This window comes from Aythya marila (genome assembly GCF_965140915.1).
Source record: "Aythya marila genome assembly, chromosome: 2".
NCBI lineage: Eukaryota > Metazoa > Chordata > Aves > Anseriformes > Anatidae > Aythya > Aythya marila.
This window is the reverse complement of record NC_139043.1, coordinates 249,011-317,855: the sequence shown is the minus strand read 5'-3', so window position 1 is coordinate 317,855 and position 68,845 is coordinate 249,011. Positions and strand designations below refer to the sequence as shown.

Here is a 68,845-nt window from a genome sequence, read left to right as displayed (position 1 = left end):
TCACGGACCCTCCTTGCTGTGATTTTTCTCAAAAGGCCACTTCTTTGATGTGTGACAGACTTTCTGGATAGTCCTCTCCCAGTTTTCACCCTCATCCACAGCTGTCCTCCAGCATACCCAACCTTTCTACTTTTTCATTCTCCAGTCCAACAGCCCAGCTCTCGGCACCTGTGCAGGGATGGGTGGTCAAGTGTGTTTGCACAGCCGCCTGCCTCGTCAGCCCTAGGTTACTACTCACCCATTTCTACTCACACGGGCCCTGCAGCAAGGCCAGTCTTCTCAGTCACCGAGTGGTGTATTGCAGCTCCAGTCGGGCCCATCGCTCACCACAGATGATCTTTAGGCCCTGGCCCTGGTGTGACTCACATGCAGTCGGCAGCCTTGTCCCTAGGAGCAGGCAGGGCAGGCGTGCTCAGACCGCAGAGCATCGCTGGGTGGGCTCCATCCATCACCCGTGCTCAGAGGAGGTGCAGCACCTTGATCTGGGTGCTCCGCCGTCCACCCAGGAAGGACCCGCGATCGCAGCCCCGTGCTGCGGAGGTGGCCGCTGCTGCTGAGAGCATCCAGCCCCATGACACCACCACAACCCGGCTCTGCAGCCCATCGGGGGGCCAGGGGGGCTGTTTGCCCCTGGTCCCAGTGAGACCGTGCCCAGCTGCCTCCCCCGGGGGCACGAGCGAGGCCGGGCAGGGAGCAGCTGGGGGAAGGGGAGCACGGGGGGAGCTGCCAGTGCCTGCTCCCCCCACCTCGGCTCTGCCCTCCCTGACGGGAAACCAGAGATTGATTTTCTCCAGCCCAACAGTATAATCACTAACCCTAATTAGAGATAATTACTGGGACTTGATACACTTATTACTTGCTAGAACACTAAAGGAGCTGAGCAGGGAAGAAGGCCTCGGAGAAAGTGAGGAGGAGAGGAACAGGGAAGAGAAAAGAAGAGGGCAAACAAAACACTGATGATCAGAGCCCTGCCCAGGGACGGTGGAAGTGCCGAGGGAAGCCAGATGGGCTCACGGCTTCGTGGCGCAGGGGAAGCGAGCCAGACCCGTCGGCTGCGGTTGCAGCAATGAGCATTCTGCATTTCTGAACATCTGGCTGGGGGTGTCTTGCACAGGGCACCTGGAAAAATGAAGAGAGTATAATTAGTAGCCACCTGTGAAAATCTCAGTATAAATAACTTGCCCAGTGTTGCCAAGGAAGGCTGGGGTAACAGGGTAGCTGGTATTCTTCCATAGAGGACCGAGGACCTTTTCCTCTTCCAGACTTCTTTTCCTTCCACACAGGCCCCACTTGTGCTGCAAAGAAGAGGATTCTTCCTGAGGGGCACACAGCCTGGTGCCTGGGGCTCTGTTCTGGTGCTGGGCAGGGAGGTGCCCTGGGGGGCAGTGCAAAAACCCATTGCTCGCAGGAGAGGGGCTGCCATCCTGGGCTCGCTGGAAGTAGAGTTTTTCATATGAATGAATCCTGTTGTTGAGGCTCTGCCTGGAGCCACAGGGTGGATCCGTGCTCTTTGCTCTACGCAGTCTGGTGGGGAGAAGCCTTCAGCCACAGGTCCTAGGGACCTGCACAGCACTTCAGGCTCTGATGATGCTGTCCATGCCGGGTCATGATGTTACTGTGTGTTAGCCTCAGTGGGCAAAACAAGCGGGAGTGTATGAAACATGTTATGAGCAAACAGCTTTAGACATGGAAGTTATGTAAGAAAATAAAATGCAATTCTAGCTTAAGCTGAAATGGTCTTTTCAGCTGCTAGCATTCGTGAGCTGTGTGCAAATGCTTTGGGATGGTTTTTCATCGTTCGCAGCAACGTTTGTGCAGGTCCACGCTTCTGCAGCAAACCCAGAGAGTTTGGGGTTTGCTTCCCTCCTTACTTGAGGTTTATTCCAGACTCAGCTTGCTGCTGCAGACTGTAAATGCAAATGGTGATTTGTAGCATTGCAACTCGTCATTAATGTCAGCCTCCCACCCCAGCCATGGTGATCTCTTTTGGACTTTTCAGCTGCACAGCATTTCTTCTGTTTTGTATTTTAAGCAGTGTAACTTGTACATACATTCTCTGTAGCTTATGATTTCAGGTTTACACAGAGAATGAGTGACACCTCTGGTCATATTAACAGACCAGAAGAGAGAACCAAAACAAGCAAGATTTTTTCATCCACTTCCCGTTTCTCATTCCCAGCACTTTGGTTTGTTTGTCTCAGAAACAGTTTCTGAAGTATTTCACTAAAACATGTTGGAGAGTAATTTACGTTATCATGGTGATATCACTGGAGGACTTGGGCAAGAGACACAAGAGGCTCCTCAGCTTTTCTGAATCCTGCAGATTCAAAGAACCAGTGCAGCCCCTGTGGAAAATGCTGTAGTTACCCTTACCTAAGCAGGCACGGAGGACAAATCACAAAACTAAAAATCAGTAGTGACTTAGGTACATGTAACCCTTGACTCCGTTGTACTGTGTTCAGGCAAAGTAGAATTCAAATCAGACATAGAGTATTGAACACGCAGACACACACACAGATACAGGCATGCACGCAAAAATATATATCTGAGCCAATTTCACAACCCTGAAAGCAATTATGAGCCAGATCATTTGGGAGAAAGAACTTAAACAGAAAAAATGTGGAGCATAATTAGGAGTTTTAAAAGAACATTTTACATTTACCAAAAAGTTAAAAGAAAGGCTGCACTGCTTAAGAACATATTAATCTAGGTTAAGAGGAGATGTGAACTGTTCACTCTCCCTCTGTCCAGATAGTGACAGAATGCACAGGAACAAAAGCAAGTGGAAGGGAATAAGCAGTATCGTGCTAAAATATTTCATACATCTGTGTATTTGTATATGCATGTATATAAAAAGCAATAAAAGTAACAGCATAATAAAGTAATCAGTAGGCATTGAGTAGAAGTTGGAAGCTGCAGTAGGTAGATAATTGATAACACAAGTGTGGTCCTGCATGGCCAGCTGGAACCACGGGTAGAGGCTTTCCTGCCATTTAGCCCTTTGCCAGAGCTCTGCAGACTAACATCCGCCACAAGTGATTAATTATGAGCAGTCCTCGAAGTGACCCTTTTGGCTTTGTGGGAAGCATTCCAGCTCCTGACGTTCCCAGACTTGCTCCGGTTACAGACACACAAAAGGTTTGTTTCACCATTTTATTTGGGTTCATTGCTTGCAGAGCAGTTGTGCACCTTGTGCCAGCCAGATCCCCGACTACGTTCAGTAGCAGCTGGATTTAGGGAAGAGGTTAGATACATTTGGCAAATCAGGCTCTTCATTAAGAACACAGAAACAAAGTCAACACCGAGATAGGAATACCAGCAAACCCACAGTTGTGTGCTGCTCTCCACCGTTTCTCCACAGGGGTATCAGTGCCTCGGCTGATGGGGAAGCTGACACTGCATACCACATCTAAGAGCTTCTTGGCGTGGGGGCTTTTGCCTGGGTTTGTCATCTTTGCTGCCTTTCTCCTCGAGGGAAAGCTTGCTTTCCTTCTCTCCCATAGCCATGTTAGTTGCAAAAAGATAAACCTTGCATTTTGGCTCCACCTCCAGCACAGATCCAAATGCTGAGCTCAAAGCAGCTCCTGTGTCCTCCTTGTGCTTTGTCCTCTTCTGGTCTCAGAGGTGCAGCATGGAAATGCAGCAGCACCTCCTTCTCCCCTACCAGATGCGTTTGGACTTGAGGCTTCCCTGTACTTGGTGGGCCTCTGCCGAAGTGGCTGCCCTGTCCTCAATATTGCGATGGCTGCTGTGGTATTTTTTAGCTCATGCATCATGAGAATAGTCGCTGTTCATGCCTTACCAGCTTCTTAATCTTCATCTTTTGCATGTTCCATGGAGACCTTAAATAACGTCTGAATTTAAGTGATGGATTTAGTGTTTGAAACTCTTCTCTCAGCTCACCTTCCCCCTTCTTTGCTGATTACAGGAGCGTATACCATGGTGGTTGCACAAGGGTTACAAGAAAAGTAACCAGCAGAGTTAAAAACAGTGAAAAGTTTTTTTCAAGTTTATTAGGAACTAATGAATCCTAAAAACAGTGTTGGTTCATTACTATATGGAGATAATAGAACGTGTAATAAAGAAAAAAAAAAAAAACACGTTCAGTAAACACTTCTGTTTGGTATGTGGGAAGAGGCAAGATGATGTATCTTATCACAGAATGATGAATTCTTCATATTCCAACTGTAATTAGGAAGCAAATTAAACAGCAGGTAGGAGATTTAGACATGTTTGAATCAGCAAGTGTGAATTATTTAATTCAGGAATTTTAGAAAATCTGGTCAAGGTCTTTCTCAAATGTTTATTGTGACTGTATATTTGGGGATTGGGAGGGCTTCTAGAGGGCTAAAGTTCATGGATTTTGGGTGTTCACAGTAAGAGGTTGAAACCAATAGGTTGGAAAAGGCTTAGAATATCTGTAAAAACAATGAAATGCTTGCAAAATGCACCTTGTAATGAAAAAAACAAGGAGCTCTATTTGCTTAGTTTATCAGCGAAAAGGTTAAGAGATTATTTCAACACTGTTTGTAAGTACCTATATAGAAACAAAAATTTGATAATAGAGAGCTCTTTATTAGATAAAAATATACCAAGATCCAATGACTGATAGCTGAAGCAAGACGATTCAGACTAGAAATAAGGTGCAAATTTTAACAGTGTGAGTAATTAACCATCGGAACAACTTATCAAGAGTTACTGTGATTTCTCTGTCGCTGACAATATCATAATCAAGATGAGAAGATTTTCTAAAAGATATGTTGTAGGAGTAAATTAATGGAAGACTCGTGATGCAATTTTACGCTATGCAGAAAAGATCAGGCAGCCGAGGTCTGCTCCTGGCTGTTCCTGACCACGCTGCCCAGTGCTGTGCAGCTGCTGCCCAGGCTGGGTTCACGGGGTGCCCACATGTACCTGGGTTCACGGGGTGCCCACATGTACCTGGGTTCACGAGGTGCCCACGGGTACCTGGTTGTGCTCCCACAGGCTCTGCGTGCTGTGGCTGGGCACTTGGTGTGGGCAGGCGTGGGCTGGAGCAGGACCGAGCTGCTGCAGCTGCCCACCGTTCCCCTGCTGATGGAGTGCTCCTGGGGTCTGAGGGGTTTGGGGAGCAGCCACAGCTAATTCCTGCTTGCAGGCTTCTGCAGTTTGCTGGGTTCCTGCTGACAGCACACGGAGCAGCCACCATCTGAACCAAAGATGAGTTTAGTGTGTCAGCGTGAGGTGCCGTGGCTGATCTCACATGCCTGTGAGGTCCTCACAGAGGCGTCTGGACTGTGCAGAGCTGTTTCTCCTGGCAGCTGCTCCCAGCACAGGGCAGTGCTGGTCGGAGCTGGCTGTTACATAACCCCTTACCACATGCATATGTCCAAAAATGTGCTCTCCAAAGACTTTGCTAAGAAAGGAGGGAGATTCCGCTTGTGTCAGAGCATCTGTGAGGCCCAGTGAAAGGCAGTGGCTCCCACTGTGTGCAAGCTGGCAGATCCTGATGGCCTTGCTAAGAAGCAGGGCTGGGAAACCTCAGTTGCCTGCAGTTTGGATCAGTGATTTCACACAGACATTCGCTGTTGGCAGAACTGGGAAGGACATCTGTCATCCCAGATCATGTCCCACCAGGCTTGTGGGGCTGTCTAGGTGCTTGCTTGGCATTGTGGCCACCTCCCAAGAAGACCTTGCTGTTGTGTCTTTCAAATGACGTGTCTGTATCTTGGTGTGTTTCAGTCTTGTTACCAGTAGGAATAGTTCAAGAGGAAGGAACTGAAAGCAGCAGGTACTGTGTGGTTCACAAAACCAACCTGATGTGGATGCTTCTGGCTCTGGACGTGCACTGGAGGGGTGGGGGCAGCTTTGAGAAAGGCAGCCGTGGGGTGCTCCCAGGATAGCTGCATTCCTGCGCGCGTGGCAGCTGACCGCCCATTGATGGGAAGCGGTGAATTATGTCCTTACCAGCAGGGATTTCACAGGCAGGCAGCCTAACTAGGCTCATTGGCTTTTGCTTCCCCTCAAGAACCAGTTGGCCTCTAGGAACTGAGGAGTTTCCCACCAGCTGGAGGTGGGTTTCCATCCAGCCCCCTGCTTGGAGTGCAGGGCTTCTGCGGCTGTACCACGCACGTGGCTTCTGAGGAGGCTCTGGGACGTGCTCTGGCTGCAGACACCAACAGAATCCCTGAGAGTCATTACACGTGTGTGACTTTCAGTAATTCTAGCTTTTAGGGAGGATAAATGATGATCACTTGGCAGCAAGTACCTTAAAGTTTTGTTTAATGGGAGGTGGTAACGGTTGGTCTTTCGGACAGGGTTTGTCAGATAGCTCCTAGTGGTGTGCCGAGAGTGCTATTAGCCTGTTGCAGTGCAAAACAAAGTGAGGTCTGCTCAGCGCCAGGGTGCCCTCCCTGGGACATCTCCATCACCATCTCATACCTTATGGCCTGCAGCCTCTGCTGCAAAGCTGCCTCTTTGTGGTGCATGGAGGAGGCATCCCTCTCCCTGCGCCAGAGCAGGGCCAAGGCCTGTGCTGTACTTGGCCATAGAGCAAGGGGACTTCCCAGGCTGCTGCCCTGCTCGTGCCGCTTTCACTTTGTACCACACCCGGGCCCCCCGAACAAGCCCTTCCTGCACGCCGCAGCCGCCACTCATCACGTCAGCCCAGGAGAGCCTGGGGGTCCTCCCAAAACATAACCACAGGCAACCGGCCAGCCGTGCCCTAGTCCCTGGGTGGGGGTGTCAGGGGATCAGCGGGTTTGTGTTTCTGGGGGCAGCAGAGCATGCCAGCAGGCTGAGCTAAGATGGGGTGTCCTGCCAGCCTCCCGACTTTGCTGCAGAAATGGCCAAAACCAGCTGCCACCATGGCATCAGCCAGTGCTGGTGGTGACTTCACACGCAGATAAATAGCGCTTTGGGATAATCCAGCTGAGACATGATGAACGCGCACAGAACTGAGGCCAAGCTATATCCACAGGATGAGGCCCAGTCTCCTGCTTAGGCAAAGATGATGACCCCATCCATGACTAATTGTGCAGGGCCAGAACACAGCTCCGGCACAGGAACAGAGTGAAGCTCTCTCCAGACAGCAGTGACCGGGTCAGAGGTCTGCGCCTTCAGATTTCACGGTACATGCTGACATGAGCCAGCAACCAGCACTGGGCAAGGAAGGCTGAGGGAGCCCCGGGCTGCCTGGGGCCCGGCACTGCCCCAGGCAGAGGGAGGGGACCCTGCCCCAGAGGGGACCCTGCTCCTCAGCTCCATGCTGGTGAGACACCCCTGGGGTGCAAGGTCTGGTGCTGGGCCCCCAGTGCAGGAGGGACCTGGACACGCTGAGGAGAGCCCGGTGTGGGGCTGGGAAGATGCCACAGGGCCCGGAGCCCCTCTGCTGCGAGGAGAAGCTGGGAGAGCTGGGGCTGCTCAGCCTGGAGCAGAGGAGGCTCCGGGGATCCCAGCCATGGCCGGCAGCACCTGCAGGGAGGTGCTGAGAGGCCCCAGGCCCAGTCTGGAGCCCGGGAGGCTCCCCCTGCCCCCCAGCAGCACGGCCATGCTGGGTGGGGGCCGGAGCCCTGGCCCAGGCTGCCCCCAGAGGGGCTGGGGGCTGCTCCCTGCACAGCTCCCGCAGCGCCTGCTTATGGGGCTGGGCACCAGCTCCGGGGGCTGCTGGAGCACGGCTGGGACCAGAGGGACCCTGAGGGCCCTGACAGCATCAACAGTTCTGTGAGTCTGTGATGTGGCTCACTGTGAGCTTACTCAGGAGTGGGTGTTGGACAGTGGTGGAGGTGGAGCTGGGGGGTCACGGCTTGGTTTCTTCAGTGCTGCTCACATTGTTGTATTTCAAGGAAGATAAGTACGTCGTCCTTCCCTGAGTGGGGCTATCAAGATTGTAGGTATTGCAGTGTTACTCCTATTAAAAAATAAGTGACTGAGCGTGTCTGTCCGTTTTGTGCTGTTTCTGCTGGCAGTCTGTAGCAGAGCAGGACAGAAGGATGTGGGATGTGGGCAGGTAGGCTACAAGAGTCAGAAGGAATGGAAAGTCACTTTTGCTGTTTGTACCTGTTGCAGCTTGAATTATTTTTTTCCCGAGGTGGTAGGATGTGCCTGAGGATGTCGGTGAGGTGTAGGTGGTGCTCGCAGAATTCCTCCTGCTCCGGTGGTGTCAGTCAGGAAGCCCAGACCAGTGCAGAGTTCTTGCCACCAAGGTGTAATACAAATCCCATGGAAACCAGTACATATTTCCCAGGCTTTTCTGAATCAGGACTGTTAGTTCTGGGGTGCATATCTCTGCTCTTTGTACTAAATAAATTCTGTTGTGTTTTTGTTAGCTCACTTTTCAAAATCCTGCATTATATCCTCATCTTCTTGGTCCTGGGAGTGCTTCCAACATAATGTCACCAGCAAATTTCACCAGAACTTGTGCATTATTTTGCCAAATCACTGTTGAAAAAATGAAATGAGATTTGTCCAAAGGTCCTCGAGTGACTCTGCAAGTATCTCCTTCGCAACTGACAGCACCCATTTGTGCTAACTCACCTTCCCACAGTTCTCTGTGTCTGCACCTTAATGAAGAATTTCCAGTTTGCAGTGAACTAATGTTTTACTGAGGCTGCCCATCTGCCATGCTCCACACTGTGAAAAATGATGTTCAGTTTTTAGGTCATTTTCCATTTACTGCTATGTCATCAATTAGGCTTTTTTTTTTTTTTTTTTTTTTTTTTTTGAATTTTGAGGAAACAGCGATTGGAAGAGCTTTGCTTCTTTGCTTGAGGGACTGTAGGCAGGGTCACGGAGAGTTCAGTTCCCGGGACTTTGGCTCAGAGACGCAGTTAGTATTTTACATGTAGCCCTTTTATTTACCTTTCACTTCACTTGACTGATTTAAAAGGAGCTTGTCATGCAACTGCTGGTGGTGTCACTTTCAAAGAGTGTGATTTTGGAGAGCTCTAGGCTTGCTGGGACCGACTTGCAGATCCTTGAGACAAGCTGGAGTTTGGCGGCCGAGAGGTCAGCAAACCGAGGGAGCAGCCGAGCTGCGAGGACAGCCCTCTGCAGCTGGGTGAGTCCAGGCACCTGGTGGAAAGCTCAGGCATCTCCTGCAGAGACTGCAGAGCTTGATGGATGCTGTACCTGGAAGTCATAGCAGCACCGTGTCATCGCAAAATTAAATTTTCAAATTAGCTTTGTGCCTTCTTGACACACGCTGCTGGCAAGGCAGGCAGCGGATCTGGGCGTCTGATGCTGGGTGCAGGCTCCGGGCGCATCGTTGGGTTTCCCACACATCTTCATCTGCACGCGCTTCGTGTCCTGCGGGCCTGGCACGGGTCACACCGCAGCTGTGGCTGCTTGCCCCAGCAACGTGGTTTGCTCAGGGGTGGTCACTGGCAAGCAGGGCACTCCCCGCTGTCAGCGCTCTTCTGTGCCTGTCCTCACCCACCATGGGATGTGTTTGGAGGGTGGCTTGGCCGTGGCGATGGGTGATATGTCCCCGGCTGTGGTCAGGACAGGGGCACCGTGAGCCCAGTGCCTCATGGAAGGGCACGTGCCTGCAGTGGGGAGCGCTCCCGGTGCTCAGGGAGCAAATTGGGGCACTCCGGGGCTCTGCAGGGTTCTTCCCTCTGCGGCACCCCGATGTTTGCCTCCCTCCCCCCCCTGGCTGTGCAATGCACACCTTGCACTGCATGCAGCCTGGCACAGGGGTGGCCAGCACTGTCTGAAATGTGGGGCAGCCTGTCCCCTCCCCTCCCTTCCCCTCCCCTATTCCCCTCCCCTATTTCTCTCCCTGTCCCGTCCCATCCCATCCCAGCAGCCTGGTTCCCAGGACCCAGCCCCTCCTGGTCCCAGGAGAGCAGCCTTGTCCCTGCTCCAGTGGCAGCAGGCTCCCTCCCACGAGGAGGCAAGAGGAGATGGATGCGGCAGTCAGGAGCAGAGCGCCAGCTAATTACCCTTCCGAGTGTGTCTTGTAAATTAAGGGCTAATTAGAGGCAAAGTCAGTGTCATGGTTTTACACGTGTTTCTGTGGCGCTGAACAAGGGAGGGAGGGGGAGCGTGCAGCAGCGGGGCTGGAGGCGGGCAAGGCGGCGGCACCGCGCTTGGGTGGCTCGGGGCCACGGGCACCCAGCCCCACGGCCTCGCGCCAGCACTGCGGGGTGCTGGGACCCCCGGCGGGGTGCTGGGACCCCCGGCAGGGCAGGCAGCCCCTGTGCTGTGCAGCGAGGAGCGCCAGAGAAGAGGGCAGGGGCACCCGCCCTGCCTTCAGCCTGTGCCCTGGCCACCCGGTGCAGCCAGTGCCCGCTGTGAGGAGAGGTCTGGGCCTCCCGAGATGAAGTTCTGGTGCTCCACAGCCTCAGGCAGCACTCTAGCACTGGTGACAGTCGAGTCACATTTTTTAGGTTTTTGTGGAATTGGCAGAAAACATAACTTCTTGTACAATGACATAACACAACAGAAACATAACGTCTTGTACAGTAACAGAAACATAACTTCTTGCACAAAACCTGGGGCAGCACATGGGGAGTTTACAGTGCCCTGCTCTTTTTGGAAGGTCCTGCCCTGAGGTGCTGGAGGACAAAATGAAGCTGACTTTACATGACACAGGCTCGGTTGAATGAGCTACCCTGGCTGTAGCAGATCCAGCTAGGGATCTGCTCACACGAGGATTCATCTGCTGCTCTCCAGCCTGCTCCTGTGACCGGCCCCCATTTAAATGCCAGCCCGGTGGCAGCAGCAGGCTGCGGGCTCTCCTCACCTGCTGGGCTCTGCAGCCGAAGCTGCTCAGCACGTCCTGCCCTCATCCTGCCCTCAGTCCTGCCCTCGCCCGTAGCCACAAGGGCTGGGCTGGGAGCCCCAGCTCAGCACCTGCGCCTGCAGGCATGGGAGGAGGACAGAGGACAGATAGTGTCAGCACAGGGAAAGGGATGAAAGGGACGGTTCACTCACCCCAAGATCCCAGAGTGCTTGTTCTGGCAGTGGCTGGAGCTGAATGCAGGAGAGGGTAAGGTGTAGGAAAGTGCTTGCAGTTGGCAGGTTTGGATCAGTACCCCTGGGGCAGAGTCTTCCTCCCAGATTGCCTGGAGCCCCAACAGCAGGGGTATCTCTGTGCAATACCTTAGAAATTGTGGATATTGTAATCCAGAAACATTTGACCCATTCTGAATCTGTGAGTGACCTTGTCTTCTATGGCTGCCTGTGGTCCCCAAAACATTCCTTTCCTGGGGGTTCAAGCTCCTGAGCTGCAGCTCAAGGGGGTTCTAGCCAGTGGGAAGAGGTGCTCCCATGTGCGATCCCTACAGATGTCTGCTCCCCTGCTTGTCCCTTTGATGTCCTCCATGGGATTTTCCTATTCACTCCTGATGCCTCCAGGCAGGGTTTTTTCTAGGGACATGCAGGCAGTGAAGTTGAGAGAGGACGGGCACATGGGCTGTGGGGTGGGCTGGTGTTTGGCCAGGTGCCTGAGGCTATGGTGGAGATTTTAAGCGCACGGTGAACTCCAACTGCAAAAGCTGGCTGGAGGGGGAGGCTACGTGCCAGGACGCCTGGCTGCGCGTCCCAGCAATGTAGGGAACCCTACGTAGGGAACCAGCAACGTTGGGTAACCCTAACCCCGAGGTGGGATCCACTGGCTTGGGTGTCCCTCTGAGAAGTGCTGTGTGCTGGGCAGTGCCTGTCACCTCTGGGGGTGATGCACTGGCACCACTTGGTAGAGATGAGCCAGACAGAGCCTGTCACGCAGGGCCACCTGGGGACGTGTCACATCGGGTGCAGGACAGCTCTGCCTTCTTCCATTGTGTCCTTCTTCCCGAACAGCAGCTGGTCTGTGCTAACCTCGTGGCTCTCTTGCAGGTGCTCCCCACTCCACCAGCAGCACCTCCCTGCACTCGGAGCGCTCCATCAGCGGCATCAACCTGGTGGGCTTCAGCTCGAAGCCTGACGGCATGCACCAGCGCTCCTACTCCGTCTCCAGCGCGGACCAGTGGAACGAGGCCGTGGCCATCCCCGGCAGCTGCCCCAACCCCTGTAAGTAGCACTCCTGCCCCGTTCCCTCAGCTGCAGCAGGCGGGGAGGGTTGTTCAGGTGACGGGGCAGTCCTGAGCCCAGGAGTTGTGCAGGGGTGTCAGATGCAGCCTTTGGGAGCGTGCTGGGACTGTCCCACCACCATGAGGGTCAGCAGGCAGCGTCCAGGCTGCAAGGAGAAGCTCTCCCACAGGGCATGGTGAAGCAAGGACCTCTCCTTCGCGGCAGGACTGCTCTGACCGCTTTCCTTTGCCTGCCCCCCTCTTGCCTCACTGCGCAAGGAGAAACCATCGCTTTCCCCCATCTCCGCTCCTCGTCAGCATCCCCCTCTGCCAGGTTTTGGGGCAGTTGAACGAATAGGAGTAATTCCTGTCTCTTGTGCACACACTGAGCGCGTCCCGCCCCCTCCCCCCACGCTCACTCGCTCTCTGTGATGTTTCAGGACAGTTGAGTGAATTAAAATAATTCATACATTTCCCAACGTAGCCACTTTGCCGAATTGGAAAATAAATGCTTTTGTGCTGCATTCATCACTCCTTCGTTCCTGGCTCTGCCGCCGCACTAAAAAAGCAGTTAAATGCACATCAAGAGTGGAGGAGCCATTTCCATGCCTGCTCGCCCCTTGTAGTTCTCATTAGCGCGGCAGCCGCCCCCCCGCTCGGTCCCAGGGGCTTTCGCAGTTTAAAGAGAGCCTCTTTATGATCATTACCGGAGTCCGACTGTGCGGGCGCCATTTGCAGCTGAGGAGGCTCCTCATTTGTAACTGTGAAAAACTATCAATTTCAGCGCGCCTGATGCAGCGGCTCCATCATTGGCCCCATCAGCTCCCTGCTGGAAGCGAATTAATCAGACTGTTACTGCTGATGGGGCAGCGCAGGCGACGGGAGCGGAAGGGCGCAGCTCTGAGCATTAATGTGCCGCCAGCCCCCCCGCCCCTCGCCTCGGACACGGGGCGCAGCCGGGCCGCCGCCGCTCCTCCAGCGCCCGAGGAGTGGGGCGCGGGGGGGCTGCTCCCTGCGCTGCTCTGGGAACGGGCGCAGCCCCACAGGCAGTCCCCCTCCCCGGGCAGGGGCACAGGGCACCCCACGGCCTGAGCCCCGCTGCGGGAGCCGTGCCCGCAGTGGCAGCCACCTCTTGTGGGGCTGCCGGGAGGGCCCCGAGCCGCCGCAGGTCAGCCGTGGTGCACAGGGGCGGCCGGGCAGTGCTGCTGTCGGCACACACGCTGCCTTTGCACAGGTGAATTCTGGACAGCCGAGCCTCCGCCCGGACAGCCCCCGTGCAGGGCCTGCAGGGCTGCTCCTCCTGGCAGCCCTCATGCTCCCCCCGAGCCCCACGGCAGGGCCCCACAGGGCTGCGCTCTGCGTTCTGCTCACCCTGGCTCTCTCTGGGGTGTCAGAGAACCGCGAGCCAGCCTCTGCTCCCCAACCCCAGAGCAAGCTGCCTGTTTCATGCAAAGCAGCCACTGACGGGCACGCACGGAGCTGAGATGCTGCCACCTCTTCCCGTGACGCAGAGGGGTGAAATGCCAACTCGTGCTAATTGTGCCTCGAGCTCTGGTGGCCTCTTGACCGCTCTGTATGGGTACCACTGTGCCCTGCTGTGCCCCAGGGCCAGGCTCGCCCTGCCCTGCTCTGTGTTAGCCACCCAGGGGTGTCACTGGGTGAGCTGTGCTGAAGGGGCCGCAGGTACGAGGAGCGACGTGCCCAGCTGTCCTGGGAACCTCCTGGGGCAGCATCAGCATCTGCTCACAGCTCCTGACTCTGTCCCTGGCACACCGGCAGGGAAAGCCAACACCTCAGCACCAGCCTCCTGTCTGCAGAGCTCGGGGGGCATCAAGGAGGGGCTGGGGCCCAGCAGAGCCCTGCAGCGAGCCCTGGCCTTGGGGCACAGTGAGCAGAGAGTGGTCCCTGGGCTCTTGCCCTGCCCTGGGCTGCATGCCCGGCAGGCTGCTGGCTGTGCTGGCTGCGAGGGATGGAGCATTTTGGGGGGCAGGTGGGACCCTCGGCGGGGTGCATCCTGTGTGTGGAGCTGGGCCGAGCTGAGCAGCGTGCCTGGCACACGCCGCTGAGCCACCTCGTGCCCCTTGCACCCACGTGTCGCAGGGTCTGCACAGCCCCAGCCCAACCTCTGCACTGGATTTCCAGCTCCCCGCAGCAGGGCAGGATGTGCAACGCTTCTCTGCTCAGAGTCAAAGAGGTTCCTGGGTGCATGCAGAGGGTGTGGGCTGCCTGCTCCTCGAGATGTGCTGCCTCCCCCTCTCGCACCCTGGCAAGCTGATGGCAGATGTACAGCTCAGCGCAGACGTGCCCTGGTGCACGTTTGTTTGTCCTTTATCGGGCAGCCTCTGCAGCCCACCTGGGGGGACCCGGGGCTGCCATAAGGCCAGCTGGTTTGGAGAGGGGAACCAGGAGGGTGCTGCTTGTGCACACGGAGGGGTTCCTGTGGTGAGATGGGTGCCTGGAAACCCTAGGGTGGGTTGGCGGAGCTCGCTGCTGTCATGCTGGGGAGAGATCCATTTCTGATCTGGAGGGTGCACATTTCCTTCTGCCCCTTCCCCTGCCGCAGGCCCTGGCAGCCCCCAGCCCCCAGCTTTTTGGCTTCAGCTGCTGGGCTGTAAGAAGAGCAGGGACGTGGGAGGTGTCGGGCTCGTTGCAGCCTGCAGGCGCATTAGTGGAAGCTGCAGAAGAACCTTCATGTGAAGCCTGGAGGGGAGCAGGGTGCCAGTGGTGTACGGTTTGGCCCAGGGGTGTCATGAGCAGGTGGGCAGCAGAGTCAGGCTGGATGCACCACGGGTAGCCTCAGACAAGAAAGTTCAGGTCCCCTTTGACATCCAGGCTGGGAGATGAAGGTGCCTCACACCTGCTCCACACATAGTCCTGCTGAACAGCATCAGTAATACATATTTATAAAATGAACTCTGATTTTATTAGATTTCTCTCTCTTAATTGTCAAGGGTGAGCTATTTCCCTGTGGATAAATAACAGAAACACCCTGATAGCGTGTATCAAATCCAGCAGAAACCAGAGATGGAAAAGCTCTGACACCACATCCTCTACCAGCCGTGTGAGGGGGGCAGCGGCTGCACCCAGACCTCTGCATGGGGCAGCTGCTGGCTGTCTGTAGCCCTCTCTGCCCCACTGCTGGGCTTTCATCCCACTGCAGCGAGATGGACCAAGTCCCTGGGAGCCAGCCTGGCTGAACTGGGCTGAAAACGGAGAGCAGAGGCAAGGCTGGAGTGGCACAAGGGCTTGCCAAGTCACAGGCAGTCCCCGCTGCTGGAGGGTGCTGCCCTTGTTAGCCACCGTGATTGCTTTCTTCCTTTCAGGTGCCATCAAAAGTGGGAATGGGAGGTTGGGACGTGATGGGAGATGCCAGGTTATCGTAGAGAGCTGCCCAGGACAGAGGCGGGATGGGAGCAGGGTGTCCAGACGTGCCCTGGGGGTAGGTGGATGCTGGAGAGACAGGAGTGCATTTCGGAGAGGGTTAACAGTGCAGCAAGGGCTCCTGCGCCTCGTTGCCTTCCCCGGAGTCTGCATTTTTATGCTGATTGGAAGCCTGCGCTGTGTGTGCTGCTGAAATTGAATGTCAGGCTTTTGATTTTGTTGCTGGTCTCTAATGAAATTTGACATTTAATGGTGAGTGCAGCGGCAGCGTGTGTGTGTGTGATCGGAGCTTGATTAGCGCGCTCTAATTGACAGTAATTAGGCAGCTCCCTGATTGTTTCTAATTCTGCTATTAATTGTAAGGAACAGTATGATTGAGGATAAATTTGGTGCGTTGCTGCTGGGGATGCAGCTTCTTCAGCTCCGTATCGGAAGCCTATTGAGACCATCATGCTTAGGTTCCTGAGTGTGGCAACCCCAGTCACCCCGTCTGGCGGAGCGGTGCTGGGGGGAGCAGTGCTCCCACAGCGCTGCTGTGAGTCCCGGGGCTGCGGTCTGCACCTGGAGGGCCCCGAGCACCTCCCGGGCTGCCCCTTCTCAGGGTGCAGGCATCGCCCAGCGGGTGCTGCCACTGCACCGTGCGTGCTGGTAATGTGCTGGCTGGCGTGCCCTGTCAGGCTGCCCCTGGGGGGCCTGCCCCAAACACATTGGTGCCAGCACTGTCCCTGTCTTGCCCATCCCAGCTGAGTCCCTGTGCAGAGTGGCTCCGGGCTGACCCTGCAGAGGGACCCTGCTGGCCCCGAGCTGGGCCGGCTGCTGGAGCTGCTCCTGCCGCAGGGCTGTGTGTGGCTCCTGCCCTGCCTCGTGGGGCCGGGTGGTTTTGAGCCCGGCAGAGCACTGCCGCTGTGTCCAGGACACTTGCTTGTCTCTGGGAGGAGCGGGCTGCCCCTGTCTCACTGTACGTGACTTTCTTTGTCTTTGTCCCCAGCTAACGGCACCGCCGATTCTCTCAGCTCCAGCCCGAACATTTCCAACGCTGCCAGCCCCAAGCTGGAGCCGCCTCCATCACCTCATGCGAACAGGAAGAAGCATCGCAGGAAAAAGAGCACAGGGACCACTCGGCCCGATGGCCCCAGCACAGCAGCAGAAGGTAGGCGAGGCGGTCTGCTCCCCGGGGGCAGCTCAGTGCGTTGGGCACCAACACCTCCTGGCGGGGGGCTCGGGGCACTCCGAGTCCGAGCTGGCTGGTGCTTTGGCAGGGAGAAGCAAGCAGCCCCGCTTGATCTGCCCAGGGCTGCTCACCTGCAGTGCCTGCAGGACTGCCATCGTGCCTGTGACTGCACAGACTATTAGTGGCAGCAGTAATTACTAACTGTGTTAGGAGAGCTGGGAGCACACCATATAGTTCAAGTGTGCTTAACTGCTGAAGGTGTACAGACAGTTTCTGCCATAAAGCCTGTTAACGGTTTGCCTGTAAATTTGCCACACTTGCATCATTTAAAGGGCCTGTGCTGTCCACCTGCCTCAAGCTGAGGGTTTTTTGGAAAAGTTCATCTGCTTCAGGAAACCAGCTGAAGAAGTATAGTTCTTCAGCTGTATAAGTGTTGCTTTGCCTATGTGAGAATTACTGATGGTATTTCTGTTAAGAAATGTTGGTATCTCTGTGATTTCTGAAGAGGGACTTGAAGCTTGGCAGGGAGCTTTGTGAAAAGTAATCTGTATTTGTCCAGGTAGAGAAAAACTTGGCAACCATGTTCTCCAAAGCCTACACCTATGGTTAGCTGCTGTGGAAAATGCAGTCCTCAGGCTTTAAGATTTGATTTTGCCCTCAGTCACTGTGTCCCACAGCAGCCGATATGCTTTTGTAGTAAACCAAAATAAGGATTTAAATGGGATGGCTAAAGATGGGGAAAAGGATTAAGTACAAGCTTTTGAAACGAATGACCACTGTAAAACAAAACAGAAAGCGGAGCCTAGCCTATGTCTAACAACGCACACTGCAGCCGTCCTGGCATCTTGCTCCAAATCACAGCTCAGCCTGTAAACAGTGCCCAGGTTTCCTGTGCTAGAACAACTCTTCATCAGTTCTCCCTCCTAGAAATATTGTGGTGCTGATCTGCAGGGGAGTTCAGCAGTTCTGTTGTTCAGTATTTTCTGTTGTAGTTGAGCTTCACCTGAAAAGCGCAGACCTTAGAGAAGACTTTCCCTTCATGGTGGTTGATTCAGACATCCTGAGCATCTCACAGAGAGCAAGAAGTAGGATTTGTACTTACATGTTGTTAAGCTGGTACTTTTTAAAGTATGGATAGATGTTGACTCTTCAGAGGTTTCACTGCCTTTCCCCAGGTCTGTCCTCAGTTTGCAGTTCTCAGTCCAGTACCTTGACCAACAGAGAGATGTGTTCTGTACATACCTGAAATGTGGGATATCAGTGTGCAGTGATCTTACACCTGCACATGAGACTACGAAAGTGTGTGCCAAAGTGCTGTGATTCACCCTGTAATTTGTACTACAAAAGAGCTTGGAAATACTGGAAAGAGTTGTAAAGAAGGTCCCAAAATGCAGTTGGGGGTGGTTGATGTATTTATGATGTGGACATTAAAGTAGTCAGCTTGCTGGGAAGAAGATTGAGAAGTGAAGGACTGGTGTTACCAGAGAGAAGTCTGGTACTGAGGGTCCGTTCAGCGCAGCTGGTGGTGGCATAAGGAGGTGCAGAGACTGAGATCTGAAGTTACACAAAATTAAATACAATTTCTTAGTGGAGAAAGTAATTACAAACAGGTACACTTTTATAAGGCGGTGACGCAGACCCTGTAATCAGGACAGCTGATTGTTGCCCCCTGCCTTGGCTGCCCAGTCCAGCCTTCCCCGTTTTTCTGTCGTTCCACGGGAAGTTTTATTTCAGACACGTGCCCACTTGTGCTTTCCTTCCCCATTTGTCAGTGTCCTTGGGTCGTGGAGTGACTGAGACTGCATGTAGTGATGGTGCCGTGCCATATAACGTGTCCGAGGGCATCGGGATGTCTTCTGCTACTCCCTGTCCCGGTCCTTGACCATGGCATTGTTCTGGGCAGTGATACCCAGGCCCTGTCTGGGGTTGATCATTTAGAACCCTGCCATGTGTTGGAGTAATGTATTTTTTCCCTACAATGTGCACTACCTCGCATTTATCAACACGGAACGTCATTTCCCAGTGAAGTGTCAGTTACCTAACCTCATTTGTCACTGCGCAGACCTCGCGCACAACCGCTGCTCCTGCCAGAAGCCTCTGGCACCAGAATGGGGAGCAGGAGAGAGACCTGCCCAGGGACCTGCCCAGGGACCTGCCCAGGGACCTGCCCAGGGACCTGCAGCACTGCCGCTGGGACACGTGGCAGGGGCTGCTGAGCCTGCTCCAGCACGGCGATGGGGAGGGAGCGGTGAGGATGTGGCTGCGAGGAATCACCAGGGCACGGCAGAGGCATGCCCACATCACGGGCATGATCAATGACTTATGTCATGGGCTGGTGTCCACAAGTACGTCTGATTCTTCACTGAATCTTTTTTTAGCTGCTTTTGAACATTTACCAGCAGTTTTTTTCACAGCGGGATCAGCTGAGCTTTTTGCTTTCACACAGTCAACACGGTGAAAGTGCGAGAACTGCTGTGCACAGAGCAGGGCTGCTGCGCTCTGTGGCCAGGCTGGCACACGTGGGCATCCCTCCGGTGCTCATGGTGCTGCGGCAGGGACGGTGCTGGTAGGAATGCCACCCTGGGAGGGACACGGGGAACAGCCTGGGGGACAGCAGGACTCCCCAGGAGCCTGCCCCAGCACCGTGCCAGTGCAGGGATCAGTCACTGCCTCCAGGGGCTGACCAAACTCCTGCCAGGAGACCTCGTGGCCACGCCAGGGGCCAGGCTCAGCTTGCCATCACAGCCTGGCTGGCGGTGCTGTCCAGGCACAAGAACTGAGGGGCAGGCGGCTCGGGCTGCAGCCAGGCTGCCTTGGGGTGGGCCCAGCCCAAACCTGCGTGTGCAGGGCACAAGCGACTCAGGTTAGCATCCTGGGAAAGTTGGTGAGGTCTGGGGATAAATTGCCATCAGTTTATCTCATTTAGGAGGTAATCAGAGCCAGGGACGTGCGGAGCAATTGAATCTTAGTTGTTCTGAAGTATCATAAATCAAACGAGCTGTTGCTTTTTTACATGGTCGCATGTTAAAGAGAGCGCAGTGTCAGGCTGCTAGGGAGCATCAGCAAACTATGGCAAGCGTGGTATTGGGCTGCCGGGGATGTCACCAAACCCGAGAGTGCGGCGCAGGCTGTCAGGAAGCACCCACAGGCTGGCAAACGTGGTGTCAGGCTGTCAGGAGCGCTGCAGCCCCGGGGAAGAGCTCGTCACCGTCACTGTCACCGGGGTTGTGGCGTCGGGCTGCAGGGACCACTGGGGAGGTCCGCTCGCAGTCGCAGCCCAGCGCTGCCCCAGCACTGCCCCGGCCCGGCTCAGCCAAGCCCAGGGCCCCTGCTGCAGCCGAGCCGCCTCCATGCCCCTCACCTCGGCCCCTTTTTGTGGGGCGGGGGGCCCGGGAGCCACCAAGCATGTCTGACGGCGGGAGCACCTTCGCGACGCTCCCTACGCCAGCATCCCCATGGCTGCCAGAGCTCCGGGGATAATGAACTTCTCATGTGCTTAAAGAGTGATGCAGGGTGCATGGCGAGAAGCTGACAGCCCCTTAATGTGCTTCTCAGTGGCGGCCAAACGACGCGGTTTTGTCTTTGTTTTTTAGTTTTAAAACCCACGGGAAATTGATGGCCAGTAAAGAGTTGTGTTGGGGCGATGTGCGTGATTAATACCAACTGTCAGGGGCTGTCGGAGGCCGATCTCGGCGAGCTGGGAGCGCGGGGCTGAGCTGCGCTTAGCAGATTGCTGGGGATTCCAGCTGCTATTGCTCAGCTCCCGCCTGCCCCACACAGCTTGTGTCACCCGCGCTCCCTTCCGCCAAGCCTCTTAATTCAGTGCTAACAAGTCTCTCCTGCTCGTTACAGCCCCTGCTCCATCCCGGCGGGAGGAACGCAGCCTGTGCCTGGGCATCACCGGGCCATGGCCGATCCCCGCCTCCACTGCCCCTCTCCTGGGGTCCCTGGGGCCCTGTACGGCTCCGTGTTGCCCCCCAGGAGACCCTTGTAGGTGCACCCCTAACACGCCGGTGTCTGTTACTGTGAGCACACGCCATGAAGCCGTGCCATCAGTGCCCTCCCTCCCCATGTCCCCAGCACACACGCATGCTGTGTCGCCCTGCTGGTGCCTCAGCCCCACGGTGCCACCTGCGCACCCTGCAGCAGGTACCCAGCAGTGACACCCCTGGTCCCTGGGGCGACCCCTCAGTGTACCCTGCATCCCCCAGGAGCATCGTCCCTTCCTGGCTACGTTGGCTTGGCTGCCTTCTCTGTCCATCCCCTCCGTGCACACACGCACACGTGCACGCACACGCCTGGTGCCCCAGAAGGTGTTCTCTGTTGCCCGGCTGTGTTGGTGTCTGTGCGGGTGTCACGGCGCAGAGCCCCCCAGCCCTGCTGCCCCACGCGGAGCCCCGTGGGCAGGGCGGGCAGCCCGGGGCAGTGGGAAGGCTGCAGCTCAGCCTGGGGCCCTGCGGGGGTCTCGGGGCACTGGGACAGAAGCGCTGTGGGGTCTCCATAGCAATGTTCTTGCTGCGGCTCTCCTGGCGGCTCGTCGCTGTGGAGGGGGCCTGTCCCCGTTGCACTAATACAGGTTAGGAATATTGGGTTTAATGATCTGCAAAATGAGGAGGCAGCGAGCTGACATTTACGAATGGTGCTGCATCCTTCTCTTCCCAGACGCCTGCTAATTTGTTGATATCCCAAACACCTCATAATGATGTGGTACAGTGGCAGCTTGCAAACAAGCATCCCGAGGCTGGGGGGCCTGCTGGCTGCCCAGCTCCTGGACACCTCACGGACTTAGCAGCATGAGAGCAAAGCTGGGCCACTGCCGGCAGGAGCAGCCCTCGGTCCCTTGCCACTTGCCACGCTCTGAAAGTGTCCCCTGCCTCCTCCTGGGTGACCACCCCACTCCCCAGGGCATCCAGGAGCGCCTCTGCTGCACCAGCTCAAAGGGAGAACAGATGGGGTGAGGAGAGGGCGGCGTGGAGGAGAGACTGGAAGTGGCCGGGACACGGGGAGAGGAGGTGGAAGAGGAGACGGCTGCCCCAGGAGCAGGGCATGGCTCAGTACGGCCATGCCTTGTTTCGCTGGTGGTGGGGGGGATCCTCCACCTCCTTCCTGGACCTGCTCTGGCTGGGGTGCACGGGGAGGCGTCCTGTACCATCTCACACTGTCCCACACCATCCTGCACCATCCAGCATGGACAAGGCTGCGTCTCCGCTGAGGGGGGCAGGAGCCAGCAGGGGAGCTGGCTGCCAGGGCGGGCTGTCTGTGCCTGGAGTGCTGGCTGGCAAGAGCTCCCTGCTGCCAGCCTGGGAAGTGCTGCCCTGTGTCGTGTGCCTGGCGTGGGGAGCGCAGGGCAGCCCCGTGCCTGGAGTGGTCCTGCTGCGCTGTGGGGTACCTGCCCTTCGCAGAGCAGGACAGATCCCTGCACCCAGCTGAGTACCAAAGCTAGAGTGGTTCCAGCCACCTCGAAGCACCATTTCTGCTCAAAGCCGTGCTTCCTCCCACTGGGCGCAGAGCAAAGGATCTTGGCACGAGCTGTGGGCACAACGCTCCTGTCCCCTTCTGCCCATGCTGCTGCCACTCGCCAGCATCCTCTGCTGCCTTGGCAGGCAGCAGTGACAGGTCCCGCACTCTGCCCGTCACCTCAGCTCCAGGGCACCTTTGGGCAGCCGAGCTCTGTCCTGACCTGGCTCCTCGGCAGGGCTGTTCCCTTAGCCTCTTCCTTTCCCCCCGTGCTGGTTCCTGGCGCTGTGTGCAGGATATTTCAGTTCTCCTGTTTCTTCCCCAGCCCCACGGTGCTCTTCTGCTGGCCGGGAGGGGATGCTTCCTCCCAAGGCTGGCGTGGTGGCGGTGGGGGCTGCTGGCTTCCCTGCTCTGCCACGGCAGGCTGCTGAAGGGTGAGCCCTCGAGGCTGCTGCACAAGTCCTCCAGCCCTCTCAGCTTGGTGACTCGGCCACTGGTTGTGTCTGGATGCTGCTTGGCCCCGGCCCGTCCCGGCTGCCGTGAAGTGCCCTCGTTAATTTTGCTCTCATTTGGAGCACTCATTGCTGGGCAGCGTTGGAGCTGGGTCAGGGGGTTAACACCCATTAGCAGAGCCGGCTCGCACCATACTCTGCTCAGCAACTCTTCACGGAGCTCAGTCTTTAAAACATCATCAAAAAATCATCAAGAGGGAGAGAGACAAGCTCGTTCATTTCCACTGCCCACTAATTCTAATGGAGCTGGCATAATGGACTCCCACCAGCACGCCCGCAGGCAGCCTCCGGCCAGGGAGAGGGGCTCTGCCTTCACCCAGGGCCAGCCCTGCCCCTGCCCCAGGGCAGAGGGAAGGACCGGAGCCTTCCCCTGCTGCTGGCACTGCCGGGTGCTGTCCTCCCCGAGCACATGGCACAGGGCTCGCTGCCAGATCTGTACCAGCAGAGGTGGTGCGACTCCTCCTGCCTCAGCTGCTTTGTGCTGCCCGTTCACCTGGCCAAAAATGCCCCCACCGCATCAGAGATCTGTGCCGCTCCCCAGAAGAACCTGAAGAAGCCCCGTGCTGTCCCAGAAGCTGATGTCTCACCTGATCCAACTTGCGCAGCCCCTCCAGGTTGCTCAGGAGCCTGTCCCAGACCACCTGAGAAGCCGGCTCTGCACACCACGGGAGCCGCCGAGTCCTCAGTTCACTTCCCAGCTCTGCCGGCCCCTGCCTGTGGCTCTGCCGCTGCCATCCCGCAGCTCCCTGCTCTCCTCCCAGAGCCGAGCTGCTCCCAAGCCTCTGGAGAGCTCTGGTCCTGCAGCGCTGTCCTGCCCTGCTGCAAGGAAAGAAAAGGGATGTTTTCTCCTGCAAAAAGGCCCCTTGGTGTGGAAGAAAAGCTGTTGTCCTTTGTTAGTTCCTCCAGGGCTGTGCTGAGAGCAGCAGGCCCTTTGTTCAGAGCAAAGCTGGAATCCACGAAGCACAAAGGAGGAAGGGGAACAGAGGTCCGGCAGTTTGTGATGCCAGCACCGGGGCTTTGGGCTTCAGACCACTGCTGGGGGCTAGGGCCAGGGTACTCCAGGGCTTCAGGATGCCCCCAGCTGCAGTACTGGGAACATCTTTCCAAGGGGGGCCAAAGCCCCAGAAATCTCACTGTTATCCCGCTGTCAGGCACGGGCAGCCCAGCAGGAGGGCAGCACCTGCCCCACCTCATGAACATCCCAGGCACAGGACCACGAGACTGGTGCCCAGCCCGGTGCAGCATCCCCGCAGAGCGGCCTCTAACGGGGCAGGCACTGCAGAGCGGGCATGCATTGGCCTCAGCTCTTCCAGGGAGCGTGCTGGTGCAGGAGGGCTTGGGCTGAGGTTTGTGCTCAGTGGAGAGGTCCTGAGCAAGCAAGAGAGAGGAACAAGGCTGATGGAGTCGCCTGAGCCCATGGCAGGAGCCACGAGCATGTCCTGCAGCCTGCCAGCCTGCCTGCTGCGGTCCCGTTGGCAGCAGGAGCAGCCCCGCAGCACCCGAAGAGCATCAGACAGCACCTCTGGGTCCAGGTGCTGGCTGGCCTGGGCTCTGCAACACACTGACAGCAGCCACAGGTAGCTCAGACCAGGGATGGGAGAGGTGTACTGAGGACAGGGCCCCATAACTGAGGACAGGGCCCCATAAAGCAGGTGCCCTGCTAGCAGCTTTGCCAATCACTGCTCCAACAGGGTGGCCAAATCCAAGATTTTGGAACTGCAAATGCTCTCCTAAGCACCTGGCTAGCCACTGCCCCCCAGGGAGAGGTGCCACCCCTTCCTCCTTGGCTATTCATGCGTAGCCCCAGGCAGCATGAGATTGCAGCAATGGGTCCTGCAGCTTTTGGGGCCGGGATCTGTGCTCTTGTACCGCCGGGTGGGCACAGGGGCAGGCGGCACTGCCTCGGAGAACTGGAGCGCAGCCCTGGTCTGCGGGTCCTGCTGACAGGTTGTGACAGGGCAAGAGGTGGGTGCAGCTGCTGGCTTGTGAGTGGGCTGGAGCCAAGCAGGGGCCTGGGGACCCCTCTGAGAGCAGCCGTGGCAGGGTCCTGCATCGCCGGACTGCTGCTGCCATCAGGTGTCCCTGGCCCTTGCCCAGGGTGTGGCAATGCTCGCAGGCAGGGCAGCGCCGTCTGGCCAGGGAGGCAGGGACAGTGACTTGGCTGTCACCACCCATTTCTTCTCCCTCTGTTCAGAAGTTACTGGATGTCTATTTTTCTAGAATCTTGTTTTGGAGCTGGCATTTGCAGCCCTTGGAGCCTGCACAGCAAACGTCCTTAGGGTAGGAGGCGTGCTGCCTGCAGGGAGCTCCCCAGAGCAGTGATTTTGTGGTGTCTGTTCAGTGATGGGAGCTGGAGGGAGGGACAAAAGGTTGGGCAAGCTTCATCTCCCTGTGGGGCAACTGCATCACAGAGGGGTACGGGTCTGGCCGTGTGACCGCCAGCACCTCCTGTCGTGTCCCCTGCTGCTGCCCCGGGCAGTTGCAGCCACATTTCCCCAGAAGTCCCAAGCTGAGCCCAGGATGAAGTGCATGAAACAGCTTCCCCTTCCTGTCTGGTAAGGGCAAACCAGTTGGCACTTCACCTGGAGTCATTTGGTCCTCCCTGGAGGCCAGGCCTTGCATTCCTGCACCGGTCGATCCCATCAGCACTGATGACCTCCAGGCCCCCACAAAGTCCCCACAGGTGCTGCTGTGCTCGGTGCAGGACACAGCACGGAGTGCCCTCAGCAATGGTACGGGGCAGGCATCTTCCCAGCAAGGTTTCACTTAGGTTTTAACCCCCAAGAAATGCAAGATCCTGAGCCTGCCGTGAGGAGCATGGCACTCTCCACCAGGGCACAGCAGCAGGAGCAGCCTTCTGCCTTCAGGTGGCTCTGCAGTGAGCAGGTGAACATGGGTGGAAAGAGAAGAGGGGTGGGTGCTGCGCCTGGTACGTGCTAACGCCGGCGGTGGTGCCTCCAAAGGAGGCAAGAGCCTAGCAAGGGAGGAAGGGCTGTGCCTCCTCCCTCCCCCATTAAGCTGTCCTTCCTCGAGGAGCCTCTCCGGGGCTGCAGGCATTTTCGGAGGGGGTGTTTGTGGACACAGCCTGGTCCAGCCCCCACCACGCTGCCCAGTGGCCCCCGAGGCGTGCAGTGCCTGTGGTGGTGCAGACGGGACCCGGCTGGCAGCCGCCTCCTGCCTGGGCACTGCAGGTTCCTCCTGGCTGCCCCTCGCAGCTGGAGCCCTCCTGGCACCCCCCAGGTCTGCCCCGCGGGACCCCCACCCCCTGCCTTGCCGCGGACCGGGCTGCGCCCCTCGGCCTCTGCGCTGCCTCTGGAGCCGTGCAGTTGACTCCCTGCTTTTAATAGAGAGCTGGGAAGGCACATTATGGAGATGAGGGTGTTATTTGCATAACGCTAATTAGGTAATTACAAATCATTTTGCTATGAGCTGAAGCGTGTGCTGTGACATAACGTTTATTAGTCATTCCATTCAGGCCCCGCTTAGTTAAGTCATTTACTGCACTAACTACTGAAGTTGGCAATAAAAGGTAAATGCTGGTGCCTGGGTGGGGAGGAGGCAGCGCGCCCCACGTTCGGCTCTTACCCCTGTGGGGTGGGATGGCCAGGGCTGAGCCCAGCTCGGGCAGCCCGGGCTGGGAGGGAGTTACAGCAGGCAGAGCAGCAGGCAGAGAAGACCGCATTTTAAGCCTGGCTTTTCATCCTACTTGGCTGTTCTGGGGCTATTTCCTTAGCTCCAGGGGGTCTAAGGTACTTCACCAGGAACTCACTGCCCGTGCTGCCAGCTCTGCCACCCGGTGCCTGTGCTCTGAGCTCCCCGAGCACGCACCAGGCAGCCTGCATCTGTAGGGTGCTCGAACCTGCCCTCTGGGTGCCTGCCCTCCAAGCAGCCTGTGGGGCTCAGCAAAGATGCTCTCCCCGAAGATGAGAAGTCAGGAGTTCGGTTCCACGTGTTTCACAGCTCGGGAAGGTCTTTAATAACGAGGCTGCATCTTCTGGGACTGCCTCTTCTGGGGCTGCTGGTGGGCACAGAGCCTGGTGCTGCGCAGAGCAGTGGCTGGGGGGTCATTGGAGCAGGCTGCCCCCAGGAGCAGCGGGGCTGTTGGGGCAGCAACCCGCAGAGGGGCTGCTCCCACCGCTCAGGAGACCAGCAGCTTTCTCTGGAGGGTGGGACGTGCCACGGCTGCTCATGTGCAGAGGAGCAAGCCCACACAGGCAGAGCTGTGCAAGCAGTGTCAGGGCTGGGCAGAGCTCCGGGTCCTCCCTGCAGGCTCTGCCTGTCCCAGCTCAGGACGCTGCTGGCCATGGCCTGCCCGTGGTCACTGCTGTGCCCCCAGGGACTGCCATGTGCAGCCCTCTCCTTCCCTGACCTGTGCCGCGGACGCCTTTCTCTTCCAGAACCAGATGAGCCATTTGAGTTCATTATCGTGTCCCTGACGGGCCAGACGTGGCTCTTTGAGGCCTCAACATCTGAGGAGCGAGAGCTTTGGGTCCAGGCCATTGAGAGCCAGATCCTGGCCAGCCTGCAGGGCTGCGAGAGCAGCAAAAACAAGGTAGGAGGCTTCGGCCAAGTTCTTCTGGGGTTCCACGTCTCTGTCACCCACTTCGCTGCATCCATGCCTGTTCCAGGCTTGCCTATCCAAGCTGGCTCCAGTCCTGATCCCTCTGCTCCCAGGCAGGGTTGGATCCCACCCCTGGGACTGCGCTGCTCCCTCTTTGGGTTTCTGTCCCCTCTCCGAGTTCCCCGTCCCCTCCCCACCCTGGCTGTGGCCCCACAGAGCTCCTCCTGCATTGCTCCCCCCTCCACAGCCCTGCTGCTCGCTCCCTGTCCTGGCCCTCCAGCCCTTGCTCCCCCGGCTGCCCCCAGCCACACGTGGGGATCCCTCCAGGCTGTGTGTGAGCACCCCCACAGGGAGTGACCCCCCGACCCCCCAGCCGTGTTGTCAGAGCATGGTCCTGGTGCTCCCTGACAGCCTTTGGGGGTCGGTGAGAGCACAGGGGGGGCAGCCTGGCCTGAAGGGCTTCCTGCGGTCTCCTTGCAGGCTCGGCTGGGCAGCCAGGGTGACGCACAGGCCATGCAGGCCGTCCGCACCGCGCGTGGGAACAGCTTCTGTGTGGACTGCGATGCCCCCAGTAAGAGATAAGGGAGGGGAAGGGAAGGGAAGGGAAGGGAAGGGAAGGGAAGGGAAGGGAAGGGAAGGGAAGGGAAGGGAAGGGAAGGGAAGGGAAGGGAAGGGAAGGGAAGGGAAGGGAAGGGAAGGGAAGGGAAGGGAAGGGAAGGGAAGGGAAGGGAAGGGAAGGGAAGGGAAGGGAACTCTGCCACCACCTCCCTTAACCCTGAGGGTCCTGAGGGTCCCCTGCTCTGTGGAGCTGTTTTGTCCCCTCCTGCAAGGAGCCGTTCCTCAGGGATAGGAGGTGCCCTGTGGCACTCACCCACCTCTGTGCTGGTCTGTGGCTCCTTTCTGACCATCCTGGGGTCCTTGCTCCCTGTGCTGCTGGGGGCACTGCGTCTGGAAGGGAGCTGGTGGGGTCACAGGGGGAGACGGGCCAGTGAGCCCATGCTGCCGTTAACTCTGCCCCATTGATCCCGGTCTTGCCACCTGCAGATCCAGACTGGGCGAGTCTGAACCTGGGCTCCCTCATGTGCATCGAGTGCTCCGGGATCCATCGCAACCTGGGCACGCACCTGTCCCGCGTGCGCTCCCTGGACCTGGACGACTGGCCCAGCGAGCTCCTCATGGTCATGACGGCCATCGGCAACGCCCTGGCCAACGCTGTCTGGGAAGGAGCTGTGGAAGGCTACCCCAAACCCACCCCTGAGAGCAGCCGGTAAGGGAGATGGGGGGGGGACTGCAGAGATGCTTCTCAGGCAACCACACCGGGAGGCTTGAGGGCACCAGGGAGGCTGGGAGCAGCCAGCCAGCCCAGCGGAGCGGTGGGCAGGAACCCACAGGCTGCTCCAGTGACTGGGTCCTGCCTGCTGTCCCGACACCAGAAGCCCTCTGCTGCTTCCCCCGTGGCCAGCCGATGGCACGCGATGGCTGCTGGAGCCACGGCCGGCTGCAAAGCAGAAGGGGTTAACAGAGCCGGCTTGGCAGCGCCGTGTGGGTCTCAGGGGTGCGTCCCTTTCAGGCCCTTGTCTGTCCCTATCGGAGCGACTCTCCTGTCACTCATCCCGACAAGAGCCCATTCTGAGGCTTATCAACGGATAAGAGCGGGTCAGGGGGCGGCGGGAGTGAGCATGCTCGGCGCGGGGCATTGATGGCCGCCCGCCAGATGCAGATGGATAGAATGGCAGCAGATAGCGGCGGCACGGCACGCATCGATCCGCCCGGCCCCGCAGCCCCAGGCGGGACGGACGCTGCCGCAGCCTTTGTTTGCACCAGGCGAGACGGCAGCAGCGATAAGGCCCTCCCGTGGCACGGGGCTGCTGTGCGCAGCAGCTAACCTTTTCTTGCCGCTGGCCGAGGCCCGCACGCAGGCACGGGACAGAGTCCCCAGGCTGGCACGTAATGGACAGGCAGGACAGCGTGCGGGGCGCCAGCGTGGGGTGCGGGTGTCCCTGTGCGGAGTGGTCTCGATGGGGTCGGGCTGTGGGATGCAGGAGCTGTGTGTGCAGGGCCCTCAGTGCACAGGGCACACCAGGAGCCCTAAGAAGGTGCAGTGGGACCTGTGTGTGTCAGGCCGGGGCCTGGAGGAGAGTGACACGCACAGGGCCCCAGTGACAGACATGTGTGTGATGGGACACAGCAGGGACCACGCAAGGATGCCTGCGTGTGACACACACACACTGCTGACACGCGGTGCGTTTGGGGTAGCGGTGCTGGTGCCCGGTCCCCTGTGCACACAGCACCCACTGGTGACAGTGACGGTGTCCCACCTGGCAGGGAGGAGAAGGAGCGCTGGATCCGGGCCAAGTATGAGCAGAAGCTCTTCCTGGCTCCACTGCCCCAGTCGGACATCCCGCTGGGGCAGCAGCTGCTGCGGGCAGTGGTGGAGGATGACCTGCGCCTCGTGGTGACGCTGCTGGCACATGGCACCAAGGAGGAGGTGAATGAGACCTACGGGGACGGAGACGGGCGCACGGCGCTGCATCTCTCCTGCGCCATGGCCAACGTAGTCTTCACACAGCTGCTCATCTGGGTAAGGCAGGGCCCCCAGCCTCCACCGCAGCCCTTCTGGGCCTGCCCCGGTGCTTCCCTGCCCCCAGGTCTTGGGGATACCCCTTGTCCATCCTCTTCCTGTGTGTTCCTGCAGGGCACTGCCCTGGCCACCCTTCATCTTTCCCTGTCTGCCCACCCTAGTGCCATGGAGCCCCTCTGCCGGTGCCAGTGCTCTTACTGCACCAGCCCCGTGCCCACGGGCCTCGTGGTACTGCTGACAGCCGCTTTCTCTCCTGCACAGTACGGGGTGGATGTGAAGAGCCGGGACGCTCGGGGCCTGACCCCGCTGGCCTATGCCCGGCGAGCCGGCAGCCAGGAGTGCATCGACATCCTGCTGCAGCACGGGTGTCCCAGCGACAGCGCCGTCACCACGCTGACCCCCAGCCTGCCCCGCCGCAACACCAACGCCAACAACAACGCCTGCACCACGTTGCTGGCTGAGCTCGGCTCCAGCCCCAGTGCCGTCTAGCTCCCCTCAGGCCCTCCACTCACCGTGCGGCTCCTTCCAGCCCTGCTGGCGTCCAAGGCCACCAGAGCACGTCCAAGGGGCCGCTCACTGCACCCACCGTGCTCATCCTGCGCCAGGCCCCCTGTTCTGGCTCGGGCAGCCAGCAGCACACTACTCTTTGCCTGGGTCCTGTGTATTCTGCCTGTGCAGCTGGAAAGGGGGAGCTGTGCAGACCCAGAGCTGTCAGCCTGCAGAGGTGCCCCACAGCCACCAGGATGGGGGATTCAGTACACCCTGTTCTCATGACCGGTACAGGGGGAGGAGAGGCGGTTTCTGTGTGCCTCCCCACCACCACACTCACTTGTAGATAGTGCAGGGGCTGCAGCGGTTTGGGGATGCTGCCCTCCTGCACAGCCGGTACTGGGGGTGGCGGTCGCTGCACCTGCTCTCCTGGGCAGTAGGGCAGCTCGGACACGTCCCTCCTGCCCTCCTGTGCTGTGCACCCCAGTGCGGGGGGGCAGGTGGGGGGCAGTGGTAGGTGCACGTTTCTCCACCACCCCCGTTTGTTCCTCTATGCTTCTGGCCAGTAGAGGAGGGATCCCCTCGCTGGTACCGCTCCCCTGCGTGCTGATGTAAAGGGAGCATCTCTCTCATGCAATCCCATGGACGTCGACCTTCCCAGCCTCCCTGGTGACCCAGAAGGGCAAGAGGATTGTCACCCTGGGCCCCCCAGCTGTGTCTGTCTGTCTGTAGAGTCACTGTCCCTCCAGGTTCAAGCCCCAAAGCCATACACAGTGTCTCCAACAGCACATCCCCACTGGCTCCTGCTGCTGCCCAGGCGGGGCTGGACTCCGGCTGAGCAAGAGGAGAGAGGAGATGAGCATCTCCCTTGTTTTTGGGCCAAGCCTGCAGCTGAGTGCTGGAATTTCCGAGGCTTTGGACGCTGCTGTGGAACGTCTCCATCACTCGTGTATAAAATGTACATTGGAAATATTTATATGGACACTCTGTATATACTGTTTCTTTGCCATGAATTGCCCTGTGTGTGTTACCTGCAGCAAAGGAGATAAAGGCCAATAAAGCAACCCACCTCCTGCCAGCCTGGCATTTCTGCGTGCTGCTTTTTGGGCCTCCAGTGCAGCCTCCAGCATGTTTCTTCCTGCTTTGAGGAGCTCTGGTGTTTTTTCAGCCCAGACTGGCAGACGACCAGCCCTTCCTTCTCCAGCTCCGGAGCTGGTAACCAGCACGCTGGGCTGAGCTGGGCCCCCCCGTGGCTGTGTCACGGCATCCCCGGGTGCTGTGGGATACCACAGGGACGTGTTCCAGGGAATGTGCAGTGGGATTGGGAACGGGCACATCACAGACATGCACTGGGCAGGGGACACTCCAGATCAAAAGCGCTGGGACCAGTTGGTCCCTCAACACAGTACAGCGAGTTTAAACAGAGGTGGTTTGGCTCCACGGGGATCCATTGACCCCCCCCTTGCCATGCCTGCATCCAGGCTGTGCACTGTGCCATGCTACGGGCTGTGCACTGGGCGCTGGGCTAGGGCTGGTGGTGCTGGGAGGAAAGGACACATCAGGACACCCCCTGGACCCGCTGCCACAAATTCTCCACCGCAATCCCCTTCCAGCCCTGCTCCTCCTCCGTGGCAGGGGCTGCCCCGCTGCTGCCTGCCGGTGATGGCCCAGGCCCTTCCCCCGGCCCATAACTCATCTCCATGTGTGCCAGCGTCCTGCTGCCGGTCCCCATCCCGGTCCTGGCGCGGGGTCTGACCGTTCTCAGCAGTGCTCAGAGCCAGGCCGGGCTGTCCCCAGGCCCACGCCTGCCCCTCGTGCCCGGCCCCCCGCTGCCCAGCGCACACCGGTGCCTCCACACGCGTGCCCTGGCCCCGGCCCCAGCCCGGTGCTGGGTTTGGTTAATTTCCTGGCGACTGCATTAGCGGGAATGGAAGCCGAGGGACGGCAGCTCCTCTGGGGCCCATTAATCATCCCCCTCAGACAAGCTGCCTTGATTACAAGTGGCAAGAAATTCATTAGGGCTGCGGCTCTGACAACTTTTATCTGCGCGGCTGGATCTGACTCATTAGGCAGCCAAATTAAAGCCATGATGGGCCCTGATGAAATTCACTGCTTGTTTATCTTGTGCGATCTGATACATCTGCCCATACATCATCTCCCGCGCGGGATCCCGCCCGGCCCAGCCCCGGCGCCTCCCTTCCCATCCCAGCCCTGCCCCAGCTGCCGGGGTGCCCCCGGCCCGGGCACGTCCTGCACCCGGCTTTGTCCCAGGGCTGAGGGCCTCAGCCCAGCCCCTCGCCTGTCCCCACACCTCGCCTTCAGGGTCTGCCCCGAGGCCAGTTTTGGGCGCTGTGGCTGTGCTGATGGGGGCCATGCGAAGTCAATCCTGGGGCCACGTGGACATGAGCAGCCCCCCAAGCCCTCCGCCTCCCGTCCACACGGTTCCCATGAAGGCACGCAGCCACCCCCCAGGGCCCCCGCAGCCCCATTCAGGTTCTGCTGACGATGGCACCACCAACCCAGCCCTGCTGCTGCCCACATCCTGCAAATGATCCCCGGGGAACCAGGGGCTACCCCTCTGCTTGTGCCAGCAGCTCCCCCATCATGGCAGCGGCACTGGGCCCCAGTATTATCCCACTGCGCGAGCCCATCTCAGCCCCAGTATGGGTTTGTGTGGTCCTGGGCTGGGCTGAGACAGGAGCAGCTCAGGGGGGTGCCAGGCAGGGCACAGGCCACCCTCTGCTCCCAGTACAGCCCTGCACGACCAGGGGCCTTTATTGCCCGCAGGGACCACAGCAGCTCCTTGGCAGCTGCACACAGACACTGCCACAGCCAGCCTGCACCGTGGAGCTGCAGCAGAGGCTGCGGAGGGGTGCAGGAGCTGCAGGGCAGGAGCAGGGGATGCAGTTCACGCCATCAACATGCCCGTGGTGTGCAGCCCCAGGATGGAGTCCTGCCATGCCTCTGCGATGGAGCAGCACGCACTGCTGGCACCAGCCCCATGGGGCATGGCTGGCCTGCAAAGCCCCACGGGCCCTGTCCCAGCCCCAGCTGAGCTGGGACATTCCCCGGTGACAGTGGGCCAGGAGCAGCTGTGGCGTGGGGCGGCCCTGTTCAGCCTCAGGGCAGCTGCGGCCACGCACCACCACAGGGCAAGGGGGCGGCTGCTACTGAGCCTTGTCCAGGGCTGCTGCTGCATCACCCTCTTTGCCATGAACAAAGGTGGGACCTCGTGTGCTTCTGCAGGGCAGAGCTGAAGAAGCTGCATGGGGAAAGCCACCTGCACCATGAGCGGGCACTTCTTTACTGGGACAGAGCACTGGGACAGGCTGGCCAGTGAGGTTGTGCAGTCTCCTTCTCCGGAGATACTCAAAACCCGCCTGGATGCCATCCTGCACAAGGTGCTCTGGGTGATCCTGCTCAGCAGGGGGGTTGGACTGGGTGATCTTCAGAGGTTCCTTCCAACCTCGACCGTTCTGTGATTCTGGGCACCAGACACCATTGGACTCAGACATCCACTGGGGCAGCAGTGGCTTGGTGCTGCACGGCACAGCCCCTCCAGGATGCAGCTGTCCCCTGGGCCGTCTGCCTGATATTGCCCTGTAGTGCTATCCCCACCCTCACCACAGTCCCTGCTGGGCTGTCCCCGTGCACCCAGCACCACAGAGCTCCCCAGCACCCTGTGTGCCCAGCTGCAGTATGGCTCCCTGCAGTGCAGCAGCGTTATCGCAGCTGCCTACGTGGCAGCCTTGAGGAGTCCTGGGGGTGAGGCTGTGCCAGCAGAGGCTCTGCTCTGTGGCTGTGGCAGGCACCCAGCAGGATACAGCCTGGCAGCTTGTGGGTATTTCGGGGTGTGTAGGGGCCGGAGATGGGAAGCAGCACAGAGGCCAGGGCTGAAAGCATGGGAGAAACAGGACAGCAGGGGTGAGGGATCAATGACTGGGCCGGCTGCTTGTTAATTTCAATGGGAACTACAAACCAGGCTTTTTGCCCCAGCCTTATGTCCCATGAATTAATACCAGATACCCACAGAGCACCTGCGCTGTGCTGACTACCTAGAGGCACATTTCCAGGCCTACTGCTGGGCATTTCCCAGCCTCCCCAGCATGGCCGTGCTCAGCGATGGCAGCAGGGTGCTCCCTGCCCAGGCAGCTCGGAGGCCAGGCAGCCACAGACAGCCTGGGTCGGGGCAGCAGGTAGCAGAGCGCCCGCTGGTCTGTCCTGCACAAGGCTCAGGGGCTGTGCAGGAGGTGGACATTTGCTGTGCCAGGGCAAACCCATCCCAGCCCTTTTCCAGAAAGATGCTTGTCCCAAGGGGCTCTTCTGCAGAAGGTGTTGGTGAGCTGCCTTGTGCAGGTGCAGGCTGCAGGGACAGACCCGGTGTGCAAGAGGTTTGGAAGGGCTGAGCAGCACTCAGCACAGCACAGCGGGTACCGGTGCTTGCTCAGACGTGGGGCTGAGCAGCTCCTACAGGGCACTGCACCCTCCTCTCAGCAGCACCTGAATGAACTGGGGAACAGAGGCTGTGTGGGTTGGCACAGGGAAGACAGCGTGGTTGAAGCAAAGTCAAACATCGCAGCATGTGTGAAAGCCCAGCTCAGCCGTGCAGCACGGCGCCTGCGCAGAGAGCTGCAGGGGAGCAGCCACGTGCCTGTGGGGCAGCACTGGGAGCTGGCGGGTGGGGGAGCTCTGGGCAGCACCCAGCAGGTGGGTGCGGGGACTGTGGGCAGCACTGGCTGTGTGCAGAGGTGATTTTACAACAGATGGCCAGAGCAGAGATCTTTCTGCTGCTCTGCACTTCTGTGTTTCCAGTCAGCTCTGCCTCTGAGAGCTCAGGCATGACAATGTCCCAGCTCCCTGGGTCTGTGCTTGCCAAGATCTGCCACCAACATACCCCACTACCGCACCTGCACCCCCTGCCCATAACTTCCCCCCGCTTAGGTGGATTTGGCAGCCCTGGCTGTGCAGAGAGCATTGGGTGCTGCAGGCACGTGAAGTGCTTCACAACTCACCCAGTGCCTGAATGAGCCACGGCAAAGCAGTGTGGCTGTGGTCCCTCTCACCTCCCAAGCCCCAGTTCCAGCGTGCCCTTCACAACTTCCTGCAGGTCTTGGGTTCTTTCCCTTGGTGCTGAAGGCACACCCACCAGGAGTTTGCTACCAAATCCCCTCTGCAGCTGCACCCTGAGCTCTGCAGGTGCTGCAGGGCTGGCTGTGGAGGCTTTGCGGACGGTCAGAGAGCTCCTGGCCCTTCCCTGGTGCCAGGCTGGTGGGAAGGGAGGTTGTTCCTCTCCTGCCCATGAACCCTAACAGAGACAATTTCTCCCCGTGGGAGTATAGGTTCTCTGCATTGCAGGAGTTTTGCAGTGATGACACCCATATTGCATGGTGTAATTTGCCTCAAAGGGTGTGCCCCAAGCAGCTGGGTGCATCAACCTCCCACCTCCCCCAGGCTGTGCACCCTTGCTGCAGGGTGGGCACAAGTGTGGTGCCAGCCGTTTCCCCAGACCTTGGCCAGGCACTCCTGAGAGTCCAGGAACATGGTGAGCAGCTCCCTGGGGACACCCCCCATACACACACACACACACACATCCCCACGGCACAGGCTCCCTTGCAGGGCAGCAGAAAAGAGCACAGTGCAGCATTCCTCTGCCCCGCACCGTCTGCTTGTTCTGGGGTCAGAGGGCCCACCGCAGCCACTGCTGCACACCAAGCTCTGAAAATAAAAGCATGGTATGACCGCCTGGGAAGCTTCTCTGTGAGCCACTGGCAGCTCCATTAAGCATCTGAGCAAGTCCTGGACAGGCAAATTAACAAACAGCAGCACCAGCACTGTGCTGTGGCCTAGCAAATCTTCATTCAACCTCACTGTTAGAAAATGCTGTGAACCATCTTTGTTGTATGGTAAACCTGGTCCTGAGAGGGGACCACTGAGTCAACAGATATCTCGTGGGACACAATCGCTACGTCTTTCCTAGTTCTTTAAGAACCATTTTCTAGGCAAATGAGTGAGCAGGTCTGTGTCAAATTTGTTCATTTGTAAAGGATGAAATTGTCCTCATGAGGGAAAAAAAAGGTCTTGTATGTATATGTATATATGTAGAAACATGTAGAAATAAATGCATGTCCATATACATACAATCTCTATGTAGCTACATCTGTATCTTCCTTTTAATGTCTGTGTGTGTGTATGTACATATGTACGTACCTACACATTTGGGTACCACATAACAGATTTTATGCCCAGACACAGGTCAGCAGACACAAACTGATATGTGGGAAATTCCAGCTTGGTACAAGGAAAAACAAGTACCGGGAAGGTGGTCAGACACTGGACCAGGGGACCTAAGACCTTGTGGGATTGCCATCCTTGGAGATCCTTGAAGTCAGCTGGACAAGTTTCTCAGCATCCTTAGCCAACCAGAATAGCTTTGAGCAGGAGCTGGAACAGAGACCTCCACAGCTCCCTTCTATCTGCATGGCCCTGTCACACAAGGGTCTGTCTTTACTGCCCAGCTTTTTTTTGTTGCTCCCCTCCAGCCCCCCCCCCCACCTCTCACCCCCACTTCCCCTTGTCTAAATGTTGCAGCACCTCTAGCTCCAGCCTTGGAGCACCCTCTGCCCCAGCATCTCTTCTGCTGGGGAGGTGCTGGAGCCATCTCACGCAGTGCCGTTCACTGGAGCGTTGCAGGGCTGTGCTCTGGGCTGTGCAAGAGGCAGCAGCCTCACTGCGATGCACGAGGTTCACGGGGAGCTCCGTTCTGCACAGCGCAAGGAGCACTGTGCTGCTCTGCAGCTCTCTCCAGCACTCCTGGTGACAGCAGTGAATCTGTCACTTCCAGCAGCACCAGGCTGAGCTTCAGCTCTGCGCAGCACTTTCAGTTATATTAACACCAGTGTTTGGAGGGTTGCATTGTGTAGTGGCTCTTGGACTGTGAAGGACCAAAAAAAAATTTTTTTTTTTTTAAATGAACTTCTGAGCAGCTGAAAGCTCTGTTTTGCTGATCTAGTCTCCAGGCAGTCCATGCACAAGTGTGCAGCCACAGTAGGGGCACTTAGCACTCAGAGTTCGTGATGGTGATGGTGTGGTGCAGAGTGGGGGGAGATGGGATAAGAACACAACAAACTGACGCTGACATTGGGGCAGGACAAACCAAACCACAGCATCAGCTAGAAATACAAAGTGAGAAAAGGCAGTTCTTGGACCCTAAAATGAGCTTTAAGTCCTTTCAGTGACACTGTCCCCAACCCTGGAGCTGTGGGAAATTTTCAGAGCCCCATATTTAATATTGTACTGCTGTGCCATGCTAGGTTGCTGTGGCACAGACCCCTCATGTGGGCCCATTTATAGTAACAGAGCACTGCTTATTGCTGCATAATTCTTTTATTATTCGTTCTCCCCCCTTCTCCAGTCTGGCCCAGATGTACGTGTATCAGCTCATGTGCAGGAGCTGATGCAATTGCTGCAAATGGCATTTTGTCCCATTTGGTAGCCGTGTAGGGTAGGTAAGTTAATGTTCTCCCAAGAAGGGAGAAGCAAGGAATACCAGAGCCGTGGTCCTCAGGGGCAGCGCAGCTGGGAGCAGCTCCCCGAGGACATCCACCTCCCCGATCCAGAGCGAAGGCCAACAGATGCTGCTACCCAAGCAGGACGAGCCCACCCTGGGAACACTGCTGCTCTGCAGCTCAGTGGCACAGGGGACCGAGGCAGAATTTGTCCAGCCACGGCTGCAAGAAGCCAGCTGTGCTCTGCTGCCCCAGCAGGTGCTGAGAATCCATGTCATGAAAGGATCCTGCAGAACCGTCTCAGGACCTGCCACAGACATCTCCCTGGAAACAGGCGCCCACCTGGGACATCCAGGAGCACAGCTTTGTTGCAGCAGTTGCTCTGAGCTGCGGCTGCCCCCACACAGGCTAGCCAGAGCCAGGAGCCTCAGGACAGGCAGAGCCACTCAGTGGTTCTCTGCAGGTCCAGGAGAACTCAGCTGTGCAGGCTGAGCGTGGAGCCATGCTACCAATTAAGAGAATATCCCTGCTGAAAAGGAAAAGGCTGGGGAAGGGGCCTGCCCCAGGCAGCATGGAGATGTGCCAGCCCTTGCTGTGGCATCAGGGCAGGCACCTAGGAGGGTGCATCTGAACATCAGGAAGCACGTCTGTGCTGTGCACGTCCCAGAGCACTGGCACAGGTTTCTCACAGAAGCTGGGGAGCCTTCCTCCTTAGAGATGTCCCAAAGACACCTGGACATGGTGCTGGGTACCATGCCCTGGGTGGCCCTGCTAGAGCAAGGGTTGGACCAGATGGACCTAGAGGTGTCTCCAATGTCAGCCATTCTCTAACTCTGTGATTCTGTAATTCTGTGAAGTCAGCTTCTGGCTGTCAGGGGTGCCTCCCACTCTTAAAAGCTGTGTCTCCAAGGAAGGGGTGCCAATGACCAGCTGGACCCCATATAACCCAAACTCCACGTCAAAACTCAGAGAAATCCTGCCTGGCATCCCAGCAGCAGCATCCTACACACTTGGAGAGAGCCTTCTCCCTGTCCAGGAGCCGCTGGTGGGATTGCAATAGGTGTTGCTACCACACAAGCTCCCTGGCTGATGTTCTCCAAACCAGCAACAAAGGCCTTCCTGGCTGGACACCCAGCTGGCAGCGGACCCACATGGCTGCCTGCTCTGCTGACAGTGTGCAGCTGGACCCTGCACAAAACTGGCTCTTCATCAGGCATTGGGGCTGGGTTCAGATACGAGACACCTCCTGGCTTCAGAAGCAGCATCTCATGCAGCGGCTCTCATGAACAGGACTGCTCTAGCTAGCCTAGATACAAGAGCTCAGGGAGACTGAAACTCCTCTCCTGCATCAGCACAGTGAAACCCAGCTCCTGCTGCAGGTTGGAGCAGAAGACACAGTGCCAGTGCCAGCACTGTCTCGTCCACCCTGGCCCTGTGCTCACTGCTGCACATCAGGAGAAGCAGCAGCTGGGAGTGGTGAGACAGCCTGAGATTTTCAAGGAAAGGCAAGACCCTTACCTTCCCCTCCACGCAGCTGTGGGGCAGGCAGCCCAGGCACCCAGCAGTGCCCCAGGGATCAGTGACAATAAGGCACCGGAGCTGCAGGAGGATTTCCCCATGCTGCAATCAGCTGGGGGGGGGAGTGAGGGAGGGGCTCCTCGGGGTTGAGGGAGGAGGAGAGGCTCCAGGGCACGTCTCCAGCAGCAGGCAGCGTGGCTCCAAAGAGCAGGAGGGCACTGCGCCACGGGGCCTTGGAGGTGCCGGCAGCAGAAACGTGCACAAGAGCTGGTGCAGGGCTTCGGGGCAGTCCTGGGGAGAGCGGGCAGGGGCAGGGGCTGCAGGGGGATGCAAGCATGGACCTCTGCTCCTCTGCTCAGCCCATGGCCAGCCAGGGCCTGGGACTCGCAGCAGGCCCGCAGGAGAGGGCTTTTCCTGCTGGAGGGTGGCGATCTGACCTCGTGCCGTTTTGCCCTGGGGGGCTGCTCCTGCACAGGGGCCCGGGAAACTCAAGACACCGGCTACCCCGAGCAGGGCAGGGGACACAGCTGTGTCGGGAGTCCAGGGGCAGGCTCGGCGCGGGCAGGCTGCAGCCAGCGGGGCCTCCGGGGGCGGCGACGGACGGCCCTGGCCCCGGCCCCGGCCCCCTCCCGTGTCTCTGCACCGGCGTCGGACCAGGCCCGACGGCGCCCGGACTCCACCGCTGCTCCCCGCCGTGCCCACGGGCCCCGGCCCCGGCCGCACGTCCTCCCCGGCCCGCGGCAGACCCTCGCGTGGCTCCATAGAAAATAATTTATTGAAATCACAGCTATACATGGGCGGGCGCTCCTGCACAGCGCGGCCCCGGCCCGGCGCGGCCGGAGGCAGGGCCAGGACACGCGGGGGGCCCGCGCTCCCCGCGGCTCGGACGGACGGACTCGCTGCCGTATGTACAGAGTTTACACGGAATAAATAAGGGACATGTACAGAGGAATGCGGGCTGCCCCGGCCCTCCTCCCGCTGCCGGCGGCCCTCCCGCCCCAGGGTCCGAGAGCCCCGACGGCGCTCAGGGCCGGGCGCCCTGCTCGATCTGCTGGTGCTGGCTGCGCACGGCGAAGCGGTTGACGTGCACGGGGATGGGCACCACGATCTTGGGGTTGCGGACGGGCTCTCCCGAGCGGTTGCTCACGTTGCCCGCCTTGATGCGTTTCCACTTGGCGCGGCGGTTCTGGAACCAGATCTTCACCTGCACCTCGCTGAGCTTCAGGGCGTGCGCGATCTGGGAGCGCTCCGTCAGGCTCAGGTACTTCTTGCAGTGAAACTCCTTCTCCAGCTCCAGCAGCTGCTCGCTCGTGAAGGCCGTGCGCCGCCGGCGGCTCTTGCCGGCCCCGGAGCCCGGCGGGGTCTGCTCGGCCGCGGGGCCGCCCTTGCCCTTGCCCTTGGTGCCCAGCGCGGCGGCGGCCGAGCCGTCCAGGAAGGGCTCCTCCTCGCTGTCGCCCGCCGAGCTCTCCTCCTCCCGCTCGCTGCACGGCGTGGCCGCCGACTTCACCTCCAGCTTCTCCTCGTCCGAGCTGTACGCCTTCCCGTCTGCGGGGCACACAGCGTCAGCGCCCGCCCCCGCGCTCCCCGGAGCCGCGGCCTCGGCGCGGGGGCTCCCGGCCCCCTCCGCCCCCCCCCCCCCCCCCGGCGGCCGCATCCCGCGGGCCCCTCGCCGTCCCCGCCGCCCCGGGGCCGCCCGCGCTGCCCCCCGCGGACGCGGCTTCCCCAGCAGCAGGCGTTGTCGCGGGGTGCCGCTGCCCCGGAGCCCCGCACGCTCAGCCCCGCGCTGCCCGCAGCCCAGACCCGTTGCATGCGCAGGCATCGCGGGGAGCGAGGCACCCCCGGCACCTGCCGCCACCCGCAACCCGGCTGGAGCAGCATCCGTGCCTCATCACAGCAGAGCACAACACAGTCCTCCCAGGGCTTGTCCAGACCTCTGCACTGACGAAATCTGTGCTTGGTCCCTGAGCTCAGCCCTCCCTCTGCCCCATCCCACTGCATCTATTCGGGTTCATCCAGAACAGGGCCGGCCCAGAGGAGCCGAACCTTCCTGGAGACAGCAGCCTGAGCCGGTTCCAGGCAGCAAACCTTTCTGCAGGGCTCCACAGCACATGGAGCATCCTGCTGCCATCTCCCCGTTCCTGGCCCTGCACTACAGCAGAGGTGCAGCCAGGGAACAGCATGCTTAGGCAGCTGATGATCTAGGCTTAGCTTCCCCTGCCATTCTGTGCAGGGGAGGAGGTTAGAGGCTGCTAGCGTCACCCAACAGACAGGACCTCATTCCGGGCCACCCACACAGGAGGAAGAATTCGAACCACAGGAGACACCTGTGTTATGTTGCCTGCAAGAATACTGGTAGAATATGGGGGGGGGGGGGGGAGGGCGATCCACCTTCTTGCTGCTTTCTTGTGATTCAAGCCGGTGCCTCCTGAATGGCTAAACAGCCATGGAGCAAAGGAGAACATTGGTGGGAACAATGGGGAAGAAAGAAGCTTGGAAGCCAGTCACTTCCCTGATAGAAAGGCTCCAGCAAAGACCTCACAGGAGACAGAGAGAAGATGGTCCTGTCCATAGCCAGGGGTGATGAAGGGAGAGGATCCATGGTCACCCACAAGGAGATGAAAAAGTTTTGCCATCGTGCCAAGACTAGAAGAGATCAGCAAACTCCAAGCTGAACCCAAAGGCAGGAACTGCTGCTGAGCTAGTCCTGAAGCACTACCAGTCAATATAATCCTACACACAGGAGCAGCAGCAGCTCTCCAAACTTCTAAGCAGTCTCCAGGGAATGGCACAAGCACTCTGGGCCACCGGAGCTCCAGAAAGCTCACTTCATTCTCAGTGGGGAAGGGAGGACAGCGCTCAGATGCCTGAAGGTGCAGGGTTGTGAGCACACCAGCAGCAGCTGTAAGAAACTGCCTGAGCCCAGGAGACCCTCTTGTGAGTCTGAATGTTGGGGAGAGCCTACATCCCCTGTCAGTCCTGCAGCAAGTCTGTGGCTTCCAGAGAGCAGGTGAGTGACTTTGGAGATCTAGAATTTTGTCTCTGTTCCTCCTGTATTACACAGAAGAAACACCTTCATCTCTATTTTGCTGCAGAAGAATAGACAGACCTTTCTTCATGAGGGCCTAAGGGTAGGGAGAAATCTTCCATATGCACAGGAGTGTAGTAAAGACCTAGAAAATTTGTGCTTGGGGGACTGAGGAGCAGCAGCAGGTGGCATGAAGCACTTTGGCTGTCGGTGCGTGGTCTCCTGCAAGCATTAACTCTGCTCAAGAAAATGAGAGCTTTCATTTCTGTGTACCCCTTCTGCCCACCGGAGCACAAGGACTGACAAGGTAAGAAAGCTCTTCTGGGGACATCATTGTCTTCACCAAGAGTACCCATAAGTCCTGCCCTGACTCTGCTCTTCCCTGCTGATGGAGGATGGGATCAGCAGCCACCCTGTCAGACAGTACTGATCTGGGAGTTTGCTCTTGTAGGTCCCGACTGGACCAAGGGACTGGAGAAACTCTGAGCTACCAACTGTAATGTGTCACCTTGTAAAACACGTACTATCTCTGGATACACTTGTCTTAGCCAGGCCCCAGATTTTAAAGTCTCTGACTAGTTTGTATCTTACAGAAGATTGAGTTGGCAGTAAGGAACTCAGAACCACATGACGGAGTCTAAACTGTTTTTTTTACAAAGAAAATTGTTATGTTGGTCTGTTAATCACCCGGCATGTCCTCATCAGGGAGGTAGTGGAGGCAGCAGAACCCACCCATTAGGTGGGGAGGTACACGGAGATTTTCAAAGGCCTTTGAGCAGGTTGAGAAGCTGTCACGAAGCAAAGTATTGTGCCTTTGAAAAATCGACAAGAGCGCAGTAGACCAAGAATAAGATTGATCCATCTCTTTGCTCTTCAAAGTCCCAGCTGTTCATTGATCTTATCATGGACTTGATAAGCACAGTGATGAGAGACTGGTGAGTATTACAGGTAGCAACATTATTCAAGCAGGATCAGGGGAACCCAGATCAAGAACGGGTGTTGTGACAGCCAGATGAGCACTGTGTTGATAAACACTCAAGAGCTCCTTGTCATGCTCATAGGAAACAACTTAAAGCTTCCAATCCTAACTGAACATGGATTTACTACATCAACTAAGGAGACTTTGGATGTTGGTGGAGACCTCTGCAACTCAGGAATAAATGTGCCCTCAGAGGAGGTGTGGAGGACTGAGGGCATTGAATACCATTGACTGCCTGGGGGTCACACTCCTTGTTGTAGCTGTAGTTACAGAGCAGCCTCCAGGCTTTTCTGCTTCTTACTACCAGTTTCCCGTACGTGCCACTCCCCTCCCAATAAGTGTGGCAAGAACTGGTAGCAAGTTTGAAACACAGTAGATGCAGAGAGAGGTCCTAAAATAGATCATTGACTCATTTGAATGATCTATCAAGCAACTGACTTTGTCTCTGCAGGCACATGTGTGATGGAGGTGCCAATGGAGTCTAGGGACAGAATTATACCCTGAAGAGGGTATAATTGATGTCAGCAAGACAGACAAAAGGAGCTACTTCACATGGTTCTTCTACAGATGAGAGATCTGTGAAACACCTTGCCTCAGGAAGTGGTTGATGCCAAGTTTGTCCCTCCTTTCTGGTGTACTCCGAGGGAGACTAGATAAGGTCAAAGAAGAAGAATTGGTCAGAGGTTACTCAATATAGAGAAACAAAAGCTAGCTTGGGAAGCCACTGAAGTGCAGGTGGCTGGATGCTGGGGAAGTGTCATTTTTGGAAAGTATTACATGGGCTTGTGCTCTCTTACTTTTCGCTGGACAGCTGCTCTTCATCAGGGTCATGGACAGGATGCTAGAGCAAACTGCACTATAGGTGGTTTTAGGAATCTCCTGATATGAATCATCTTTCTCTGACTTTCTCAACAGTGAAAAAAAAACACAGCTACCATCCTGGTTTCCATCTGAGCTGGTTGATAAAATAAGCCCTATTGTCCATCTGCAAGGGATGGGTACAGTCAGGAGAAACATTAGGTAAAGGAAAAGACAGACACATTTGATCCGACACATCTTCTTGGGCCTGGGCAGAGGAGCCTACACAGCTCCACATGGGCAGAAGGACAAGCATCTTTCGTGGCTCCAGAGCAAGCACAGTGCTGAGAGACAGCCAATATGCAGCAGTGAGCAAACAGCAGCAACAAGACATATTTCCTTCCATCACACGAAGCAGTCACAACAGGGTGAGCCTTAGAGATACAATTTCTCAATTTCAGAAATGTCCAATTTTCAGAACAGCTCATCTGAGTCCCTCAGGAGGAGAGAACATGTTGGGCTTATGTACAGAGGAGCCATGGAGGGAGATCAAGCACAGTACAGTTCATTTCCCTATAGACCAAGAGGCTGTGGTCATACAGACAGCGGGTGGCCTGGGCAGTTCTGCCCCCTGAGGAGGCTTTCCAAACAAATGTGAGTCTGCACTTGGTTTTCAACTCAGCACAGAGGCCTGGGAGCACCGAAGCATCACCAAAGCCTCTGTAAAATAAAGGCAGCAGGGAGGCAAAATGCTCCAGTTGTCCTAAACTGGGTTCCAGGGATACCCGAATGGGGTATTCTGACCAAAGAAGAAGGCAGGGCAAGACACGGGCTTACCAAGGAGAGGCCAAAGGGAGGATGAAGAACAAGTAGCCGAGCACTGCAAAAAGCACCAAAGACTGCTCAGCACGCATCCATGCCGGGAAGCCTATGAGACAAAGGTGGATCTCGGGGCTGACCAGGGGAGGCAGCTCTCAGGACCGACAGGCCGTGCCAGAGAAAGCCAGGGGCTGGTTTGTCTCAGTCTCCCCGCAGAAGAGAAGCCTCCATCCCTGCGCTGAAGGAGTGGAGGTGGAAGAGAGCAAGAGCTGGAGCTGGCCGAGAAATACGGAGCAACAAGTCACCGAGGCTGGCGCCCGCACATTCGGGAGCGGCACGGCTCACAAAGGAGAGAGCCCCGCGGCTACGCCACGGCAGCGGGAGCAGCCCGCGGCCGGCACCGAGCGCGATCGCAGGAGCGAAGCCGCCGCCTGCCCGCGCCGTCGGGCAAAGCCGGCACCGATGCTGCGGGCACAGCGGCACGGGGCGGCAGGCGGGCAGGAAGGGCAGAGGGGCTCCGGGCGGCGCTGCCGCCGGGCCACGAGAGCTGCCCCGCATCGCGGGCTCGGGAGGGGCTGGGGGCGCCGGGATGCCGCGGCGGGACCCGGCCCGGGGTGGGCTTGCGGGCTCGCCCGCACACGGTCCCGGCCGTGCCCGGAGATCCTTGCCCCGCGGTCCGCCCGGGACGCGGCGCGGCTGACACTGAGCGGGACCGGGACCCGCCGCGGCCGCCCGGCGGCCCCTCCGCCTCGCTCGCCCCGGGCCGGGTGCCAGCACCTCGGAGAGCTCCGCGCCGCCGGGCCGGGATCAGCTCCGGGAGCCCGCTCCGCTCCGCCCCGTCCCGTCCCGCCGGGCCGCCCTGCGCCGGGGCCCCGAGCAGTGGCTCTCGCCCTCCCCGCGGGCCGGACGCGGCGGGGGGAGTTTGTCTCCGAGCCGCCAAAGTTGCGCTCGCTGCAGAGCGGCGGAGGCGGTCCGGAGCGGAACGGACACGGTCCTCCCGGCTCGAACCGACGGGACGGACCGGGGGCAGGTCCCTCCCGCCCGCCGCCACGGCCATCGCTGCCCGGCCGTCCCGTCCGCCGCACCCCGGTCCCAGCGCACCCGGCTCCGGGGATCCTACCCCGGGGAGCTCGGAGGCCGGCAGTACCGCCCGCCCGCAGCCATCGCTGGAGAAGCGGGCAGAGCCCGAAGAGGGGCCGGGCGGGCGGCGCTGCCCCCCGCGGGGGCCCCTCGGGGCTGCGGGACTCCCGGGCGAGACCGGACGGCGGTCGCAGCAGGCGACTGGCAACCCCCGGCCGGGGCCGGCCCGCGCCGCTCTTACCTGCCAGGCCGGGGAAGGGGTCCGGGAAGTGCAGCGGCGGCTCGGGCGGCCCCTTGTCGCGCCCCGGGGGCAGCTCCTCCGCCTCCAGGCCCTCGGCGCCCCGCCGGCAGCCGGCGTCGGGGTTGGCGCGCGGCGGGGGCAGCTCCTGCGGCGGGTAGAAGCCGTCGGGGGGCTCAGAGAAGCTGGGCAGGGCCGTGGTGAGCGCCACCATGGAGGGCACGGCCTGGCCCAGACTGGCGCAGAAGGTGTTGGTGAGGCGGCCGGCGAAGGAGGCCAGCGGCGCCAGCGGCGGCAGCCCCGACTGCAGGGGCGCGTGGGACAGCGCCTGCGGCAGCACCAGCGGCCGGTACGGCATGAACATGGGGTAGCCGGTGTAGAGCAGGTGCCCGGAGCGCGGCGGCGGCGTCCCGATGAGCGAGTCGATGGAGAAGGCGGTCCCCTGGCCGCTGGGTCTCTGCATGGCGAGCGGGCGCCGCCGGCTCAGCCGGCACCAACTTTCCGGCGAGCTCGGGCCGCCGCCAACTCGCCGCGCCGCCGCCGCCGCCGCCGCCGGGCCCCGCCGCGGCCCCGGCCCCGGCCCGCGCCCGCCGCCTCCCGTGGGCTCCGGCGCCCGGCGAGAGCTGCCGCCCGCCCGCCCGCTCGCTGGCTCGGCGCGGCGGAGTGGAGGCGCGCTCGGAGCCGCCCGCCCGCCCGCCCCGCCGCGGGGGGGCCGGGCCGGGCCGCGGAGGGGAGGGGTGGGGAGGGGAGGCGGGCGGGGGTGTCGCCCTCTGCTCTCATCCATCTTCCGCACATCACGGTCGAGTTCCTCCTTCAGCGCCCGCTCCGCCGGGGCAGGGCTCCCCGCTCCCCCCGGCGCAGCCGGCCCCTGGGAAGGCGCCTCCCCCTCCCGCCTCATCAGCTGTTATTAATGGTGATTGATGATTAGCAATTACGGGGCCAGCACAAGGGCGCTTTTGTGGGGGACGGGACGGGGCTGCGCCGCGCGGCACAGCGTTCCTCGGGCCGCCCCCGGGCCCGGGACAGCGGACGGGGCGAGCCAGCCCTGCTCCGCTCCGGCCCTGCCGTCCCCCGAAGTCGGTCCAGGCCGGCGCTCCCGACGGCTCCCGGCCGCTGGCTGCGGGCGGGCGAGCGGGACGGAGAGCCCCGAAGGACCAAGCCCTCGCCAGGCACCGGCCGGGCCCCGCCGGGCTCCCGCCGCGCAGCGCTGGGGGCAGCGCCCGTCTCTGCCCCGGGCGCGGCGGGGCTCGGCCGCCCGCTGCCGGCCCCCGAGCCTCCGCGGCGGGCTCGGAGCGGGGCTCCGCGGGGCGAGCAGCCGCGGGCGAGGGCGCCGCGGGGCCGGAGGGCGGCCCGAGGACGCGCTCTGCGAGCTCGGCCGCGCTCCAGCCGGGGACCGGGCGTCCTGCGCCGGAGGAGGGCTCCCGGTACCCGGCTCCGTCGGGGTAGAGCCGGGCAGGAGGCAGCGAGCGCACGGACTTCCCGAGACCAGCCGTGGCTGGGGTCTGCCAGCCTGCCTGCGCTGCCCTGTAACTGCACAAAGCCGCTGGGGTCTGCCTCTCCTGCCAGCTCGCGGAGTGTGATGCAGCTGCACCTACGGACTGGCTGCCGATGGGCCCTTCTGTGCGCGATCTGCAGAGTAAGTGAGACCAGCACAAGCTCCTGGACTGCTGTGAGAGCTCCACAGCTCTGCCCTGCTTCGGTGTGCGTCGTGGGGAGCATGGCCTAGCTCCTGCGGGGAGTCCCCATATTAAAGTGGAGTATTTACGACCCCACTCGGCACTTTCTCTGTGCTTTTGTCTACTGGTCAGAAGAAGCGCCTTCAGACCAGTCACCAGCACTGTCAGAAGAGGTAGTCACTGGGCATGTAACCCACCAAACATCGAGGAAGGCACAGCCCTGCTTTGAAAGAACGTCAGCATCAGTATTGCCACCTTAAGCACTTAGAAGCAGAGAAACATTGGAGCTGAAGTCGTGTCTAAGCTCACTCTGATGTTATCTGCAGTGGCACAGCTACGTGCCAGACCTCCAGCAATCACCCAAGGTAGTCCTCTGCTGAGGACTGCTGTGTCTGCTTGCACTTACCCTCTGACTGGGGGTGCACTACTCCCTGCTTGTCTCCCCAGGATCCCTGGTTACATCTGTGTAAATGCACAGATTTCCATCTTCATATAACCTCTCCTACTCTGTTCCCAGGGGGATCTGGGGCACCATTTTGTTGCAGCCTTCAATTATGTGTTCTGTGTGGGACATGATGGTCCAACCATGTAAGTGGACATTTGAATCCTATGTGGAGCATGTAAATGAAGGTGAATAGGCCCATCAAGCTGATGACATGGTCCTCAACTTTCCTCCACTAAACAGGCAGAATCTGAATTCCTACAGAAAGCCTTTCCTTTCTGCATGTTTTTATACCTTTCTCTGTGGTACATCCTTCTAATCTCAAGGAAACAGCCCTCTGTGGCAAGAGCTGCACTGTCCCCAGAGACAAAGGTGTGGACAAGCTAATGCTAAAATAATCATACAGGCTCAAATAAAGATGAGGCCTGGCAAGAGGGATCCCTCTCACCACTCCCATGCAGGCACCTCCCACTGACTGATGGCGCTTGGATCACCAAGGAAGAGAAGTGCTTGTAGGGCACAGGGCAACTAGCCCCTTCTCTAGGACAAGGGCCCAGGTTCCAGGCTGAGAAGGAGGCTGGCAGTGAACAGCGTTTGGATGAATCCCACCTTAGAGAACAGCTGTGGCACCAAAAGGAATACACTCAAAGTCTGCAAGTCAGCATCCACGTTTTATCTGTCCTTGGCCCAACTCTCCTGTCCCATCCACCATATGGCTCTGTGGGAAAGGAACCTCCACATTGAAGTCATCTTCATGGGCAGAATTTGGGTTCATTTTACTGCTAACTTACTTACATGTAAGTTAGCAAGGTTGAGAGCAACAAGGAATTGCTATCTTATGTGACTTTGGTGGGGAAACCCGGAGAGGTGGGGAATGAACTACAGCTCTCACACGGAAGAACGATTACCTATGCCCAAAAGGGCAGGTCCTTCCTGAAACCAGTAATGCAAGTTGCCACACTGACCTCTGCAAATCAGTAGCTTACACGCTGCGAGTCCCTAAATATGTCCCCGAGTAGAAGATTCTGCTTACCTGCTCACACACTTGTGTTACCTGCAGCACTTGTCCCTCTGCAGACACTGACTCTCAGTTTACCAATGCCAGGAACAGCAAGGAAAGGATGATCTGGTAGGGAAGGGAAGCCACAAAGCAAGAATTGCAGTAAGGCAGGTGGGGCAGTGGTCTCACTGACAAGGATGAAGTCTGACAAAACTCAAAGAAAAGTGATCACAGCAAATCTTCTGACAGTAACCAGAGTCACCAATAGTCAAATGATCCCCCAACAAGCCCCAGCTTCCAAGTGGCAAGGAAGTCCCAGAGCAAGCCAGAAAGTCAAGTCAGTGGGTCAGGATTGATGTTGGCATCAGGGATGTACAGGGTCAGACACAAGCTGTACCTCCAGCTTGGGCCAGGCAGAGGCTAAAGGTGAGAGCCCATGCTTAGAAGCAGATCCTTAGCCAAAGAGGGGTAGGCCCTTGCTGAGGCCCCCCAAGGACAGACAGCTGCATTGCCTAAGTTGGCTCTGACTCCAGAGAGCCAAACCACCAGGAGGAGGGAAATGGCAACTTCACATGGCCCTGACAGCTTACTCCACTCAGGTTCACTTTGTCTCATGAGATTTGCAGTTAAGTAAGGTAGAAGTTCATTTACCAAATCATAAAACAAAGAAACAGAGAAGGCTGAAGGACTTGAAACAAGGTTTGCAAGCAAAATAAAGCAAATATTGTATGCTGCTGCACACATTGCACAAGATACAGTTTGAGAGTTCTCACAACTGCCACCCTTGCAGGGTGAGCCAGACTGGAAGGGTGAGGGGTCCAAGCTGCATGTGATAACTCTACCGCCCCTTAGACCTCCAGGGGCTTCCTCTCTTTCTGCATCCTATGTATAACCTTCCACAGTTTTTCAGCCTAGTGCAAATGCAGTTTCCATGGCTTCCACTTGAGGCTCAGACCTCCACTGTTCAGTACTCTCCCTGCACATTTCTCCCTCCCAACATGCTTTCCCTGCAGGGAGCCACTCTATTCCATTTTATCAGGCTCCATCCCTCACTTTGCAGGTATCTAGCATGTTCCTTTAACATCCCTCAAGATACACTGCCCAACACACCAGCTACATGAGAAATATTAATTGCAAGTGCACTTTGTAATGCCCCTGGTTTCACTGCACCCTCAGCAACTGACAGCTCTCAGGACCTTGCTGGTTACGTTATCAGGCGCTGAAATAGAGTTTCAGGAGGAAGCCTGATCTCTCCCTTATGTCTGGAGATTGTTGCATCACAGCTCTGTGTTTATCTGCCTCAGCACTTGGCCCGTGGTCTCACTATGCTGGGCCATGAGTACTGAATTCAAGTCCGGTCTCTGCAGTCAATGCCCTTCAGCAATTGCAGACCTGCCTGCCCCATCCCCTTCAGCTTGTCACTGCCCGAGTTGGCCCTCCTTCCCCAGTCTGCCTTTGCTTCCATCCCTCTTTCTGTCTGCTTTCAGGATTAGAACCTCTGAGGCGCCTTCTTTCTCTTGTCTGTTCCTTGCTGCAGGCACATGAGAATAGAAGTCAGTATACCTGCATTTCTGGAGTCAGTAAGCAAGAGTGGACAGTGTCCTGCTGCTCAGCCCTTGACGATTTGGACAGTGTCTGTGCTGAGGATGGTACACGACCTGTCTGGTCAGCACAGAGGATCTGGCATGGCTTCAACTGCTCAGGCACAGGCTTCCTGGGAGAAAACTATCAGCCTTGAATATGTCCTTGCTGGGCACATGCAAAATGGGATCCTCAAAGGCGTGCAATTTAGGAAAAGTTGGTCACATGCTACTGGGCAGAATCGTCCAGGCCAGCCCTCCTTCCTGTACTGCTAACTGCTGCTCTGGGGTGTGGTGTCGAGCGTGTCCTCCTGGACACAGACTGTTCGCTAAGTAGAGGCCAAGGGTCCGCCATGTGCCTTAATCTCACCCTGGGGATTATTTGAATTAATTTTTGCTGCAGCTGTGAAGGGAAAAATTCAGTCTGAGACAGACACAGCATGGCAAACCACAACTGCAACAGTTAAAGTTTAATAACTGACTCTCAAATGAAAGCAGGTCTTTCTAATGCAAACTGCTATGCAACCTTAACTTTATGCCTCTACCTGCTCCACTTAAAATCTGTACACAGAATCTAGCACAACAGGACTGAATCTGGTCGTGGCCTCTAGGCATTCCTGCAGTATAGCTAGTAAACATATTAAAAGCAAAGGTAATGTTGCAAAATGAGTCACTCAGAGTTTGGAAAATCTAGAGAACGGGCTAGCTATGGCTGTGCTGTTGCGTTAACAGCAGCTAGGCTTGTTTTAGGCACAGACTCTGCTGTTCGACTGTATCCATGAAGTGGCCCACTACAAAACAACCCTTGAGCAGGCTCTGTCAGCATACTCAATCTGGTGGGTAACAGCCAGCATGCCAGTCCTGCCCTAGTGTGCAGTCTGGATGCAAGGAGCAGGCAGGCGGTTGCTGCTGGCTTCTGCAAGTGCAGTCTTACAGGCTTCCACCTCATTGCTGAGTTGCCCCCTTGTGATTCTGTCTTCAACTTTGTACCATAAAACCTGTCTGTAGCAGCTGTGGAGCCACCCTCTTATGCCTTGGGATATTGGTCTGGCAGCATCATAGCTGGAATAAGAACCCAGGATCTTCATTAATAGTAGAAGCATTTCTAGGTGCATAATTTTGTTGCTGAAGAGACCTTAGGGACATTAAAAGGCTACTCCTAAGGTCTTGGCCCAAGCCAGAGTTTCTGAAATAGGGATAGAGTATAACTTAAAGAGAGGAAAACTCAGAGTGGTCCATTTCAGGATTTGGGGCCAGAACTAGCATGCCATCACAAACCTTTCTGCACAAGAGGTCCTGATGACATGCATCCCAGGGTCCTGAGGGAACTGGCTGATGTAGATGCCAAGCCTCTCTCCATCATACATGTATTTGAAAAGTCCTGGCAGTCAGGTGAAGTCCCTGATGACAAGAAAAAAGGAAACATCTCTCCCATTTTTAAAAAGGATAGAAAGGAAGACCCAGAGAACTACAGACCAACGAGCCTCACCTCTGTGCCTGGGAAGACCATGGAACAGATCCTTCTGGAAGCAATGTCAAGGCACATGCTAGACAAAGAGGTGATCTGAGACAGCCAGTATGGCTTCACCAAGGGCAAGTCATGCCTGACCAATCTGCTGCCCTTCTACCATAGAGTGACTGCATCAGTTGACAAGAGAAGACCAACCGATGTCATCTACCTGGATTTCTGTAAGGTCTGTGACACAGTCCCACATGACATCCTGATCTCCAAATCGGAGAGAGATGGATTGGAAAGGTGGACCATCCAGTGCATAAGGAATTGGCTTGAAGGTCGAACCCAGAGAGTGGTGGTCAATGGCTCTATGTCCAGGTGGAGGCTGGTGATGAGCTTACACATTAGCAAAAGCATCTCCACACTTTCAAGGTGGAATGCAAGGTCTGAAGTTATTTGGTTGTCCTGGTTGCTCCCATTTTTTATGTTCCCAGCTAGTAGCTTACATGGAAACCACTATTTTTTCACTAATGGTAATACAGTGCAGAATAGCAGGATGACTTCTGCCTTGGTTGCTCATGTTTTACATAGTCTTTCTGAGTGAAAACTTCTCAACAGAGACTGATCCAATCCTAGCATACATGTTCTTTTTTTCTTAAAGTGTATAAATGGCATTTGATGGCATGGAGGTGTTACTTCTCTTTAAATTATGAGATTGGATTGTCTAGTGCATTGCTTCCTGAGCATTCATTTAAGAGTATTTTGTCTTGGGCTTTGTTAGCCATCTTAGTTGATGGCTGGGGCCCCCAGCCCAAGAATCTGTAGATCTGTTAGAATGGGTCCAGAGTAGGGCCACTAAGATGATCAGATGGCTGGAGCCCCTCTCCTATGAAAAAAGGCTGAGAGAGCTGGGAATGTTCAGCCTAAAGAAGAGAAGGCTCCAGGGTAAGGCTTTTCAATACTTAAAGGAAGCTTATAAAAAAGACGGGGAGTAACTTTTTCCTTGGGCAGATAATGATAGAACAAGAGGGAATGGTTTTAAACTAAAAAAGGGAAGATTTAGATTAGAGGTTAGGAGCAAATTCTTCACTCAGAAAGTGGTGAGGCGCTGGAACAGGTTGGCCAGAGAGGTTGTGGATGCCCCATCCCTGGAGGTGTTGAAGACCAGGTTGGATTTTGCCCTGGGCAACCTGATCTAGTGGGTGGCGTCCCTGCCTATGGTAGGGGGTTTGGAACTAGATGATCTTTCTGGTTCCTTCCAACCCGAGCTGTTCTATGATATGATATAAGGGCAGAAGTGACAGTGGCCAGTCTTGTGCACCAACCTCTGTGACCTCTGTGGTTCAGCAGAGTGCCTAGAAGCAGCCCTTAAGCTGGGTTTTCCTGATTTGACTTCTCATTTTCCCATGCTGACAAGGGAAATCTTTCTTCCCAGGCAGGAAGAGCTCCCAGCAGGACCTGCAGTGGCTCAACACATGCCAAAGCAGCACAACTCTTGTGAGGCTTTCACAAAGGAATACTTTCTAAGAGATGGTGAGTGAAGGCTTCTGGGTTTACTAGGGGCACACAGGCCATCTAAGGTGCCAACCAACTGTTTCAGCAGCCAGGGTGACATCAGTCAATCCAGGCACATCTGCACAATCTCTCCTTGCCCTTCTGCCCCAGGGTCCACAGGTGAAACAAAAAAAACACAGGCAACGCACATGTGAAGCACTCTCATCCTCACCAGGTATCAGGTCTACTAAGCAAGAATTAAGCCATGCCCTATGCCACTGAGTGGAGCTCATTCCTGTTTGTGGGACTTCAGCCTTTCTTGGCACCCCTCGTGACTCCTGCACCCAGCACTGGACCCACACTGTGGGCAGATTTCCTGTGCAGAGCACTTTAAAATGGTCTTAGAGTTCATTAGCAACTGCTCTGACTTGACAGAGCCAACTCAACCTCCATGGCTTTGTGACCTTGAGCTCCCTGGGATCCTTCTCTTGCTTCCTTCCATATCTGGCTGCCTGTGCCCTACAGGAATAGGCTGCTCAGTGGACACAGACCTGTGAGCGTGGGGATATGGGGCAATTGCCACAGTAGTGGGGTCTGCAGGCAAGCACCTAGCAGAGACTATGGTGATTACAGATCCCAGGTAGCAAGTTGCACTTGTCCTTCTCCAGCCTGACTGAGAGGCAGCAATGCACAAAACAGTAAGAACAGGGGGACAGCCTGCTGGGACTGACCACTTCAGCAGGAAACTGGGGTGAGCACTTCAACTCACTCAGAAACACGTGAATTCAAATTGGAAGATAGCACTGTTGCCTGACTTGTCTGCACCTGAAAATGGTCTCTTATTTTGATTTCTTCACTCCTGGATAAAGTAAGAGCCTTCAAACATCTCTTTGATGATTGTTCTGTTCAGGAGAGATAACACTTCCCTCATCCTGGGTTTTGACTCCTCCTGCTCTGGGAGAGCAACGCTAGCCAGACACTTCAGATAATTTCTCGGGATCCTAAGGCACAGGGCTGGCTTATATCGGCACTGCTGTGATACTGCCTTATTGTTATTCTGGCACCAGGTGCAGCTGAAAGTTATTACTTTCTTTTGGCTTGTGTTTGTACAGCAGACCAAGACTGGGCATTCCTGGCAACATTCCCAAAGCAATGCCCACACCTGGGCTGCAAAGTTGCCTTCATTTACTACCTGAATAAGCTCTCCTAGGGGCATCGACACACCCACTCCATCTAGGACAGCTCCTCAATTGAATCATGATTGTTCCCCATGGAGATCAGAGACATTGTTCAGGAAGTATAGCTGGCATCAGACAGAAAGGAGAGAAGAGGAAGACAGAAAGAAAGAGCAAAGCAAGGATGAGATCTCCAGAGGAAAACTGTCACCTGGAAGTCACCAGGTTCATGAAAAGAAAACTGCTCATGGCAGTCCAGGGTTCTCAACAGGAGAGATGGGGCCCATTTTTTAAGACAGCATACCTGACACATTGTCAGCTCCTGACTTCAAGGAGGGGAGCAGGGGGCAGGGATATCACTGCATAAGGTGCCCTTTAGAGGTTACCAAGGAGACTTTTGCAAATCATAGAATCATAGAATAGAATCATAGAATATCCCAAGTGGGAAGGTACCCATAAGGATCATCGAGTCCAAAATGCCAGAGGGCATGCACTCCCAGGTACTAGGGTGGTGCATGTTGCCATAAGGCAACATACATGTGTCTAGCTCATGAACAGATGGTCTCTCCTAGGAGCTAAGCCTGATACCTCTTGTGCTTTTAGCCTAAAAGATGCTAAGTGCATTGCTCTGCTCTAGCAGACATGAGCATGACTCTGAATGCTTTCATTTTAGCTGGCTGCATGACACCCATGATCTACAAGTCACTATATGAACCTATGTTTCACAGCTATCCCTCAGTAGCAAAGAGACTATAAAAGATCATATTCTTGGGGTGCAGGATGCAGGATTCAGAGTAAAATTTGTTATGCAACACAATCCAGGCTGGCACCTGAATAACACTGATATCGCTCTCTTCTGATGAGAATATGGTACTGGCTTATCACAATATCAAGTGGCCCTAAATTCTATACCACCAGCATCTTGTGTGGCTGCTTAGCGTACAAGAACAGTCCTGCTAGTCATGGGGTCTGCATTATCAAGTGTAGGGCTCTCGTCATTCAGTCACAGCACCACTGAACCACAGAACGGTTGAGGTTGGAAGAGCATCTTGTCCAAACCCCCCCCCCCCCCAAAGCAGAATCACCCAGAGCAGGTTGCCCAGCATCACATCCAGGTGGCTTCTGAGGATCAACAAGGAGGGAGACTCCACAACCTCTGTTAGAAACCTGGCCCAGTGTTCTGTCACCCTCACAATAAAGAAGTGCTTCCTGATCTTCAGGGAGAAACTCGTGTTCCAGTTTATTCCTGTTGACTCTTGTCCTGGCACTGGGCACTGGGCACTATTGAAAAGGGCTTCATTCTGTCCTCTTTTCGCTCTCCCTATAGGTATTGCTGGACATGAATGGGAACCCCCTGAGCCTCCTCTTCTTCAGGCTGAGCAGTCCCAGCTCTCCCATCGTCTCCTCATAGCAGAGATGCTCACATTATTTTCCATGTTTAGATATTGTTATTTTGTCATGTGGTTTTCCCTTTAGAATATAAAGCTCCTGTCCTTGAGGCTCTTTTTGTTGGCCATTTCCTAGACTTCTCATCATTCTTGATGTCTTCTGCTCCCACCACAGCCTGCCCACTATGCTGTGGTCACACTTCCAGAAGAAAAGATTGATGCAGCAGTTTGTTGCAGACCAGACCCTAATCTGTGCGTGCCATGACAGCTGCGCCTTTTCTGCGCAGCACATGGTACAATCATTCCCTCAGATCTCAGCCTGCACCATCTCTGGCAGGTTGGGCCTTGCTATGGCTTTTAGAGCTGGGCTTTGCTGCCTCTAGGGGAGAACTTGTTTTTTGTTCTGCTGGAGCTGCAGCTGGGGCTGTTTTCTGCAGATTTCTGCAGTGTTTTCTGCAGATTAAAAAGGCATGATGGCTATTGCTGTGAGTCCTTAACAACTCTGGAGTAGTGCCAGATGCAGGATGGCCCTCCAGATAAACCCGGTAAGTATCACTGCAGTTTCAGTACAGATATCTGACTCTGAATAGGGTTTTCTGACAAGTTATACTTTCCCCTAGCAGTACTTCATTTCTACACTATTTTTTTTTTCTTAATTCTGTTATGAGATCTTTATGTGAAAAATAATGGAATTAAAGAAATCAAGGCACATGACATCTGCTCCCTCTGTCTCTGTCCCACAGGCTCTCTAGCCTGATGCAGAAGGAAACCAGCTTGGTCTGACCAACTCTGCATATTAGCTGAGCTCCCTGTTATTTTCCAGGCACTTCCAAGTTGTTTAGTTTCTTGCTACAATATTCTCCAGGAATAGAAGTGAGGCTGACCAGGCACAGGACAAAATTTAGGAAATCACAGGCTAGTACCAGAAACACACTTGCATTTGGTCTAAGCCCATGCAGCCAAGGAGCCTGAGCAGCAGCTCTGCAGCCAGGAGCACAGTTCTTGGAGGTCGGTGGGAAGGCACAGATGTGAACAGCATTGCTGCTGGCTGGTGATGAGCCAGAGGCATGTAGCACGGGCTGCCAGGTCCTGAGGAGCACCTGTGAGGTACCTGTGATACCTCAGGAGCATCAGCAGCTGTGTGGGAGCAGAACTGTGGGAAGCATTCAGAGCTGCACAGCTAATGATGAAATACTGCAAGCACTCGGCACCAGGAGAGCAGCTGTAGGGCCAAACCAGTCACCAGAGTGAGTGCAGCAAAGAGTTTTGCATGGGCTGCACTGCTGTGTGGGGCTGTGGCCTGGGGCAAATGCTGAGGCTTCTACTGTCATGAGACAAAGACCCTGGGAGAATAAGAATGTCATGGATAACCTCCTCAGGTGGGTCCCCATAAGGACCTCACCTCAGCAGTCTGGTGAGAAGGCTGACTGTGTGTCACATCCAGTCCTGAGGTCCTTTGGCACTCCACAAACAGCACCCAATCCCACAGGGTGACGCATGCACAGTGCTTCAAAATGGCCGAAGTTCCAAAGACAAAGCTTTTGAGTGAAATTGAATAACAGCAAATATTTAAATAAAATTATGAGCTACCATCACCTTTTTTTTTTTTTTTCCCAGAATGTATATATATATATTTTTCTTCAGAAACCAGCATAGGCAGCAAATTCAGAGCAAGGAAGCGGATAAAGCCAGCACAAACAAGAAGTTATAAAATGCAGGAAACTAAGGGGATTTCAGAGACATCAATGAAGTATCTGTGAACAAAGCTGTTAAGGGAAATGTGAAGCTGTTTAATTACCCTGGGGCCAAACATAGTCCCAGCAGTGATGGAGGCCAGTGGTAGACCACTGTGGGAGAGTGACAAGGCTATGGATTACAGAGCTGTAATTAAGTAGTCCGATCTCCCTGGGATTGGGCTAAGCACCACGCAGGATGAATTCTGGTCTGGACTAGGGCAGGACTGAGGATGATTTTTAAAAAAGACAAAGATGAGAAATCTAAATCCATCATGATAAGCTATTCTAAGAGGCAGTTAACTAGTAGATTAATTACCCTTGCTATGAAAAATGTATTTCTAATCTGTGTTTTCCCAGCTTCAATTTCCAGCCATTGGACCTAGTTTTGACTCTAAGTGCCAGTCAGAAGAACAGGCAATGATGAATAAATTCTGCACCTGCCGCACACCTTACCCCTCTCATCAGAAAGTTTGGTAATGCACAGCTGAGGACCACGAGGATCTCCTGGCAGAGTGTTGTCAGCCCTCCCTGCCCAGGACCACAGAACAAGCACCTAGAACTGCATGCCAGACTCCAAGGATGAACCACAGTGTGTCTGCCCACCACATTGCCCAGCTTTCTACTGCCACGCATCACTGGCAATCTATCACTCTCACTCATGGCTCTTCTTTGAACCCTGCCCAGTAGGTTGTTGTTGTTGTTGTTTGTTTGTTTGCTTTTTTAAACGTGAACCCCAGAGCAGGATTCCCCTGCGGCAGAGATTCCAAAGATTGCAGTGTCTGGACACCTGCCCCAGGTTCTTGTGTATAAAAACAAGAATCCAATATATATTTCTGCTCTGTGTTTGAAACAGAAATGATGGCTAACATTCATATTTTACAGTGGTAATAATATACTGTCTATTCCATCAGTAATTAAGGAAGATGATGAAGAGAAACTAAGTAAAAATTTTTATAATCTGCAGGAGGATAACCTGCATCCAAGAGTTTTTAATTGGCTAATCAGTTAAATGAAAAACTTTTTTTTTCTTTATGACAAATCACAGCACACTGCAGAACTTAAGATAACTGTGAAAAGGAAAATCCAATGTCTTACCAGTATTTAAATGTTATCACATGGGTATCCAAGAAACTGTAGAGCAGTTAGTTCAACATAGATTCCAAGCAATCATACATAAACAGACAAGGGATGTTCTGGTTGAAGTAGTAAAAGCTAGAGCCCCAATGAATATTATTTACCATTTTTAAGTAAAAGAGGTATTTACAAATTTTTGTTGTTGTTTTGTTGTTGTTGTTGTTGTTGTTTTGGTGGTGGTATGTTTTTGGTGCTGTTTTTTGTTTGTTTGTTTGTTTTTAATAAATCTACAAGTTTGATAGAGCTAACTACATAGATACAACATGCTTGGACTCTTGCAAGTCATTTGACTTAGCTCTGCATGATATTCTACTAAGAAAAATTATCTGTCTGCTACAGTCCATGTGATCAGTATTAATGGGCTTGAAGGAACTGAGTAACTGAGAAGAGTTATTCTATATAATTCTTTGACAGGTATATTCCTAGCTGCATTCTATTCACATCAATGCTATACATTATTAGCAATCAGGGAGAAAATAAATAACAGTTTCCGGTAGAATTATTGAAGTGGTAAAAATGAAATGTTGGGTTGGCGAAAGCATTAGGTGACACTTGCCTAAGACAACCTAACTGCATTAGTTGAAACATCAGGGTCACAAAAAACCTGCTTCATTATATCTAAGTAATAGGTGTAACATATAAGCAAGAAGAATGTGGAGTTCATTTAAAACAGAGACTGCATCAAGTCTGAGAAAAAATTAGAGGTTTTGACATATGTCATCTGAACACATGAGGTGCTGAATGGGAGTGCATCACTTCCAAAGCACCCCCTCCTGTACTACATATCATAGAATCATAGAATGGACTGGGTTGGAAGGCACCTCAAGGATTATCCAGTTCCAGCCCCCCTGGACATAGGCAGGGATGCCACCCACTAGATCAGGTTGCCCAGGGCCTCATCCAACCTGGTCTTGAACACCTCCAGGGATGGGGCATCCACAATCTCTCTGGGCAACCTGTTCCAGTGCCTCACCATTTTCTGAGTGAAGAATTTGCTCCTAACCTCTAATCTAAATCTTCCCTTTTTTAGTTTAAAACCATTCCCTCTTGTACTATCATTATCTATCTAATAAAGAGTCCTTCATCCTTTTTATAAGACCCCTTTAAGTATTGAAAAGCCACAATGAGGTCACCCCGAAGCCTTCTCTTCTTTAGGCTGAACATCCCCAGCCCTCTCAGCTTTTCTTCATAGGAGAGGTGCTCTAGCCCTCTGATCATCTTTGTGGCCCTTATAAATCAAGAACTGTCAAATATGAATCTAAGGTTCCTGAGGCTACTTTATCTGCACTGCTAAGAATAACTCTCACAAAACCATAGTGCAATCCCATTTGAACACTGGGCACAGTTCTAGTCTCCTCATCTCAAAGTGATGATGCACTAAGATCAGTGAAGGGACAGGGAAGTTCTGTGCTTGTGGTTAAGGGGTGGGTGACAGTTTCTACAGTCAAATAGAATTCCAGCCTGAGTAAGGAGAAACATGATGGTGATCTGTAAAGTCTTGACTAGTGTGAAGAAGATCATAGACTATTGTGACTATAGTTGCCCACAGATTCTTTGAATGTAAGAGTTAAAAAGTATCCAATGATACAAGGTGACAGCATGAAGACAAATAAAAGGAGTGGATCAACACAATGGCAAATAAGATATGAACTTTTTGCTATAAGGATATCATAATTCTCAAACTTACATGGGTCCAAAAAACTACAGGTTAAATTTATGAAATAGGAAAAAAAAAATCTAGGGCTGCTAAATATGTCCTTCCTGACTCAAAAGTACCTGGAATGCAAATTACGGAGCTTGGGACTTGAGGGTCGGTATTCCTAGGAAAGGGCTTTTCCATGCTTGCTTTGTCCTCGTACCCTTATATAAATGCCAGAATGGGTTATTTAGTCCATCCAGTGTGTCATGTCATACTTCTTACTGAGGAACAGGAAAAATGAAGTAAGAGTCAAACAGATACTTAAGACCAGGAAGCCTATAGGGAGATATTTGGTGGAGACTGATCTTTCAGATTTGGGGGTGCTGACTGATTCTTACCTGCACATGAGCCAGCAGCGTGCCCAGGTGGTCCAGAGGAGGGTTACATGTCCAGAGAAGGGCTATGAAGCTGGTGAAGGGTCTGGAACCCAAGTCCTATGAGGAGCGGCAGAGGGAGCTGGGGTTGTTTAGTCTGGAGGAGGCTTAGAGGAGACCTCATTGCTCTCTACAACTACCTGAAAGAAAGGTGTGGGGAGATGGGGTTGGCATCTTCTTGAAGATAACTAGTGATAGGACTAGAGGGAATGGCCTCAAGTTGTGCCAGGGGAGCTTCAGGTTGGAAAATAGGAGACATTTCTCAGAAAGAGCAGTCAGGCTTTGGGATGGGTTGCCCAGGGGGGTAGTGGAGTCATCGTTCCTGGGGTGTTTAAGGAAAGGTTGAACGTGGTGCTTAGGGACAGGGCTTAATGGTGACATTGTTGGTAGGGGGATGGTTGTACCAGATGATCTTGGAGGTCTTTTCCAACCTTAATGATTCTATGATTGTATGAAGGGAATAGTAGGAATATGCAATGCTTTGACTGCAACAGAGAGGGGCAGCACGAGACCCAGTGGCTTCAGCTAGGATGGAAACTTCTGTCTAGAAATGGGATGCTTCTTTTTTTTTTTTTTTCTCCTGGGCATAGCATGCACAGGGGACATGGCTCGTGGCCGTGGGCTCATGTTACTTCAGCCAGTCACGAGGGTGTCTCTTGCTGACTGCTGTGCCCAAAACCCCAGGTGAATGCCGAAGCAGAAACAACAGCGCATACCCAAGAGACATTCCCAGTGACCCTTAAATTCAGTCCTATCCCATCCTTACGAAGATGATACTATCTTAGTGGCTGAGTACACATTATTGAACAAACTCTACTGCAGGACAGTGCTGGAAAGAAGGACAGTAAACCAGCCCCACATGCACTGGTCTGCAGGCTGTTTTCATACCAAGGCTATGGGACCTGCTCCCATAAACAGATCACCCTGAGCAGCCATGTGAGTATGGACAGCTGGGAGGTGGTGACTTCAGGCTGAATTCCTGCTCTGGTTCAAGGCAAATGCATTCCCGATGCATTGTATGAGTAAGGGTTATTACCCAGGGTATTCAAAAGCTTTCACTCCCTGCTCCCCTCATCCCTGTTTTGCAGACAGTCTTAGTACATCACCTCAAGCCAGTATCTCACATCCCTGCCCACAGGTGTCATAAAGCAGGTTGCTAATCCTTTTTGAGTTATACCATCTCTACAGTGAGTGTATTACCCAGACACAGACTGTCAACACCAGCTTCCCGGCACTTTGTGAGCATAGGACCACACGTTCCTATTGTATCCCATTAGCATTCATGCTGTGGTGCATCACTGGTTATTGTGGTGCATCACATTGTTATTTCAAGCTTGCTACTTCAGAGCAGCATGGACTAGCTGTGCAAAGAGGTGATAATTAGGGGAGTAGAGCTATACCCTGTATCCACACAGATGCAGAAAAAGACAGAAGCTCTGTGTATGTCAAACTGCTTAGCCTTCAGATATGTGTGTTCCAGTGCCCTGGTGTTGATGTGGACATTAAGAGGCCCGAGACGACCAGTGCACAAAGAGGAGCACACTGTAGTGCTGTCCTAGTGCATCTTCTGCCAGCCAGCAGCAGTTCAGGCATTCCCTGAGGCAGAAGCAGGAACAGGATTAGCTTCCAGGAAATTGTTAAAGGCTGGTTAGTGCTCTGATCTCTTTATAACCTCAAATTTAAATTGCAGAAGCAAATGTTATCCTTTACCTTGTTCACAGTGCAGCACAGCCCAGGCACCAGCATGTGGCCTTGCATCAGGCTCTGGCAGACGCTGGCTGGGCTGTCACAGGGGCCATCTGCTCTGTACCCAGGGGACTAGTGCTCTCAGAGTGCATATCCTACTCACCCCAAACCCAAGTGCCCAGTACTGGCACGAGCACTGTTGTCCTGCCCTAAGCAGGACAACCTCAGACATTGCAACTGCATGGGAAGTGTTTGTTTCGGAGGCCTCGTTCCTACACCCATCACATTTGTTTCTGGTCCTTTGAAGAGCAGGTGAATGCATAGGTCTGAGTGCACCTGCTGCTACACAGGGATAGTCTCATGGCTAAGCCCTATCAGGCAATCTTCAAGGCAAGGCAGAAGTTGTACTCTGGTAGGCATAAAGACTAGGGTTTATTCCAAACTCCCTTGTGTACAAACTGTAAACTACTTGACAAAAGACAAGTTCCCAACAAATGCCCAGGGCAGCAGAGCCTCCTGGTTCAGTTAGAATTTGTAGATCTGAGAAAAACTGAGATCAATCCAGCACATTTGCTCCTGGTCCCACAAAATGCCCTAATCATCATCTCTTGCTTTTCTTAGTGAGTCCGGAGCTTGTCTTCTTTAGGCTGGGTGAACAGAATGCTCCAAAATGGGTGCAGGAGACAGAGCACAAGGCTGACGGGGACAGCAGCAGGTTTGGCAGAGGGGGGCTGACACAGTATGGCAGGAGGGAAGGGGTTATCTGGAAAGGCACAGGCTGTGCTGGTAGGGGTGGAACATCTGCACAGAGAGACAGTGGGACTCAAACCCCAGCCCTTAGTAGAGAACATCCTCAAAGCTGAGCAGCAGGAACCGGTGCAAGGTGCTTGGCAGGTGCAGCTGGGACAGGACTGGAAGCAAACGGCCCTCCAGGAAGGTTCTGAGTGCACAGCGAGCCAGGTGCTGCAAGGAGCGAGGTCTTTGCTCCAGTGAGAAAAGTGACTGGTAGAAACGTGGGTATTTCTACAGGGAGAGAAGAGAGGATGAGATGCAGACAACGCTGAAGATCCTACTCTGGGAGCAGAGGCAAAGCCAGGCAGCCCACTGCCTCAGCTACCCAGGTGCACCCTTCCTACCCCCAACAGCACTGCCCTCTGCCCTGCAAGGCACTCAGCCTAGCCTGGCCCTGTCCTAATTCCCCCAGCACATCCCACGATGGCCTCCAGCCAGCAGCGTGCCTTCTCTCACCTGCACGACCTCCGCTGGAACCGCCTCCACCCAGTCTGCGGAGACGCGCACATGGTCATAGCTGTTCATCAGGACCTCGATGACACGCGGGCAGGCATGGCAGTACCGCAGCACCTGCACCAGGGAGACAGCGGATGAACCCAGCTCTGCAGGACACACTTCTGTCTTCTAAAAAGCTGCACATACTCCAAAACAACCTCGGTAAATCTGGAGAATGAGCATCCTTCCTTTAAACTGCCCTGGGAGATCAAAGCCACTGATAGTGGAAAGCACCAGAGCACTGCTCCTGCAGCCAGGGCGACCCCCCAACCACACGGCTGGGCCCTGCAGCCTCTGCTCAGCTGCAGGGGCTGACGCATGGGGCTGGGATGCAGCGCCCTTCACCTGCCCTACCACTAAAAGCAGCTCACAAGCAACCACCTCCCTGCTCCTTACCTCGCATCTGGTCAGAACAAGAGCTGTTTGGGGCAAGGACAGACCCCCCATTTTGTGTGCAGCTCCTGCTACAACATACCACGCCTCTCACGAGGGCTACGCAAGGGTCTCAGGGCTGTGTTGTGCCTGTTCTGCACAAGGCTGCAGACATCCTGTGCCTGTGCTGTGCACGCTGGTAGTCCCAGTGCTGTGCTCATCAGCTACTACACCAAGCCCCAGAAAGAAACCACAAATATTTCATGTGATACAAATCTCGGTTGTGTACCATGCCTACGTTTTCACAACATAGGTGCAATGAACACGCTGTGTTGGTGTCTCTTATGCCACCAGCACGGTCTTGGGAGCACACCCTACCCATGCATAGCTGCACCCAGCAGAGCCCCCGCGGGTCTTGGTTCCCACTCCCTATGGCCCAGGCCAGCAGTAGCTGTCAGAGTCTATTCCGGCTGTACGAGTGATCCTCATTATCTGGCGTTAATAGGAGATTAATTAGTGTTAATTGTTGATTTTCCTGTATTTTCCCAAAGGGGAGAGCAATCTGCTGATCTCCGGGCTGGGTAATTATTGCACTGCTCAGGAATTAAGACAAGAAATTAACCCTTTGTTTGCTGATGTCTTGCTGAGGCAGCATGAGCTGGAGGGTATGCCCCAGAGAGAAGAAACACCACCTGAGAGTAAGGGGGCTGGCACTTTCTAGGGCAAGTGATTATGGAAACTGTATAGGGACTGCCCATACAGCTTGGCAGACAGGTGTGGGAGTGCCCACAGAAGAACACACTCTTGGAGAAAACTTCAGGGAATCCTTTACCAGTAACACCCCTTCCCTCTCCCCCAGTCCTTGGAAGAGTCAGGAAGGACAGCAAGCAAGCTGGTGCAGAACAAGCACTGCTGTGACAGGCACATCCTTCTTCTCACTGAGGCCCCAACGCTCATAGCTTTCCCTTCCCACCACATGCCCAGTAGAGCTGTGAGCCCTGCACCTTGAGGAGGGAGCCAGGCCAGATGCGGATGGCACCGTAGTTGAGCAGGGCTTGCACCACAAGCTCCGGATGGTGATCTAGCTTGTATGCAGTTGCTTGCAGGATATTGTGCAGTGCCGTGTTCCCACTGTAGTTCATGATGTTCACGTGTGCACCCCGGGCCAGTAGTAACTCTGCTATTTGAGCATTGGCATTCTTGCAGGCCAAGTGAAGTGGGTGCTGACGGTCCCTGTCTGCAGCGTTGATGCTAGCACCACTTTCCACCAGCAGCTGGCAGACCCTGTAGTAGCGCTCCATGTCCTGGGGCTGGTGGGGCTGAGCACAGGCAGCATTCAGTGGCGTCTGCCCCTCCTCATTCTTTGCCTCCAGCTCTGCCCCATGGCGCAGCAGCAGGCGGACGTGGTCTATTAGGCCGTGCCGTGCTGCCACATGCAGTGCTGTGTCACATTCCTCTTCTGTCTGGCTGTTCACCCTGGCACCATGCTGCAGCAGCTGCTGGACACACCTGTGTGGGCCAAGAGCACTCAGTGACAGACTTTGCTCCCCGGCTCCCATCCTACCTGCCACCTTCCCACGTCCCCTTCTCTGTACCATCCCGTGGCTTTCACATTTCCCAAGAGTCCCCAAATCCCTGTTCCTCCTACCCTGGAGCAGTGGTTTTAAGCCACTATGACTGGTTAGCAGAGACACTGTCACCCTAATTCCACCTAACTTTCCACAGGTGTTTAGTAAGTGCCAGCACACCCAGAGTCTGCACCCACATCCATCTGCACATGCATTCCCAAAGTTTTGCAGTGTGAACCATCAGCTCTGCACTGCTGATGGGTAGCAAGGAGGCAGCACCAAGTTCAGCTGCATCAGCTCTGAGGCCTGGAGCTTGACATCATCTGTCAGACATCAGAGGTGGTCCTGGTCCAGGAGCATGCAGTGAGGCCACCCCATGCAGCAGCCATCACTGCAACCACCAGCACACCTGCAGGGATGAGTAATGACCCCTTCTACACAGGATGAGGCTCAAGGAGGGGAGGCCCCTTGCAGCCTCTGAGCAGAACTCACTCGATAGATTCTGGGCTCTTGCAGAGATGCATGGGCTTGTAGCCATCCTCAGAGACAGCCTCGGGGTCAGCACCAAAGCTGAGCAGCAGGCTCACGCAGTCAGTACTGGCTGCTGCGCAAGCCTCATGCAGGGCAGTCTTACCCCCTGGTGCAAAGTTGACGGCAGCGCCCCTGAGCAGGAGGAGCTGCAGGCAATCTGTGTAGCCCCGGCTGGCTGTGATGTGCAGTGGCGTGGTGAGCTCCTGCTCATAGCTCAGAGACCACAGTCCTGCAGAGAAAGAGGGGTCAGGGAGTCACATCCAGCACTGGGCCCAGCGCTGTCCTTTTGCCCAGGGTACCCAATGTACATCCTCTCTTGAGAATCTAGGGTTTCCTCTCAAGGGACTGCCTGCCTCTTCCTGCTAGTCACCAAGGTCCCTGTCTTGGGACCAGCATGTCAAAGGCACAGGATGGCTGGCGTCTGTCCCTGAGGCTGCACGGCCTTTCAGGAGCAGGAGCCTCAGAGCCAAGGCCCTTCCCAGGGGTTGGACTTTTCACCTGCAGCTCATTTATGCAGCAAAGGGCTTCTGTTGGCAGGAGAGCAGTGGATGAAAGGCCCAGGGGCACAAGCAGGGCTGAAAGCAGCAAGGCGGCTGGGAAAAGCAGCATGCACAAAGCACCACAGATAGAAGAAACAGGCAGTAAAACAAAAGGATTCCAGAGCAGGCTGCCACATACCCAGGAGACAGAGATGAGCCCTGAGTATGGCACAGGCACGCAAGCCTCAGCAGAGATGGTCATCTAGGGCCTACAACAGAACAAGGGTCTGAAACCTGCCAACTCTCAAAGATGCTGACCCAGCTAGAACCACTGCTGCGCTGGTGCAGTCTGCTGGCAGTCTGCAGCTGCTACAGAAAAAGGGCTTAAATCATGCTTCTTGCTGCCTCTCCAGGCTGGGCTGGAGGTCCTAGACTGCAGGATCATTGGACACTGCTTTGCTCTCATCTCTTTTTTGCAGAAGCAGTATACACCTCGTGTTTTTGTAGAGCTAGGTTCAAACTGAACCACCTGAAGGACGCAACACAAGGCTTTGACAATTCCTTGCTCAGCACAACCCACAGTGAGAATCAGAAGCCCCTGTAGCCAGCACAGGCTGCCCACAGACCAGGCACTTACTCAGTGCCAGGCTACAGGTCTGGTCACAGAAGGAGCACAACCTGGAGCCTGAATGTCCTGCATCAGGTGAGGAAACCCTGAGTTTCTCCAAAACTTGCAAAAGCCCCTGCTAGAAGGGGTGGGTATGCAGGACACACCTCGCACTCCCAAACACATGCACACAGGAGGACCCAGCTACATCCCAGTACTCTGACTCCCATTCCCGCTCCTTCACAGCCAAAACAAGACCCATGACACACAATCCCAGCAGCAGTAACGCCCTGTAGCATAAGCAAATGGCTCTGAGCGCCTGCTCAGCAGGCCCCGCTGCCCCCACATACTCAGCCGGCGGAAGTTGAAGCGGTAATCCTTCCACTCCTCCAGGTTGCTGGTGTCAAACACCGCATTGGGACTCAGCTGGTGCTGAGGGCTGCTGAGGACCTCAGCCAAAGTCCCCCGGTCCCCAGCCAGCAGGGCCTGCCAATAGGCCTGTGCAGGGCCCGTTGCTTTCCGCGTGCAGATGGGCTCCTGATGCTCATCCCTTCTGCCTGTGAGGCTGCCCATGCTGCAGCGCCCAGCCTCAGCAGAAGCCAGGGCTGGCCTTGTTGCTACCTCCACTGCCAGGCTCTGAGCCTGTGGGCACAGCCACACCAGTGCCCTGTGCTCCGTGCCGAAGGGCTGCCTGCCTAGGAGTGAGGACGTGTCACATCGCTGCTTGGCCCAAGCTGGAAGCAGCTCAGGTCTCAGCCGCTCTATTCTGGGAAAGCTTGTGACCAAGTGGCTGGGCCAAGAAGCATGGCAGGACACTCCTGACAGGCAGCAGTGCTCTGCAGCCACTGGCTATGCAGGAGAAGCCCCCATACAGGGCAGGGCAGCAGCATAGCTTGTAGGGTAGAGGATGATACAGAACACCGCTAAAAGAACAGAAAGGGAGTAGTCTGCATCGTCATCCAGTTGCTGCCCAGACCACAACAGCACAACGCAGCTGCCTCCATGCACCCACAGCATCCATCCACCCAGCCCTCATCTCCCTCCAGCACTGCACCTT

The 68,845-nt window shown here is 55.9% G+C and overlaps 3 protein-coding genes across 5 annotated transcripts in view; 1 reads left to right on the top strand and 2 right to left on the bottom strand.

The window, feature by feature from the left end:
• The window catches only part of AGAP3 (ArfGAP with GTPase domain, ankyrin repeat and PH domain 3), a 131,002-nt gene extending 99,785 nt beyond the window's left edge, over window positions 1–31,217 (top strand). For all 3 annotated transcript variants that reach the window (XM_082753944.1, XM_082753943.1, XM_082753942.1), the window contains 7 exons: window positions 11,821–11,994; window positions 16,363–16,524; window positions 26,912–27,066; window positions 27,556–27,646; window positions 28,120–28,342; window positions 29,401–29,656; window positions 29,918–31,217. In XM_082753944.1, the coding sequence (XP_082610070.1) occupies window positions 11,821–11,994; window positions 16,363–16,524; window positions 26,912–27,066; window positions 27,556–27,646; window positions 28,120–28,342; window positions 29,401–29,656; window positions 29,918–30,145 (1,289 nt within the window). In that variant the 3' untranslated portion in view covers window positions 30,146–31,217. The remainder of the gene's footprint in view (window positions 1–11,820; window positions 11,995–16,362; window positions 16,525–26,911; window positions 27,067–27,555; window positions 27,647–28,119; window positions 28,343–29,400; window positions 29,657–29,917) is intronic.
• Window positions 31,218–40,075: 8,858 nt separating this feature from the next.
• On the bottom strand, window positions 40,076–46,689 carry GBX1 (gastrulation brain homeobox 1). Its single transcript, XM_082755092.1, has 2 exons — window positions 46,111–46,689; window positions 40,076–40,713 (listed from the first exon to the last, which is right to left on the bottom strand). Exons 1-2 carry the CDS (start codon window positions 46,568–46,570, stop codon window positions 40,193–40,195), a joined length of 981 nt encoding a protein of 326 aa, XP_082611218.1. The 5' UTR covers window positions 46,571–46,689; the 3' UTR covers window positions 40,076–40,192.
• Window positions 46,690–63,419: 16,730 nt separating this feature from the next.
• ASB10 (ankyrin repeat and SOCS box containing 10) lies at window positions 63,420–68,475 on the bottom strand. Its single transcript, XM_082755427.1, has 5 exons — window positions 68,139–68,475; window positions 66,664–66,931; window positions 65,608–66,112; window positions 64,193–64,306; window positions 63,420–63,967 (listed from the first exon to the last, which is right to left on the bottom strand). Exons 1-5 carry the CDS (start codon window positions 68,359–68,361, stop codon window positions 63,782–63,784), a joined length of 1,296 nt encoding a protein of 431 aa, XP_082611553.1. The 5' UTR covers window positions 68,362–68,475; the 3' UTR covers window positions 63,420–63,781.
• Between the last annotated feature and the right edge of the window lie 370 nt (window positions 68,476–68,845).

What these genes read in the sequence shown, in the direction of transcription:
- GBX1 (XM_082755092.1), bottom strand. Translation starts at nt 46,570, where the DNA reads ATGCAGAGACCCAGCGGCCAGGGGACCGCCTTCTCCATCGACTCGCTC. An exon ending in CCCCTTCCCCGGCCTGGCAG is followed by an intron (nt 40,714 to 46,110) that starts GTAAGAGCGGCG and finishes TGTGCCCCGCAG; the next exon opens with ACGGGAAGGCGTACAGCTCG.
- ASB10 (XM_082755427.1), bottom strand. Translation starts at nt 68,361, where the DNA reads ATGGGCAGCCTCACAGGCAGAAGGGATGAGCATCAGGAGCCCATCTGC. An exon ending in CTTCAACTTCCGCCGGCTGA is followed by an intron (nt 66,932 to 68,138) that starts GTATGTGGGGGC and finishes CTTTCTCTGCAG; the next exon opens with GACTGTGGTCTCTGAGCTAT. An exon ending in GGCCTGGCTCCCTCCTCAAG is followed by an intron (nt 64,307 to 65,607) that starts GTGCAGGGCTCA and finishes TCCCTGGTGCAG; the next exon opens with GTGCTGCGGTACTGCCATGC.